Genomic DNA, 54322 nt, shown 5'->3' with positions numbered 1-54322 from the left:
GACCCCTCATATCTCCGGTTCTGTTTTAACCACAGCGCGCATACGCACCATTTTGGAAACGTCCTAGACTGGACTACAACATACTAAAATTTGATTAACTTGCACAATGCCGTTTTTGAGAAAAGTGACTTTGAATTTCGATGAATTTTGACGCTATCACAGCGCCACCTGTGGTGACTTTTTGAACTTCCATCTGAAAGTGCTCATCGAGACGAAACCAAAAAGGTAAAATTTAGGTCGCTATGTTAATTAGAACCGGAGATAGAGGCCGGTCAATGTTCGAACTTTGACCCCTTATAGCTCGGGTCAGGGGTTTTAGATTGACATAAGTGATTGTGGAATTGGAAGTGATTTATTGATTCAAAATTTCGGGTTTATATACAAATAATTTTGCTAACTAATCCATTTTCATTGTGGGAAAATTATTTTAAAAAAGTGCTTGATGAGCAAAGAGAAGAGAAAAACAAATGGCTCAAGTAGCCGCGCGCGTCATAGAGGAAAGCCCGTGCGGTGTCAATTGTCATTGCACCGCAAGGGGCTAATAAATTCGTCGTTGCACCGCAAGGGGCTAATAAATTCTCTTCTCTTTGCTCACTAGCATATTGTTCATGTATGAACATCCTGGCCGGGGGCAGTATGAGCTGGTTGAGAAATCCGCAGCTTTCCAAACTTCTCGGCCAGTGTTTCCTTTGGTTTGTGGCACTTGCTCCAGAGCCTTTTCCACTGCTTCCGGGATATCCAACAAAGTAGACCAATGATGAGCAAGACGGATCCACTGCTCACTGCTGGATGGGTTATAATTTCTCCGTATGTTGGTGGTTCGGGCACTTCCACATTTTTGGCTTGGTGGAATAAGTTCTGCCCATTGATGATTGGCTTCGGGTCAATTATAGCGATCTTTCTGAGTCCGGAAGACTCTACGACTGCAAACTCTAAAGGCTTAATGTATGTAGCAGAAGCCTTCATATGGTGTTCTATCGTTGAATGAAGGGTTTGCCTCTTGGTTTTGATAACGCAGCCTTCTTTAATCCGGAGAATTCCAGCATTCTTCAGCAGCTTCTCTTCTCGATGCCCCATACAGATGACTGCAACGGACGTTGGTTGTGAAGCAATGAACAACCACGTGTTTTCCATTGCTAACCTCTTCCACAACGTCCCCTCTAAGCGAACGGCTATCATCTCACATTTGGTTTTTGGGTGTCGATGATATATTTCGTCGATTACGCAGTTAGGGTTCTGATCCATGTTGTGCAAGAGACTTAGTGTACAGTAGTATTCCCCGGAACCGATAGGAGAACACTGATTGTGTCCATCCTCTAATGTGAAGTAAATCTGTTTGTTGAAATCGATTCCCATTGTGTCTGCTTCTATTTCTGACACGATGAATGTGCCGTTTTCCACTGCTATGGGAATTGGTGTTATGTGAATGAGATGAAACTCATCCTTTTCGAGAATGGGGTATTTCCCGAAGATGACAAGTTCACTGTCCCGAAAGATGTAGTCACTTGGCTCTCGTTGCCTTCGGGGTATATCAAAGTCTGGACCGATGTGCCTCAATGTCCTTTGAATAGTGTCTTGGAGGGTTCTTCCCGTGACGAGGCTATGTAAATCTAGCTTCCCATCTTTCGCGAGTTGAATGTTGGTCAGTTTCCTGTCGAGTTCCTCGTAACAGTCAGCAGCATTGATGTAGGTGGTTAAAATGTCAATGCGCACTCGGTTGTGGTCTATTCCAACATACCAGTTGGCCATTTCACCTATGGCCTCGTTGATCTGCATGATTTTTTCATCAAATTTCCGAAGTTTGTTTTCTATTATGGTGTTGGACAGATCCACCTTTGTACTCAGCATCAATGATTGTTGCTTGATCAGCTTCTGTGTGTCTTCCTGTCTCTCCTTGAGTTGATCAATGCTTGCATATACTTGATCATTAACCCCAAAGAGATATGTCACTGCTTGGCCAAGTAATCCACGTTTTTTGCGTACACCTTGTTTTTCTGATATACGGTTGATTTCCTCAAGTAAATAATCCCTCTTATGTTGGAGGTGATTGATGTTATGTGTGCAAGTAGTATCAGCGTCCGACACGGCTTCGCTTGCTGTTTTGCAGGCCAATGACATCTTGTCCCAGATTGCGTTGATTAGTTCCTGATCTCTTTGAGATTCAGCTGTTGTATATGTGATTTCCACTTGAAGATTCCCACGTTGTAGACGTGCAATCCCCATCTTCTCAATGTAAAGTCCCGGTTCTGGAATAAAAACTTCGATGTTGGGTTTGTCAGGGTTGTTAGACGTAGCTAAAATAGTGCTGAACAGCATGAAGATCATGAGTACAGCATGAAGTATTGATGTTGTCCATCTGCAAGGAGCAACTTTTGTAATTTTCTTTAGGTTAGAAACCATTGAAGATGTCTTCTTTCTCCTGAGCCTCTTTGACATTTTGATATTGGCTGGAGCATCTGTCGAGTTGGCCTTTTCAGTTTCAGATCCTGAAGGTAAATCCTTGTTACGAGTGGAAAGATCGGAATCTTGATCATGGACGTTCGTAGAAAATTGGCAGAGCTTATGGACTGGTCGATCCTTCTTATATCCTCTGAACTTCCCGGTCGCCACTTGGATTATTCCATCTGGATCCGAGTGTGATTTTACATCAATTTTAGAGAATCCCCCAAAGTGGGGTCTTGCGGGGGGGCGGAACTCTAAGGCATTTCTATCAGTAGTGGCCCGTTGTTCTGCAGTCACAGCAGTTGCCTTCTTGGGTGTGTCGTCATTTATATCCCAAGGTTGGTCTAGTGGTTGATCCCATTTGATAACAGAGATCATGCTTATTACTCGTGGAGAGTCTGGTGTGGTCGATGTTTTCCCAATCAAGGTCCACCCAAGTTTGGTATTTTGCATAGTGAGCTGTCCGTCTTTGACTTTCCTCAAGTCATTCTCCACGATATATGTGTACACGTCAGCCCCTAAAAGTAGATCAATTGGGCCGGGCGTCATGTAAGTCGGATCAGCAAGAATTTTGTTGTCGTGATTATCTTCGCTTTGTAGTTGTATTGCCTTTTCTGGCAAAGAATTGGTGATTTTCGGTAGCACGAAGGCGGAAATCTCCATCGCAAAAGATGACGGAAATCTTGGACCCATGATAAGCTGGACTTTGTAACGGGATGAGCCAGCTGTTGTTTTTCCTATTCCAGAGATTGTAGTGTTGATTCGGTTCTTCCTAAGTTGAAGACTCTGAGCGGCATCTTCGGTGATGAAACTTGCTTGTGATCCAGGATCCACAAGAGCTCTCAGTAACTCCGTCCGCCCAGATGTTGATTTCACTTTCACGAGCGCTGTCGCTAACATGACAGTGTGTTCCTTGCGGATTGCAAGGGATTTGACCTCTTCGTCATTTGATGTGTCTGTGTCGGAAGCAGTTTCGTTTGTATTATTGGACTGCTCATTCTCCTCTGCCTCCTTCTTAAAGTGGAGAAGAGTGTGGTGTGGTTTTTGGCATTCGTAGCATGTTTTCTTGCTGAAGCATTTCTCGGTACGTTTATGCATGAGGCAATTTAAGCAGAGACTTAGCTTATCCGCCGTTTTCTTCCGGTTGAATGTGCTGAGGGCCTTGAATTTGTCACATTTAGTTATTGAATGTTGTTCTTTGCACATACCACACGACTGAACTGTGGAGTGGAAGGTTTTCTTGTTGGTTGAACTTGTAGCTGCCTCTGGCTTAGCTGATTTCTTGCCCTTGTTGAAATTCAACAGATTATGGTGGCGTTTCATCAAGAACTCCAATAATACCTTTAATGTTGGCATTATTTTTGCGGAATCCAAACTTTCATCAAAGAGACGCTGTGTTTCGTTGTCCAGCTTCTTCATGGCGATGTGCACTATTATAGCGTCCCATTCATTGGTTTTGTAGCCCATGTTAGCTAGTCCAGTCAGACATTCCCGAATGGCACCATGAAGAGATGAAAGGTCCTCTGCTACGCGATGCTCCAACTTTTTATGGTCGACGACGATGTCCAAGTAAGAAGTAATAATGCGTCGGGGATTCTTGTAGCGTTCCTCCAGTATTTCTAGAGCGGCGATGTAGTTCGTGTCGCTAAGCCGAAGTGTTGAAACCAAGGTTGCAGCCTCCCCCTCCAAGTAAGAGAGAAGATATTGAAATTTGGTCACGTTCCCCAGATTATAGTTGTCGTGTATGACGCTTTTGAAGACATCATAAAACTTATACCAATCCTTATAAATTCCGTTAAACTTTGGAATTTGAACTGGTGGGAGTTTTGGCAAATGGGTTTTTTGCCAAGCCGGGAGATGGCCTTGTTGTCCACCATATTGCCCGTAAGGTGGCAGATATTGCCCTGGATTGTAGATTGATGTGACTGGCTGTACACCATATGAAGCCCAAGATGGCCAGGTATTGAAGTTTCCCAAAAATGGAGGGTTGTTCGGAAAATTGTTCACCCCTGTTGTTGTAGAAGATGGATTCCAAGTTGGCGTAGTTGTATTGAGCGGATGCTCAGTCGTGGTGATGGGTTGATTCCATCTGGAAATAGTAGTAGTAACTGCGTTGTTGCTGGTTGTCGCAACCTTGTCGTATTGACGTGGAATTGTCCCAGTGTACACGGCCTGTGTAACTACTGGTGTTGTTGTTGTTGGGATGAAGATGACGTCAGATGAAGATTCAGACGTCACTGTCACACTTTCCGTAGTACTGGAAAGTTTCGATGGTCGAAGTAACCCCGCATCTGTTGGTGGAGTATCGTCCGACTCTGAGTTAGAGTCTTTCTCAAACTCAGGGCAGTTTTTGATTTTTTGCATAAAATCCTCGTAAACCGTTTTGGTTTCTTGGTATAAATTATGCAGGATATAAGGATGACTTCCCGGGAGCTGAGATGTGAGAGTCGCATTGTTGGTCACGAACTGCCTCCAATATGAGTTGAGCTCCTTAACCTTGTTTTCAAGGTAAGGCGCTTTCCATTTGCTAGGGCCATCCTTCTTGAAGTTCGTCCGCAGCCTTTCGATGGTCTTGGCGATGCTCTCCTGCTCCTTTAGAATGGTGCTGGTTTCCATTGCTGTTTGGATTTAAAGTATTTCTTCAAACCAAAAGCTTGATGTCTCGATGGGACCACGATGATTGTGGAATTGGAAGTGATTTATTGATTCAAAATTTCGGGTTTATATACAAATAATTTTGCTAACTAATCCATTTTCATTGTGGGAAAATTATTTTAAAAAAGTGCTTGATGAGCAAAGAGAAGAGAAAAACAAATGGCTCAAGTAGCCGCGCGCGTCATAGAGGAAAGCCCGTGCGGTGTCAATTGTCATTGCACCGCAAGGGGCTAATAAATTCGTCGTTGCACCGCAAGGGGCTAATAAATTCTCTTCTCTTTGCTCACTAGCATATTGTTCATGTATGAACAATAAGGTTTTTTTTGTTTGATAGGTATAATCAACGGCTACAACATACTAAATTTTCAGCCCGATGCACAATGGAATTTTTGAGTTATTTAACTTTTAAGATTTAAAAATTTTCTTTTTAAAAAAAGCGCCCCTAGCGGTGGTTTTATGAACTTGCGATGTTAGAAGGAGAAGTGGCATTTCATGAGAGCTTTCCAAAAAGCCCTCACTTTTTAAATTCTGACAATTAGAACCGGAGTTATGGCCATTTTAAGAAATTTTTTTTGGACCCTTATAGCTCGGGTCAGGGGGGTCGGGGGACCTTAAGTTTGGTATTGATGGAAAGCTCTAAGGCCCAGCTATAACATACTAAAATTTGAGTCCGCTGAATGCCATAGGGGCGGAGCTATTGAGAAAACAAAAAAAAGGGGGGTCTTCAAAATGGCGGAAGGAGGGGTGGGGGGTGGGGGGTCTATGCACCAAGTTGCAATTTTCACCCGATATATAACCTTTGCCGAAAACCGCAAGTCGATATCTTTTTTAGTTTAGGAGCTATTAAGCTCCAAAGAGCGGCCGGCCGGCCGGCCGGCCGGGAACGTAACTTAGCCACATATATATTCGTGATCAGGAAGTGGCGAAACACATTTTGGCCAAATTTGAGGTCGATCGGACGACATGAAATTTTGTTAGGATTATAGTAGGTGAGATTGTTAAGAATCTCACCTAATACCACATAATTTTCAAGTTGAAGCACAACTACTTACCTTTCCAACGGATGCCCATTTATTAAATTCCGTACACTAGAACCGGCGGAATAATTGATAATATGAGACAAAACAGCAAAAACAAAAAAAAATAATTAAAGAAAATAGTGACGTATAGAAGAAAAACCAAGAACAGATTCTTGATCAGGGCTCAAGCCAACCGGCTTGAGCCATCGGCTCAAGCCGATCGTAGATCGCCCAAGAACGCCTTCCCCGCAATGTATATACTTCTTCCATTCCTTCTTGCATTCTTTTGGACGTGGATCAGTTGCTTTATGATGAATTGCTGAACTGAAAATCGTCGGTTGCCTCAGCAACTGTGCTAACTGCATTTGCTTTGTGTCAGCATTCGTTGTAAGCAACGCATCGCTACGCGGCCTTTGCAATCAATGCAGGCACAAAGCAGATGCAGTTAGCACAGTTGCTGAGGCAACCGACGAAATTTTGTCTCCTGAAAAGCTGTCTAAAGGAAGTTACGACAAATGCTGATTTAACTGACGAAATGAATATTTCGGTGCGAAATCTCCAGTCCGGATAAACCCCATCGGCAACACCTGCAGGACCTGCAGCAATGTTCTCCTCAACATAGCCCCAGTCCACAAGTGGACCAAAATGAATAACTTCTAGTTGGAATTTTTTCGTTATTCGCATTCATCAGAAAATTTTCTTTCAATTTGCGATAAAATCCGTTAGAAAAGGAAAGTGATGATTTGAAAATTCCCTCTCTTTTCAAGAGCTTCCAATAATAGCCACTGGCGCTGCAGTTGAGATCCCGCCATCAGCGCCTCTGTCAGAATTCCGGGGTAATATTCTCAGAAGAGTGCATCAGAAAAATGAATATTTTGGTGCGAAATATCAAGAAATTACGGATAAACACTATCGGCAACACCTGCAGCAATGTCCTCCTGCAACACAGCCCCAGTCCACAAGTGGACATCGCCAGGACGACAAGTTTCTTCGTGAAATGTAAGTTCAATTGCTTCCTAACCTCACATTGTTGTCTCTTGTTTATTTTTCCTGGACAATCTCTGAATTTTCTGGTTTTTGGGGATGTTTTTCAGTGCCAGCAGAGCAGCTATGGAAGGGTGTGACCTCCGTGAGTAATGCAGGAATGAAGCGTGGTCGTGGCCGAGGGGCAGCAAAGAAGAAGGGAAGGGATCTCAATCGTGGTCAGGTGATTGGCGTTGGTAAGATTAACATGGTCTGGCCGGGACTCAATGCTCCTGTTGCGAGGGGAAGGGAACTTGTGAAGCGTGAGGAGCTGCCTGAGGACAAAGAACGCGAGGCTAACTTGATAAAATTGAGGGATTCTATGGGTTTCCGGAGAATGGGAAGGCTGAGTCCCATCGATCGGGGTTGGTCTGGGAACAAAATGCCAGGACGGAGTATCGGAGCTCCGGATCCAATTGGTGATCAGACATTTGAGGGCTTTGACACGAGAGTCCTGGAGCTAAAGACAGTTTTTATCATGAAGGGAAATGTGGGCAGGAAGAGGCGATTGTCAGTGATGGCAGTTACGGGGAATGGGAATGGTATTGCTGGATTCTCCGTGGCCAAGGCCATTGATACCAAAACTGCCATGCGGAAGGTGAAAAATCGTGCTGGACAGAAGCTAATCCATGTGGACATCTGCAATGGACACACAGTCTTCCACGATATCTTCTGCCAATTCGGAGCCACGAAGATCTTCATCAAGCGGAAGCCTGAGGGGTATGGGCTGGTTTGTCAGCGAGCCATCAAGACCATCTGCCAGGTGATTGGAATCAAGGATTTGTACGCAAAGATTGAGGGTTCCAGAAATCTTCAGCACATCGTTAAGGCTTTTTTCATTGGGCTCCTCAAGCAGAAGACACATCAACAGCTCGCTGAGGAAAAGGGGCTGCATGTAGTGGAGTTCCGGAAGGATCAAGGAAACTTCCCCACGGTTGTAGCTTCTCCGACAAAATGTCGAACAGAAGATGAGATTCCTAGCAATGAAATTCTCGATTTCACTCAATACGGTCTCGATGGGAAAATTGTGCTGAAGAAGAAGAAGTATCCACCCTTCTACGTGGGCACCTATGGACACAATAAATACCTGAGGAAGCAAGAAAACGTCCGGGGACATTTTGAAACCATCATTGACATGAAAGTGCATCATGGAGAGATTAGGAGCTTCCTCACGGACAAGCATCCGGAATGTAAGCCCTATGTGAGGCCAAAAAAGCAGGCTGAGGAGTAAAGCAGTTGATCTAGTGACCATTTATAGCTCAAAACAGTTGAAATTTTCAATAAAAAGCTTTAAAAAATGGAGATTTATTTCCGGAAGCTTCGCATTTAAATGCCCGCCGATCAGCTGTTCGCATGGCAGCTGATTGGTCCAAAATTCCTACCAGATGGCGCTGCTTGCCCCAAAAGGCATCGGTTTTCAGCCGATTTCCACCCGAAGCTCCGTCGAACATGGACGTTTGTTTTGACAAAACAAAGGAAGAAAAGTGCAGAAAAGTGTGTGAAGAAAGAGCAAAATGTTGGGCAGAAAATTCCCCTAAAAAAGACCATTTTGCTGCCTAAATTGATGTGTAGGTGTTTGGTGGTGTTACGCAATAGCATTTTGTGCAGTGATAGACAGTGGATAGTTAGTGCGTATGCATGAAAAGTTAATGTGAATTTTTGGTGTTCACGGAGAGACTGCGGAAGACAAGAGCTTGGCACGGGAGAGCGAGAGAGAAGCTGAACGGAGCAGGGAAGGGGCTCAAAACCACAAGAGACTCAAGAGGGGCGACACAGCTGGTGACACGATGCCCTGGTACGCGCTCTTCTCCGACGTGATCAAGAAGAAGGTGTGCAGGTATCTGCTTCAGCGATATCTGGGGCAGTTCCTGCAGGAAAAACTCTCCCTTGAGCAGCTCAATGTGGATCTATACAATGGCAAGGGCACAGTCTACGATGTCGCCCTCTATTCTGAGGTAAGTGTGCAAATCTCCTATGGAAAATCCCAGAGAAAATTCATTCCCCAAAAGTTTATGCCAGTTTAAATTGCGACTCTCGCGGAATGGGATGCCCACAAGAGTGTGAGAGAGAGATGGGGCATGAGGTGAAAATCTCCCAATTGCGTAGTGGGAAAATGTCCCAGACTGCCTCTCCCAAAAGTCCCGTGCACTTTTCCGCAGTGTCCGGGAAAGTGCGCGTGTTCTTTCGGCTGGGGCGCGACAGCATTGGATTTATGCTAATGTCTGAGCACATCGCTTAAGTCTTCCGGATAGAAACACTGAGAGAAAAATTAACAAATATAGTGCGAGAATGTGGAGATTACGCACTCCAATGTATAATTACGCAGGTTTTTCTCTACAGTTTTTCTACGCGATATAATAATTTGGAAAAATTACTCAGAATTCGAGTTTTTTTTACACCTTTCGTCAGTTAAATCAACATTTATCGTAAATTCATTTTTGCGATTTTGAGATATATACATATTTGGAATCAGCGTAATTTTGTTTATTAAACTCACTTGAGGAAAAGGATCTTTTGTAAGCCCAATAAAAATTATTTTAAACAAAAATTATCGTAAGTGTCCTTAATGAAGAAAAATTTATCAGAATTTGTCGTAACTTCCATTGTTGGTGAAGTTACGACAAATTTCCATACAAAATTTTCAGTAATCAGCATTTGCCGTAACTTATTTTGCTTCTTTGCGTGGCTTCTAATTTTCAGCAAAAATGTAATATATTTCTCAATAAAACGTTCACAAACTCTTCCAAATATCCAAAGACTGTGCGAATAATGCAACATTAAATCATTTTAATTCAATATTTGTGAGGAAAAAGTGAGAAAAAATCCTTGCCCATCTGTCATTAATTCAAAACAAAACAAGCGACGTGGCGCACAAAATTTATTCAATAAAAGTTACAAAATTCCTCATTCCAAAAAAAGTTACTAAATTCCTCATTCTTCTACTTCAAAGATTTAGAGAACCAGACTATTTAGAGAACCAAAATCTTGATAAACAGAAACAACTATAATTCTAAAATAGAGGAAGCCTTTCAGGCTTCGCACACACTTCACGTTCAAACTCTTCATATTTTTCCCGTATTTCTTTAATGAATCTGACCTAACTTTTTATGAAAATGTGTGACTCAATAGTAGCTATTAATTTATATAGCCACAGGTCAAATTCATTAAAGAAATATAAGAAAAATATGAAGCGTTCAAAGCCAGAGTGTGTACGAAGTCTCAGAGCTTTCCCCTATTTGCAGAATGAATTGGATTATTAGGTGAGATTCTTAACAAAATCTAACCTACTATAATCCTAACAAAATTTCATGTCGTCCGATCGACCTCAAACTTGGCCAAAATGTGTTTCAGCACTTCCTGATCACGAATATATATGTGGCTATTTTACGTTCCCGGCCGGCCGGCCGGCCGCTCTTTGGAGCTTAATAGCTCCTAAACTAAAAAAGATATCGACTTGCGGTTTTCGGCAAAGGTTATATATCGGGTGAAAATTGCAACTTGGTGCATAGACCCCCCACCCCCCACCCCTCTTTCCGCCATTTTGAAGACCCCCCTTTTTTTGTTTTCTCAATAGCTCCGCCCCTATGGCATTCAGCGGACTCAAATTTTAGTATGTTATAGCTGGGCCTTAGAGCTTTCCATCAATACTAAACTTAAGGTCCCCCGACCCCCCTGACCCGAGCTATAAGGGTCCAAAAAAAATTTCTTAAAATGGCCATAACTCCGGTTCTAATTGTCAGAATTTAAAAAGTGAGGGCTTTTTGGAAAGCTCTCGTGAAATGCCACTTCCCCTTCTAACATCGCAAGTTCATAAAACCACCGCTAGGGGCGCTTTTTTTTAAAAAGAAAATTTTTAAATCTTAAAAGTTAAATAACTCAAAAATTCCATTGTGCATCGGGCTGAAAATTTAGTATGTTGTAGCCGTTGATTATACCTATCAAACAAAAAAAACCTTAAGTCGATCCATAACCCCTGACCCGAGCTATAAGGGGTCAAAGTTCGAACATTGACCGGCCTCTATCTCCGGTTCTAATTAACATAGCGACCTAAATTTTACCTTTTTGGTTTCGTCTCGATGAGCACTTTCAGATGGAAGTTCAAAAAGTCACCACAGGTGGCGCTGTGATAGCGTCAAAATTCATCGAAATTCAAAGTCACTTTTCTCAAAAACGGCATTGTGCAAGTTAATGAAATTTTAGTATGTTGTAGTCCAGTCTAGGACGTTTCCAAAATGGTGCGTATGCGCGCTGTGGTTAAAACAGAACCGGAGATATGAGGGGTCAAAGTTCACAAAATTCAAAAAATCATATCTCCGGTTCTATGTGACCGATTTTGATGAGTGAGGGCTTAAACGAAAGATCTCACCAAATGCTACAACTTTCTAGAATATTTGAACTTCGTGGGACCAACATCAGGGGCGCCACAGTCGAAAAACCAATTTCAATATCACATAACCTCAATTATCTCGACTGTCGCTAAACCGATTTTGATGATTACTTCGACACAATTGTAGAACACATTTGTCTCTACATTTCGTCCACACATCATTTTCCGCTCAGACTACGCTATCACTCCGATTTTGCCGTTTAAGTGTGAAAAAAATGATTTTTCCCATAAAAACGCTTTGAAATCACTCAGATGCCAATTTGACTGCCTCTACTCCACCAAGACACTTAAAATAGGGTTTTAAATGGAAAGTCCCACAAAAGACAACAATTCTTTGAAATAGTTGAAGCTCAACAAATGACTACTTGGGGCACTCTGGATGAAAAAACGAGTTAAGAAACAAAAAACCTCGCTTATCTTGGCTTCTGAGTAATCGATGAGATCATGTTCTATGGCAAAATTATAGAGAACATTCTGGTCTACATTTCATCCATATATCACTTTTCTATCAGTTCATCCAAATCCTTGATATTTTGGTTTAAATACAAAATTTGTATAATTTCACGAATTTGATTCAAGATAACTGAATGGCGTCTCCCAACTTCAGCTCTAAATCGAATTTGCATGCACTCCGAGTTAGCTCACGTTAAGAATCTCACCTACATAAGCCGGTTAGGATTATCTGTCCCTTTTTCTATTGCTAAATGATTTTTTACTGCTTGCACTATTCGAACTCTAAAAGAGATTGTTTTTGGAATTAATAAATTGTCTTACTTTCGAAACACTTCTACAACAGTGCTAGGGCTCATACATTCATTTTCTAATAAGGTTTTTCATATTTTCGTGTACACTTTGTGATTATTTGGAATCTATATTCACGTAGAAAAACCCAATAAATGTTAATTTTTTTTCCCTCCTGCGACCCCAAAGGCCATTCAAATGCCCATTACTGATTTCCATTGCAAAAGGTGACATTTTATTCCAATTTGGTAATTTACGTCAATTTTTTGGTTTTTGACTTGTGTCCAACCCTTGAATCTACAGTAGACTCTCGCTCAATCGGGCGAAAACAATTTTTTTTGCCAATTTTCACGTTTGATTTTGATGAAAATTTACTCAAATTCGCTGTAATTTCCCTTATTTTATCGTCATTCTTTATAATTAAGTGCTTTTTGTGCAATTTACAATGACTTTGACGCCCAAATCTCTCGATAATTTGGATGACATTTTGCCCCAAATGCCCGATTGAGAAAGAGTCTACTGTATTGTGTCTGAATCTTTTTTAATCTAGGGCAATTGTATCAAATTTCGGCATAGTTGCGCCATTTTCGACGCATGAAAGTGCTAAAGTCTTAAATTTAAAATGAATATTTTTGATACAAATTGATTTTTTGTTACTTCTTTTTAAGGAGTGTTGCTTTTGGAAGCTTGTAGACAGTTTATCGTCTTTGTTTTCTCTAAAATCATTCTTAATACATTTCAAAATGAATAAAAATATAAACATAGCTTTGGGTAATATTTCGGTCATTTTGATTCTCGTAGTTCCTTACCCTTCCGAAATTCTTCTAAAAGTTTTACACATCATCTCGTTGAAACGAGATTTTTTTGCATTGTATAATCTCTAGGAGAGTCTGCAAAGACTAATAATTCTTGGAAATTTCAGGAACAAAAGAACAGATCGAAATTGCAAGTTGGTCGAAATTTAATATACTTACCCTATGCATTATTATATTTTGGCGAAGAAGGAAAAATGAATAATATTAGAAATATGTCCGACAAATACTTTTTTTTATAGCGTTTACATGTCTTGATTGCCCTATATTATGTAAAAAATCTTAAGAATTTCGTACATTTTACATATGGAATTTTTTAGAGGTTAGAATCTTAAAAAGTTTTTGCTAATTTTTCTCTGAAAATTTGGGATTCTATAAATATTTCGGTATATTTTTCAACAAATTTGCAGTGTCGGGGCTAATGTTATCACTTCTTTTTTATAGTTTTTGTTTTGGAAATTAATTTGATATAATAAACGTAATAAACAGACAAAAATCAGCCAAAATTTCATCTGCATTGCCCTTCAAATTATTATTTTGTCCATAACAAGAATCATGATTTTTTTTGTCAAAATTCATGACATTTACAAATTTTCGTGATTTTCGGGATGAAGATTTTCTAAATTGAATGAGAGGTTAAAGAATCCTCTAATTTCGCAAAATGCATTTTTAATTGAGTGGAAATTTGCTTAAAAAGTTAGTAATTTTTACAATACTTTAACATTAATTCTCTACGCGTAATTTATTGTCATCAATCACGCACAAAATAACGTCACATTCTTCACGTGTTGAGCTCAAAATGTATTTTTGAGAGAGAGAGAAAGAAGCAACTAATTTTGCCTCTCACTCACACTCATGTCCATTTTGCGTTCCCGCGAATAATCGCGAAATTGAGAGTGTTTTTTCCTCATTTATTTTTTTTTCTCAACATGCTCTCGAGACGTAGAAAAAAGCTTAGAGTTCAATGTCTCAAAGTTACTGAATTTCCTTTTTTGTGCTCCACGACGACGTGTCCTCCATTTAGAGCTTTTTAATATCATTATATTATTATTTTATTATGGTATTTTTGTCTAGGAAAAATTGTTGGGAGAAAAAGTTATTTGCGAAGGAGACAAATTAGGTCACATTGTTGATGATAAAACCATATATAATGAATATTTTCTTATCAGGAAAAGGAGAGAGAGAAAAAAAGAGCTGTCGATGTGGAAAAAGAGTTAGGAGATTGTTTTGGGATTTTGTCACTGAATCACGATGAAAGATTTGCTTTTGCGTCTTTTTGCAAAAGTGCTAAATAACACATTCATACAGACACATTGTCAATGTTAATTTCTTTTTTTTCCCCAAATGATAAATATTGTGAAATTATTAATTTATTTTGTAGATTTTGCAATAGATCAAGGAATTGTGTGATGATAATAAGTTAGAAAATTTATGTGGAGGAGTATAAAGTAAAGTTGATATTAGAAAAGAGGCCAACAGACAGCTATAGAATCGATATTTCTTTGTCTCATTTCAAGAACTATATTTTATTTCTATTTATCTTTTATGAAGTAGCAAAAATAAAAAAAAGGTATCACAAGAAGCAATAAAAAGAGAGTCTCACCAGAGTCTTCCTCTCCAGCGTCTTTATGCTTGGAGGGACTTTTGCTTGTGTTCGTGTCTCACCAGCTGACCATTTAAAATCATATGTTTTTTGTTTTGTCGTGTCTCCTTCTCTTTGTGACTTTTATTTACCAAGATTATCGTACCTTCCATTCGCAAATGTTTCATCACGTTTCCCAATGAGAATTTTAATTAATACGAGTATTTTTTTTTATCTTTTAAAACACCTTTTAGTCAGTACGATGCAGAATATTAATAATTTTTCTCGATTCACTCCAAATTTATGTCACACTTTAAAGTGCTTCTTATGCCCCAGACTTTATGCTCGTGTCGATGGTGAATTCCATCCGTTTACCATTAAAAGAAAAAAAACACAACTGATCACTATCAGCGGAAAAGTATTTTCAGGGAATTTTTATATTGTTACCAATATTCATAATTTATTTCTCGTTGTTTTTTGCATGGTGGCTTCACAAAGAAATAACAACAGTTTTAAGAAGTAATTTTAGGTAATTTTTTTTTAAAATGAATTTTTAGAGCCTTTCATTGGAAAATTGAGAAATTCAAATTTATTTGAGATAAATTGACACTTAAGACACCTTGGATGAATTTGAGATATTTATTTGTTTAACAATGTTTTTATTTTATTTGCAAATTACGCATTGCTATTCATAAAGTGTTGTTGTTTCAGAGATATTATTATACGGTGTAAAAGTAATGACTGTCTCATTCAAATTTAACAAAAAAAAAGAAGTGGCAAAGCATCTTAGCTTCGCAGAATTCTCGGTCAGCAATAGAGTAATCTGAAATCGGACCTAAATTGAAATTTGAAAATTGAAAACGTGGGGCAAAATGTAACAAAATATCCATAGAAAATTTTCTACTCTACAATTTTGTTATAGTAAATTTTACTTTTGGGTAAAATTGTGGATTGGGAATCACTTGTTCTGATTGTCGCTCTCTGTGCACAGAGAAATGTGCTATAAAGAGTCATTTTCTAAAAGTTTATTTTATTGAACTTCCCAGAAGTGATAGAACAAGTATTGCCAGACTGGGGTAATTTGTGACATTTTAATTATTCATTTTATCAGGCTCCTTCGTATATATATAAATAAAAAAAAATTGCAATTGATACATTTTGATTGAAAATTTATTCCAATTACTTATTAACTTTGTCGAAGATCATAATTTCTCTTTTATATTATATGTATTAATGAGAAAGGTGATTTGAAATTTATTCCTCAAAAGCTTTTTTTCACAGGAAAAGTATACATTGATTAAAAAGAAAAACAATTAAACCTCAAACACTTAAATTTGTACAGAGAAATCATCAATCAGAGCAAATGGCACTGAAATCATCCAGTCTTTTCTCAGTGGAGATAGGAAAAAATCCTGCCTCCACCCAGAATCGAACTGGAGACCTCTCGTTAACTAGACGAGTGCTCTACCAACTGATTGACGATTTCTCTGTACATAAATAAATAAAATAAAATAGATATCAAATAAATAAATTGAAATTGAAATTGAAATTGAATTGAAATAAATACAATTAACATTGAATTAAAGTTCGTAAAAATTCTCACAATAAACCAAATTCAAATTTAAATTTGACAAAGTTAAATTGAATTTGCTGTGATATTTAAAGAGGTTTCTACACACTGGGAGTAATTTTTGTAAAAAAAAATTTTTCTTAAAAAAAAATCCCTTATCACTGTAGGCTGCTGAAACGTCATGTTTTTTTAAGGCAATTTTTTGACGAAAATTCCTTCCAATGTATACAGCCCGTAAAAGAAGAAGAAGCAAATAGGTTTGAGAAAGAAAGAGTTGCGAATTTCGACTTCACGAAATTTTCCTTATGTATCGTTAGCCATATGGGGCTTAACTTCTTTATTTTTTTATGAGGCAATAATTTTTAGGTTAATTTTAATTTACTTATATGATCCATTAGACCCCCAGTCTGAAACCCTCATTAGTGTAAATTTTTGCCACCTTTTACTCATATTAAAAAGGTACAAAGTTACTGGCATATGTTTCTTTAAAAAAAAAAAAAACCAAAAACAATCAACAGATTCGTTTTCAGTTCCTCCAATTTTTTTTTTCGAATCAATGAATATAAGTTATCAATTAAGGTAGTTGGACCTTATTTGATCCTGTGAAATGTTCTCTATAGTGTCTCTTGGAATGTTGTGTGCACAATTTTTCACAATGAAACGTGCTTTCTCGTACACTTATTACTTAAACAACATATTTGTCTTATCTGAGCGAAGAACAAAAATTACTTTCTAACCATCAAGAAATTTATACACTCTCAAATGATCCTCGGTAATCCTTTTAGTTCTACTAGTGAAGGAAAATAAAATAATAAAAAAAGGTTCTTGTTAAATCCTTGGTTATTTTGAGAAGATTTATGAGGGTTATAAAGTACAATTTTGAACTCTCGGGTCTCTCTTATCTTGAAAGACATTAATGTTGGAATTTTTCGGCGTTATATTTTTCTTCAGGGTCTCTTGAAGTTTTTAAGCTGGATAACTCATTAGAAAACTATCAGTTACGCTTACGATTTTGAGTGTTTTGCGAAATTTTCTTCATTTCTTCACATTTGTCCTTACTGGTTCACAATCAATTTAGGCCGATGCATAGGTCACATCAAACATTTCCCACAATTGTGCAGGACAAGCAGGATGTTATACAAATAATTTTCAAAAATTAGTTTAGATCAATTTCCAAGTCTATTTTTTTTAAATATAAAATCATTCAATGTGCGAGTTGAATAGATAACATAGGTAGCCAGTAATAAATTTAGTCTGTCTCTACACTTGTGAATTTGATTTTTGATGCGGAACACATTGTTTTGAAAGAAAAATTTCGCCAATATGAAGCTTGGGATCGTTCGGACCGTGTAAAGCATGGGCACTTTCTCATATCTCTTATCGTTTCTTTTCTTACTTCGGCTAGATAGACAGTGTGACATAATTTATCGGATATCGTTATTTTCATAAAATTACTATAGATGCAAGTGACTTTGAACCTCTGCTTTTCATAAACTTTTAATTCTTATACTTAGGGATGCGGTCTTAATCTATCCGATCAGTAAATACTAGCCTTAAGTGCTAAAATAAAAAGGGGTGGCAAAGTATGGTGAGAATTTGAAAAAAAATGGATTGTGGAAACAGCTCACTTGTGGAGTTCGAGTAGTTAAAAAAGCTTACGAAAAGCAGAATCCAAAGTCACCTGTGTCTACGGTATATTAAAATTTGACTTACAACGGTAGTGGTATTGAAGGATTATATTACTCCCTTTTTCAAGTAAGAACTATAAAATTGTTCTTAAAAATAACCTTTTTTATTTTGAAATAATGTTAAAAAATATATCGGGAATAAAAGTAATTTGTTAAATCATACGATTTTTCGAAATGCCGATACCAAGTGGAGTACTAAATTTCCATATTGTAGCTTTTCTCGTTAAGTCTTCTAACCGGTAATAAATATTTATATAAAAATATTATAAGGATGAGGGGATCCGTGGTATAATCGGTAAGAGCGTTCGGCTCTTGGGCGGTGTGACCCCTGACCCTGACTCGATTGTCACAGTTGTGAGTTCGACTTTCGCCCGGTGCAAATGATTGAAGTGTCTGAATGGACATTTTTCACGAAACATTGTAAACCGAATATAATGCATTTGTAAACTGAACAATGTACAAAATGGCTATAATGGACCGGTAAATCGAAATGAATAAATAATAATAATATTATAAAAATGAACTTACTACTAATAGAATAATTTGGAATCAACCTTGATTTTTTACTGCTCGAATTCTTCAGAGAGATGATATGAATGATGTGGCACTGTTTGTCAGTCTATCGTAAACTCTATAGAGCCCAAACGATAAGAAATAGCGACTTGGAACCTTCAGGGGACCCCCATAAGTCGACCCAAGGACCATTAACATACCACTCATTTTTTCAACACCCCTCCCCTGTCCCTCAAAAACCATGTTTTTTGGGATTGTTCGAAAACGGGTCGTGCGATTTTTTCACTTTTGGATAGGTATGTGTTAAAGATTACTCAGGCAGACATTTTGTCCTCATACGAATATACCGTTGAACAAGGGCGTACCCAGGATTTCAGTTAGGGGGGGGGGCTAAGTCTCAAATTTTGTTGGCGGGGGGGGGGTACATAATTTTTATTTTGAAAAAAAAAACATAAAAAATAAAATGAGATAAAAAGTATCTATATATATATATATATATATATACAAACTGGTTTTACTTTTCACGAGAGATTAGCCTATGCCCAATTTGTAGGTATTGGTTAAGAAACGATCATCAGTGTTCCTCGGACTAGTGCATTGTCTCCCATGTTATTGGCCAAACAGAAAATTAATTTTTAGAAATAATTCGCAACTTTTTACCAAATAACTACAGCAAGGATGCATTCCATTAGTTCAACTACCCGAGAAACATCTGATAAAGCACCTTCCGATCCGTATAACACAGTGCATTTTTACTATTACACCTATCTTTATTCATTTCTCGACGACTCATTAGCTAACAGCAAATATTTGGTTTTTGGATTTCAGATGAACTTATTTCAAGAAATCTTGTCCATCGAAAAGTAATTTTTTTCAAAATGGTCTACGAATTCCGAAAATCAGATCCCTACAGCAGAATTTTTAAAGGAAAATTTCAGAAAATATACTTTAAATGTTGTGCTTTTATATGCCTAAGGGCTTGAATTAAATAAACTTTCTATTATGTTGTAAAAATATTAGAGAAAAATATGCTTTTTTTAGTCAGTTTGACCTACGTAACCCCTTAATGGGTTACATGGATCATGCAGCCTAATAACAGCATGTTTTCTTTCATTTTTGTCAACGTATAATAAAAGTATTTTAATTAAAGCCCTTAAGTATGTATAAATACAACAATTGAACTGCATTTTTTTTAAATTTTTATTTAACCGATTTAACCTTTACTTCTTGGAACTTGGCACCTAATTTTTGGAAACGTCTTTTTGAGAAAAACTTTTCGGAAGTCACGATAACTCAGAGTGGATTAATCTAACGTCAAAAAAAAACATTTCTTATTAGACTATGAGTTAAACTAACTTGAACCATGGATTTTTTGTTGCTTTGATAACAATTTATTTGGCAAGACGAAACAAAAATACGCCGAAAATAATATTTATGTATTAAATTTTCCTAAAAACCCAATTTAATCTTTCTTTCAAAAGTCCTCAAGTTCAAGAACGGGTTTAACTCATCTGCTAACAGGAAAAAAACGGTTTTTAAGGTCAAATGACTCTACTCTATGTAATCGTTACTAACGAAAAGTATGTTTTTTCAATAAACGTTTCCGACAATCAGATCCTAACGGTCGAATTTTTATTTATTTTTTTTTTGTAAAAAATAGTTTACATGTTATGATTTTATATGCCTATAGAGGAGCTTGAATTAAATAAATTTTTTATTATGTTGAGAAAAAAGTTAGAAAATGTGCTATTTTCAGTCTTTTTGACCTGCATATAGAGACCCTCAACACATCAAAGTTCAAAGTCAATATACGACCTCAGCTTTAATTACATATTCTTAAATTTCACGTCTGACTGCTCCTTTATGGCTTTAAATAAACTTTCGGAGTCCTTGGTGATTTTTTTAAACATATCCCCCGAGGAAATTAGAGGTCCATCACTTCGAGTTTTTAAGATGTCTTAAGGCCTCTACACATTGGGAGTAATTTTCAAAAAAAAAAAATGCTTTTTAGAAGGAAATTTTCTGCACTTCTCTAGGTGGAAACGTCAAAATTCTGTCAAAAATACAATTTTTAACGAAAACAGTTCCCAATGTGTATAGGCCATTAAGAAGAAGATTATTAAAAATAATCGGTAGAATCATTTTAAGAAACTTGCTTTCTTCTTATATGGTGAACCGTTACTGCCAAAATATACGACTTTTCTAAAACTTATTCTAACCTAACACTATATTTTTACTTTCTCTGTGGATTTTTAGGCGTTCGTTATAAATTCTTAAATATCCTTTAAATATGTGAAAAAGATTACGTGACAACTTCCTTCTTTTCGAAAAATATATTACTGAATAAATTTGTTACCGAAATTACGTCAGAAAAAAATGCATAAATAGTTACGAAATATTTGCCTATTTTTACACTTTTTTAATTCTTTGAATGTATAGTACAGTACGGATAAGAGCCTTGTCCTGCCCCCCCCCCACCCCCAATTTGGCTTTTAATAGTTTTTGAGTTTTATAAGCTCATTTTTGTATTAACCCTCTAAAAATGAGCAGTAAAACATCAAATTTGAGAAGTAACTAAATTTACAACTTTAAAAGCAATAGAATTTTCATGAAAGTTTCGATCTTTATGAATTGAAAAATTAGGCCCATTTTTGGAAGGATTTGGATTTTTTACTGGTCAAACAAAATTTTTTGCTGTATAAATATATGTTTTTACTTTTCATTTGTTTTTGAATTTTTTTGACGCTTCTAGGGGGGGGCAGCTGCCCCCCCTGCCCCTAGCTGGGTACGCCCATGCCGTTGAATCATTCCTTCTAACAGTTTTTCAGGGTAAAAGATTAAAAGGGCTCTAGAGAGCGTATTTCTCCACCGAATAGAGTCTTATTTGGAGTCAATGGGAAGATCTTGGAATTTATGAAAAATCTGAATTGGTTCCAATCGGTTTTGAAGCGGTAATAAACCTATGCAAAAAGTATAAATAATTTTTATCAGAAAATCAATTGTATTATTCCTAAGCTATTATAGGCGATTTTTTGAGTAATTCAATCTCTTCAATAAATCTGTCATGAGTTCAAACATTTCGCAAAACTGGGATGCTTTGCCACTACTTTTTATTCATTTTTTTCATAAATTTAACTTACGAATAAATCTTTTTATTTGTGTATTTCATTTTACAAAGTCGCTCTTATGTACAGTCTGGTAAAGTTCTTCGACAATTAAAAAAGGTTTTTTCTATGTTTTTTTGACATACAATTTTAAAGATTATTGCTCTTTCTTAGCATATGATCAAATTTTGCATAAATTTACACCACAACTATTTCTTGTTCTCTAAAAGTCTATACAGTAACTTCTTCCTGATCTGAAAATGGAACATCACAAAAAGCTTCCAAAAATATCTCGAAATCAGTCTTGAAGCAAGTGATCTTTTTACGCCTCTAAAGTCTAAAAATATACCATCTTGCACATTTTTCTCTATCAAAGTTCTAATTTTAGGGAATGAAATTGGTATAGAAAATTTTTAATCTACAAAGTAAAATCGAAAGCAATTGGACTTATTTCACTTTTAAATGACATGTACGGCAATATGGTAGAAAAATTGCACGACAAAGATCGAGAGCTCTGATAAATCCCAATAAATCTACTTCAAAATGCAATTAATTTTATTTAATAATTCGTTGTTTTTTTGTCTGGTTTTCTTTGGTGCTTTTTTAGGCTCTCAATGAGCTGTGCCAAAGTCAAGGATGGGGACTGGAAGTTATTGAGGGCTATTTGGGCTCTGTCACGGTGAATATTCCATGGAATGCTCTCATGACGGAGGACAGTTTTATCGAAGTGTCGGGTTTGTATTTGGCCCTGAAGCCCAAACCAACCACAAAGGAGGGTCAATCGGTGCTGGAATCAATGTGGTCCTCCATGAGTAGTTCTATGCAATTGGCACAGGATTGCATGGATCGAGATAGTGAAAATATCGCCCAGAATGTCCAGATGAGCGCCATGGAAGGCATAGAGAGATTCGCCCAGATTATTGATAATGGTGAGTAAAATTACTCAGTTCAAGCTCCCAAAGGAACAATATTAGCAATAAAAAAAAGAAAAAAGAATAATAATTAAGAACGCAATTTGACTTGAAGGAGACTTTTATAAATTGATTAGCTTAAGAATCATTTACATAGTTAATCAAATCAAAATTGTTTGTTTAGGTCGAGGTTCTTTAGCCTCTTTTCCTATGCAAAAATTCAAAGAGAAAAATTATTTTTTTTTATTTTGCACACACTCATTTCCAATTCCTTTTTCTTCCGATTCACTAACGATTAATCATTCAGTGAAACTTTTTATTTGGGGTTTTAGTTGTCTTGTCTCTCACAGACAATGTCTGGATTGATTGCCAATAATGGGGCTTTTACTTGGGATTTATTTTGCAAAAAATGTTTTTCCTAAAAAAAAAGATGAGTCTAAGCCTCTCCTTTTGTGTTTATTTAAAAACAAAAAGAATGGGCCGATTTTGCATTGTTCCGGAAAAGAGAAAGAATGTGATATGATAAAACGATAAAAATGAATATATAGAATTAAATTTAGATGTCATATTGCGTGGTGGGTTTATTGTGACTCCAAAAAGCTGTTATGATGATTGATTATTTTGCGGGTTGATTGACTGCTGGGGTATTCTATAATCGATAACCTGTTTTGTTTTGATTAATAATCCGCTTAGCTGTTTTTATGCAAATTAAATTGAAAAAAAAAAATAACTTCCTTTTAAACAAAAGTTTGTTTGCTTTTACTGAATTTTATTTAGCATTTTATTTAAATATTTTTTGTTTTTGAATTTAATAATTTTCGATATTTCCTCTTTGTTTAGTATTTTGTCTTGTTTTTATTGGTTTTGATAGAATAAAAGAATGGAATTAAATCTCTCTTTTTGTAAAGGAGTTATTCATGAATTTGAGGTTCTGTTTACAATTTTCTCAATAAATGCAAAAATCTGAAAGCATTTTTTACATGATTTAAAAAATATAAGAAATTGAAAAAATATATATAATATTTAAAAACATGTTTTATTAGTGTTATGCCCTACGCACAATAACTTTTGTTTAGTAAACAAGTTTTTGACATTTCAATGAGAGTGAGTGAGATCTAGATCTAGTCATCTCGCTCATTCTCATGGGAAATTTTGAAAACATGTTTACAAACAAAAGTTATTGTGCGCCAGGCATTACTTACAATAGCGATTAAATTATTAGGTAAAAATTTCTCTAGAAAACAGATTTAGATATTTAACTACACAAAATAATGGACTTACCTTTTAACGTTACATTTAACATAACCTAATATTTTCCAAAATACAGTAGACTCTCTCTCAATTGGGTATTTGGGGCAAAATATCATCTGCATTATCGAGAAATTCGGGCATAATACTTTTTGAAAACGACTTTTTGTTCACCTACAAACCCAGAATAAATTTACTTACTCATGCCTAGCGCACAATTTTGTAAATCTGTTTTTGAAACCTCTTATAAGAATGAGTGAGATAACCAGATCTAGATCTCACTCACTCTTCTTGAACTGTCAAAAACATATTTACCAAAGAAAAGTTATAATAATAATAATAATAATAAACATTTATTCATGCCTCAAGCAAAGCATTTTACAATTAAGGGACTATACAAAAAAAGAAAGTAAAAGAAAAAGAAACTTATTGTGCGTTGGGCATAATGCCCAACGCACAATAACTTTTGTTTGTAAACATGTTTTCGGAGATTCCTGTGGGAGGGAGTGAAATCTATATCTAGTCATCTCGCTCACTCTCATAGGCAGTTTCGTAAACATGTTCAAAAAACAAAAGTTATTGTGCGATGGGCATAAAAGCACAATAACTTTTGTTTTGTAAACATGTTTTTGAAATTTCAATGAGAGTAATTGAGATCTAGATCTAGTCATCTCGCTCACTCTTATAGAAAATTTTTGAAACATAATTACAAGCAAAAGTTATTGTGCGCTGGGCATAATGCTTGAATAATTGAAAATTCCACAAAAAATTCAATGATAAACAAAATCGATAAAACTAAATATTACAGCAAATTTAAAGATAATTGCTTTAATAGACAAACTTAACCTAACCTGAAAATTGTCAATAAACTTTTTTGAAAGCCACTCAAATGAGAAAGTAGCCCGATTAATACAGCCAATTGAGCGAGAATCTACTGCAACCTATTTGACCAAAAGAGATAATTAGGCCCAATGTTTTATTTATAGAAAAATATGCCTTCAGCCAAATTATTAGGACAACTACTAGAATAAAAGACTCTATACTTTTATTTGATAAAGAATTTGAGGTCATGTATAACCTCATTTAATAAGAAGTAGGTTTAAAAAAAAAGAAATTTTCAAATCATTTCCACAGCAACGTTCTTGCTGTGGATTACTGATTAAAAATTTCTCCATGAGACAGATAAAGAAATTATATTGAAGAAAATATGTTCCTAATATTTTTAGAGTTTAATGTTGAAAAAGTTTCAACTTGCCTTACATAACCTAATATTTCGGAATAACTTATTGGAGAAAAAGAAAACCATGCAATTGTCTAAACAGAAGTGAAAACTTTAATAATTTTGTTCTTTGTGCTTCCGTAATTTTTTTATTACTAATTTTTATTTTTCATTAATTTTCCTCTGCAGTGTTTTTCATTTTTTTTAATGAAAAAAACTTTACATAGAGAGAAAATAAAAGTATTTAAATTATAGCTAAGACATAAGGTTTTATTTATGGCGTAAATCTCAGCTTTCTGTGAAAGCTTATTAATTTTTTTAACAAACGGAATATATTGTAGTTTTATTATTATTATTATTAAACTTTTAAGGCTTTGTTAATATCGCCTTTGGTTTTGAGTGCTTAATGAATTTTGTGCATTTTTTAAGATTTAGTGTGTATGTAGAATCTTGATTGTTTATTATTATATTATTATTGTATTTTATGTTATATTGTAGTTTTAGATCCAAAAACAGTGGCACAGCACAGACAGATTTTTTTAAATTAAGTTTTTTTTTCAAATTTGTCATTGACGAGTCTTGAAGTTGGTGTTGCCTTTTTTATGCTTTTTTATTTAATTTTTGAGGGCTTTTGCTTTAAATATTTAGAGTGGTTTGTTATCACAGAAAAAAATATTTCGTAAAATTGTTCGTAAATTCCTATTGAGGACTTAACACTAACAAGTTCGTAAAAGTTTGTGCTTTTTTCGTAAACATTGTAAGAGCATATTTTGTACTTTTTCAAACATTTGTTTGTAAATGTTCGTAAACACACAAAAAATGTTCGTAAAATTTTGTAATTTTTTCGTAAATTTTTGTTTGGCAAACGCGGCAAACGACAAAATTTTACGATTTTTTGTGTACGAACGAACATTTACGAGCAAATGTTTGTACTTTGAAAAAAAAAAAGTTTTGTCAAATTAACAAGACAAGTTTGTCAAAAGAATGTTCTTCCATACAGAAGACGGATAAGTTTTGTGAAATCGGTGGCCGACTCGATCTTGTCAAAAGGTTGTTTTCCCATATAAAATGCGAGGAAAGTTTTGTCAAATTGGTAAATAACATCCTTTTGAAAAAATTTGAACACAATTCATTTGTTCGTTTTACAATACTTTTTTCAGAGTAATAGAACAAAAAATGCTCGTCAAGTGATCATTTTACGAACAATGTTTGCAAAAAAAGTACAAAGTTTTACGAACTTGTTTGTGAGTTATACGATTTACAAGCATTTCGTAAGTCCCCAATTGGAATTTACGAACAATTTTACAACATATTTTTTCTTTGATGTTATATTATACTATAGTATGCATTTCGTCTCCTCAATATGAAACTTTTCCAAGTACATTTGCTTTGCATCAACATTTGTTACTAAGGAAGAACACATCATGGCGCGTCGTAGTCTACAATGATTGCTGTTTCTAAGAAAATGCAATTAGAACACTTTTATTTTTAAGAGATAATTTGTTAAATATCGAACACCAAAAAATCGAAAAAATAGTTACATAAACCTTGTAAAAGGGCGTGTCTTAAAATTGTTAAGAGGCGGTACTTACTCTTCAAGTTAAATATCACATTCTTGAGCAAGATTAAAAAAATAGGTAAAATTTGCAGGAAATATTGCTGAATTTTAATAATTTATTGTAACTCTGAAAAAAATCGTTAAGCAACCAAACAGATCTTGTAAAAATTTTGTCGAAAGGATGTTGTTTACTAATTTGACAAAACGTTTTTTCACGTTTTATATGGTGAAATATCCTTTTAACAAACTTCTTACAAGATCCAGTTGGCCGCCGATTTGACAAAATTTTCCATACTCCGCATGGAAGAACATCCTTTTGACAAACATTTTGTTAATTTGACAAAACTTTTTTTATCAGTTATTATCAGTTTTTTCTGTAATTCTGCTGTGTGGACTTAAATTCGCAGTCTGTAAATGCTTGTAGTTTTTAAACAGAGAGCATATACACGCGCCAACGTTGCACAATCTTGTTAGAAATCTTTAAAGAAAAAAAAAGCAATGTTTACATGGCGATTGTTGATATTGTAGCATTTTGCCAATCTAGAAGACGTTCACTCTTATGATTTATTCTGATAAAGAGAGCTGCAACTTTTGTTTATTTTTGCGATGAGAACTAATTGATAAACACCTCATTGCTCTATTTTCACATTAAGTTTTTACAGACGAAAGAGGCAAGCAAAAAGAAAAAAAAAATCAGTAATGTATTATGAAACATCGCCCACGAGGCTCATCACATTCGCTGTTCCAAGTGCGTGCTAATATTTTGTAAATTGTAAATTTGTTAATGTTTAGAGTGGAATGAAACAAAAATTATCATTGGAAAAATATTGTTAGATATTTTGTCAAACAATGCATATGGAGAGTAAAGTCAATGGATATACGTGTGCGTGTGGTTTTTCTATAGAATATTGGCATTTTGGTGATTTAATTGAGGGTACGGCTATTTGAGATAAAATGTGAATATGGTGAATAAACGAGAATTTTGTTTGTTATTTTAGACATTTCAAAAACTATTCACCAGAGGGAAATTGGAATATGTTTTTTTTTCTAATAATAGATTTATGTGTATTTGATGAACAAAGAGGACAGTTGGTAGAAATAAAAGAACACACGGAAGGTATTTTTATTGTCTACTGAAAAATACAATGATGAATATATTGTATTTATTTAAAATTAATTTAGTTATGGATATTTGTTAGAAAATGGGGATTTTATGTGGTTGGTTTTTTCTTTGTTTTATTTTTCTTGGCGTCTGCAGTTCTCAATCGGATAAAGGCAAAATTTGTTGATACTGTGGTACGATTGGAGTATGTATTGCCAAATAGACAGAGAGGAATTGCAATTGTGGTAAAAATTAAGAAGATTGAGTATCAAAATGAAGTGGGTGGAGATCAACAAGAAAGTTCAGATAGTGCAAGTTCTGCTCAAGAAAATGAAGGATCACCTTCGTTATCGAGAAAGAAATCCTACTTTATTTCTACACATGCTATTCATCACATTGTACTGGAAGATATTACATTCTATACAGAAGAATTTCTTCTGGTGGATGACAGTAGAGCCACAAAAAATCAAACAAGGGCACCAAGTGAATCCCTGAGTGAAATTAATGAACAATTTCACAGTACAATTTCCAGTATGTCATCCACAATGCAAGAAAGCAGAGAGACATTCCTGAGTGAGGATCGGGAGGAGGTTGGGCATGAGGATGATGATGAGGTAGGAGTTAAAATGGTGACAAGTGGTGAAATTCTCATGGGACGCCTGAAAAATCGCCAAGAAATGCGTATTCGCATGAAACAGTCGGAAAATGTTCCAGGACCAAAAGTGGAAATGGATTTGAATATTGGAGCCTTTGAAGTCTTTCTGTCTCCACGGCAACTTCATCTGTTACTGTGTCTAAGTGAAAGATTTACAGGAGATGCCACAAATGTACCACAAACAACAGAAGATGATAGTGCATCAAGTGCTGTGAAGCAGGACACACGACAGGTGCCTGTTGCAAATGTTGCACTTTCTGCAGCGACACAAACAACACCATTCAATCCAATGTCTGGTGGTGTTGGACTGCATCAAGGATGGTCGAGCAATATTTACGGTGAGTCCATTCTTGACATTGCCAATTTGTCCCCAGTACAATTCCATTCTTTTTACAAATTTCCTCTTGAATACAATAAAATGGGAAGAGTGCACCCAATGCGAAAAACACGTATACCTCGAGAGTTTTCAAGATAATAAGACATGCTCCCATATACACAATATTTGTTAAATGGTATGAGTATAATTTGCATTAGTGCAGGTCAAGATGATTCAAGTTTTCTCCCTCACAAAGAAATATTTATTTTGTATTATATTTCGTGAATATGCAAAATCTTATGTGTTTGGTGACACTTTGACTATTATTTACTCTTATTAATTGTGTGTAGATAATAATTGGGAGTGAATGTCTCTGCTTGGGAGAAGAAAAGTCCATTAGAGACAATTTTACACTGGTCGTCACTGATTTACGAACAGCTCAATGTAAAAATAGAAAGAACACTTGGATTGTATTTCACGTAAAGTGAAATTACTTTAATTTTTCAAGGGTTATTTATCATCAAGTTAAAACCGGCAACAGTGTTGTTTTCATTTTAGAATATAACTTAGTCACAAAGTTTTCTTGACTAGAATAATACGTTTCGTAATAATTGCGCGTTGTAGTGCGATAAGCAAAATATTCATATATCACGTTTGTAATTGAAGTGGCGCAAAAGGGTGGGAATTCTTTTTGTGTCATTTTTTTTATAGACAATACTTAATATATTATGTAAATATTATCCTCTGGAAGTAGCAAGAGGGAGCAAGAAATATTTGTACTTGTTTCTCACTCTTATACGCAAGTTTAAAAACATTTTTAAAATGCAAAAGTAATTGTACGTTTACCATTTTCCCCAACGCACAATAACTTTTGCAAATATGTTTTTGAAACTGTCTATGAGGGGGAATGAGGTAACTAGATCTACTCTCTTTGAAATGTAACACACAAATTTTCAGAACAAACGTTATTGTGCGTTGGGCACTAGAGTGATTGAAATGTACTTAAAGCTATCTCGCTCGCTCTTGTGAATACAGCACAATTACTTTTGTTTTGTAAATAAGTGTTTGACGTTTCAATGAGAGTGAAAGACGTCTTAATATAGTCGTCTCGCTCACTCTCGCAGGGAGTTAACAAAATGACTTTTGTTTCGTAAACATGTTTTCTAAATTACCTTTAAGAGTGAGCGATATTTAGTTTTTAAATCTGTATTTTATCGGTTACACGGTCGTAATGCCGAAATTCAAAATCCTGAAAAAGCCAAAATCTTGTAAAGTAAAATTCTGAAAGACAAAATCCCGAATAGGTCGAAATCCCGAAAAGCCAGAATCTCAAATGGACCAAAAACCTGTAAAGCCAAAATTCCGAAAAGCCAAAACTCCGTAAAACCCAAATCCTGAATGTCCAAAATTTCGAAAAGCCAAAAAGCCAAAACTCCGTAAAGTAAAAGTCCCGAAAAGCCAGAATCTCAAGATTTCAAAATCCCGAGAAGCCAAAATCCCGAAAAGTCAAAGCCCTGTAAAGTCAAAATCCTAAATGTGCCAAAATGCCGAAAAGCCAATAAGCCAAAAAGCCAAAAACTCCGTAAAACCAAAAATCTCGAAAGGTTAAAATCTTGAAAAACCAAAATCTCGAGAAGACGAAATCTCGAGAAGGCAGAATCCCGAAAAGCCAAATCCCAGTTAGGGTAGAATCACATTGACAGTAAAATGCTCACCGTCACCGTCAAAGCCCTTACCGTATTTCGTTAATTTACGCATTTTCATTGCAATTCTTACGCAAATTTTCAATTATCGTGTTACATTATCTCATACTCGGTGGCCCTAGGTGAAAATAGTATAAGAAAATTGAATAAATAAAGCGAAAATGCGATAAACGGTGAGCAAAAAAACTGTACGAAAAACGATAGCAAAAAAATCCTACAGTTTTTTTTTGCTTACCGTTTATCGCATTTTCGCTTTATTTATTCAATTTTCTTATACTATTTTCACCTAGTGCCACCGAGTATAAGACAAGGTAATATCGTAATGGAAAATTTGCGTAAGAATTGCAATGAAAATGCGTAAATCAACGAAATACGGTGAGGATTTTGACGGTGACGGTGAGCATTTTACTGTCACTGTGATTCTGCCCTTAAAGCTAAAATACCGAATGGGCCAAAATCATGAAAAAACAAGATCCTGGAAAGCCAAAAATCCCGTAAAGCCAAAATCCTAAAAACTCAAAATCCCGAAAAGTCTAACTCCCAAAAAGCCAAAATCCTGTAAAGCTAAAATCTAAAATGGACCACAATTCCGAGAAGCCAAAATCCTGAAAAGCCAGAATCCCAAAAGCCTAAATCCCGAATTCTTAAAAGTGTTGGAAAATTATTTCATAAATATTATTTCCCGTATGGTTGCGTCCTGTTCAGAATTTTGACCATTCGTGATTTTGGCTTTTCGAGATTTTTATATTCAAAATTTTGGTTTTCTTGATTTTGATCGGCATTGTTCTATTTTGTTCTCATTCATTTGCTCTTAATATAGGGTAAGATCGGAATCATGTTAATTTTTGGAATTTTTAGATATTCTCACTGTTTCAGATGATCAAAGAGAAAAAGGAAACAACGAAGAAGTATACCAGACTTTACATTTGAGAGTACTTCTTCGTGGTTTTTTCCCTTTGCTATCTAAAACTGTTAGGAAATCTCGAAATTTCAAATTAAACATGTTTCCAAATTACTCCATCTTACCCTAGGTTAGCAGTTTAGGCTACTCGATCTTCCAAGGAAAGTGTTCGTAGTCGTTTCCGAGGCATTCCCATGCAAGATCCTAAATTTTCTTCACTAGTTTTTGCCCAGATTTGCCATCTTTCTTCATTCAAGCTCTGAATATAACCGTACTATCAGAGCTGTGATCTTTCAATACGAAGAAGTATCTTCTCGCTCCTCAAATCCTTGAGAACGTCAATGTTCTTCAATTGATCTTTACGAGAAATTTTTTTAGGCACTTGATCTTAAGATCCACGATCTTATTCTTTCGGTCACCCTTAAATCTTATGACCATAAATTAGATTATTAACAAAAAAACCTAACTATTTGGTATATACGATCAGTGATTCAGTGGTTTCTGCCGTTTATATGATGAGATCGGTAGTGAAACCGTTCGGCAGCCGGAACTAAGCATAATTGTGGAGAAATTATATTGAATTGAATGGTTTTGAATTGAAAAACCGTTCTCAGCCGAACAAGAATTATGATGGATTAATAAACGAAAAAATATTTTTAACAATTTCTTTCATTTTTGGATAGTTTTTGGGCATCATTAAGCCTACCATTCTCTCCAGTATATGAGGAGCTCAGAGCAAAAAAACGCTATTTTAATAGGGAAATGCATACGACTTAGAGTTTTTTGTTCCGAGTGCCTCATATATGTATTACCAGGAGAAATCGTACGTAATATTGAAGTTTTATAATCCAGAGTAAAACCGCTCTAAGTAAGAAGGTTTTTTTTCCGAACCAATTTGATCAAAATGAGTATTTTCATTCACTAATTTACCAATTTAATGCGATATCACAGCATTGGTATAGGGTAATGTGTGGTATTTCGGGACACTTTCAAACAGCTGAACGACTTCTCAAATTATTTTTTTCTTTGTTGATACAAATATTTATGTTCCTTATTCTATCCAGAATAAGATTCTTGCTAAAATATGTTAAAAAATGCATAATTTTTTATACAAAATAGCAAAAAATGTAAAAAAGCAAGAATGGTATATTTCGGGACAGTTGTGTATTTCGGGACAGACGAAAGTCGCTATTATGCAAATAAATTTCACTGAGCCTAATTATTTACCTTTAAGTAGAATGTCTAAATTTCATTTTTTCATAAAAAAAATTGTTTAAATTTCACTTGTAAAGTGGCTTAAATCGAAAAAAATCCGCACTGTTGTGTTGACATCTGCAAAATTGACCACACTGGAGGTTTTGTAAAAAGTGGAATGTGTTACTCACAATTCACGCGTATTTCACACTTTAAATTAAACAAAATTTCAGAAGTTTTATGTTTATCTGATACGTAAAGACCTTAATATTTCATATATAACTTCAAAATAATAAGAAAACAAATATTTATAGGATTTTTGATGTGTCCCAAAATACCCATATTATGTCCTGAAAAGCACCTTGTCCAGAAATACCACACGTTACCCTAATCAAAAAAGTGGCGAAAGGAAATTAGTATAGTGCTCGAATACCATTTAAAAAAAACAAAAAAAATGTCTCGAACCTTAAATGATTTTTCGGAGGATCAAATGTGATAAGAGAATATATATAATTCGATTAGAAAAATTGAATGTTTTCTCTTCAAAAAACATTCTAGACAGACTAACCCCGGAGGAAACATTTTTAACATTTTTTAGGCTTGACTGAGTGTAAAAATATATTTAATTCTCTGTGATTTTCACTCGCGAAGTATACAATTAATTGTTAATCTCTCTGAAAAGATCGAATTGCGGAAATCATTGCATGGGAGCTTTTACTTGGATCATTGAAGAAATTCTTTTAGAAGGATTCCCGATGGATTCCGCAAAGTTAGAACATTTTGCAGTATCTTTTCCTTTAATCACTGAACCGTAAATTTAGTGCTTTCGAGGCCCTTAGTTATTCCAGATAACGCGAATTAGCTTTTTAAGTGGAAACGGGGGGAACACTACACCATGTAGCCTGTACTGATACATTTTTTAACTGCCTTGTCTTAGATGATCCGGCAAAATCGTGTCAACAAATTTTCTACTCAATCGCCGAACCACAGAATCCCGCAAGTGGGAATATCTTTGATTCTGTGATGTCCTCCAGTAGCTCTATGACGAGTTCCATGAGTTCGGCCACGAATTGTGGGAAGAAGGGCAGTGGCCTGGATGTTGATAATTCCCCAATATCGCGTTTTGCAATGCGCGTGGCATCGATTCTCGTGATGATCCTGCACGATGATGTGCTACTGGAGAGTGGTAAGGATCAGCCGTGTGTGCCTCTGACGGCTGAGAGTGTGGACAAGATGAAGATGCTGGCAGATGGGTTGTTCAGTCGTTTGCTGGACATGGATCTTGATGCTGAGAATGTGGATGAGAGGCTGAATGGGGTGCTAAGTGATCATCATTTGCGTCTGTGGTTGACACCGGTGATTGCTGAGGGGGATGAGCAGAGGAATATGAAAGAGAATGTGATGCAAGTGGTAGTGTCTGTGGCTCGTGGGCATTTCAAGGAGATCCTCACCGATGTGGCTGTGCCTTTGTTAGAATTCCATCGGGAGGAGACATCCATGGGGCTGACCAGGCGTCCGGATATTGTGGTGAATGTCCACAAATTGGAGAAGATTCGACATCGTGGTGGTGCTGTACGGTATTCACTGCCAATCACAACGATCAATTGCATCCTGGCTAGTTGTCAAAGTGAAATTGATATTTCGATCTATGATCGACTGAAAGCGGTGCTAGATGATACTCTATTCGATGACGAATGCCGAGGAGTATCATCCACAACAGATCAAACTTCAGCCACCACAACGACTCTCGTGGTGGCTTCTCAATGTGCTGATGTTAAATTGCGCTTCCCCATTCCTGACCTTAGGCCTCTGCATGATCCCCAAAGAGTGCCCTGGTGGAGGCGCAATGTACGTCCGGATTTTCTTACCCTGCGTCTGCATGGCTTCAAAGTGACCAATGTGGCCACAACTGGTTACAAATTTGAGGCCAGGGAAATTGAGATGTTCTACTGTGAAAATGATAGAGCTCCAAGCATAGGGATTGGAAGATGTTCTCAGAGACTCGATGCAGAGACACAAATGCTGGATATTCCAACGGTACTGGTCGAAGTGATACCCGAAGAGAATGATACGATGAATCTTCTCGATCGATTGGAGAGGGAATCACCTACGGATGCAGCCCAGAAGAAACCAAATCCAACGCCGTTTAGTTCAAAGAGGGTCTGCCGAGAGAGTGATACTCCGCACAAGAAGAGTCCCAACGGTAAGTTGAAGACTCATTTGAAAAAAAAAATTACTTTTATTTTTGCAAAGTAGGCTTTCCAAAATAATTCTTTCCGGACCGTATTATGTTTCAGCAAGCCAATTTCACAATTTGTTTGATCAAAAATATGTTCAGGCTCCTACGAAAAATATCCTAGATTTTAATATCCCGGAATATTTTCCTTTGAATAGTCAGAATCTCAAAAGATTTGAAATAGAAGCTTTTTTACATATTAAAAACAATTTTCATCAAGAATTGCATTTTGAAGGAAATGGTCTAAAAAAGATACATTCCATTCCATAGAAAAATCCTTACGAACGTTTATCACTTCCTAACCGAAAATTCCCCGCAAGGTACCTAGGGAAGGATAGGGGGAGGGCAACTAACAAAGCTGAATTGGCATGTAACCTCGGGGGAGAAGTTTTCTCACGCATTCCTTGAGGAATCCCCAGTAATATTGTGCTGGAAAACAGAGAATTTTCTCCGGAAAATATCCGCGAAATCCTAGAGAATGGTGAGGAAAATTGAGGGATTTTTCTCAAGGATATCCCCGGGAACTCTCCTGGAAAAGTCAAGGGTCGGAAGAACTAGAAGACTTTTTTCAAAGAAATCCATGGGAAATCTTCGAGAAAAATCAGAAAATCTTGAGGATAATTCTCAGGGAAATCTTTGAGAAAGATCTTAAAATTTCCTACAATTTTTTTTATTTTCATTACTGCTTTTTTATGTTTCTTAAGTTTTTCTCTCTGTCCTGAAATGTATGAGACAACGATCAAAAAGGGTTCAATGTACCATCCATTGAAGAAGACCCACAATAAGATAGCAAAGTCCATTAGGACTATGAAGTAGCGGTCCTCTTAGTAGGATCCCAAATGTATATAAACCTCAGTTGTTTTCAACTTGTTGAATTTTGCAAACAGAAAACTATCTCGCCCGAAGTATAAGCTTAACTTTTATAGAATTTCCCCTCTAAACTCGTCACACAATTTTCACATATCTCCGGGCGGAATTTTCACCTTGATTTCCCATGGAAATACACGAAAGGTCTGGAAAATTTGAAAATTTCTTCTCGGAAAATTTGAGGGAATCTCCTGGGAATGGGCAGGGAACTTTCCCAGTCACTGAGGGGAAATTTCTCCTTTATATCCCCTGAAATAGTGGTAATTGAATTCATTGGGAATTTCCCAGGAGCCAACCGAATTTTCCGAAGGGATTTTCAAGGGAAATTTTCAGGGAGATCTCTTCGGGAAATGTCGACACCTCGGTGTCGTAATTTCCCCAGCGATTCCATTCAATTTTCGATGATCGGAGTTGTCAGGGATTTCAGGGAGGAAATTCCTGATATAAATTGAATTGAAATACCGAATTTTCTCTGGGAAATCCTCTCTAGAGAACGAAAATGGAAATTACGGGTAAATATTTCTCTCGAAATTCTCTTGGAATTCTCTAGGAAATTGTCAGATTATCCAGGAGAAGAAAATTCCAATGCAAACCCTAGTGATAGATCCAGGGGGGTGACATTAGCTCTGAAAAATGCGACCAGTTTTAGTGTATTTTTTTCCTGTTTTCGTACACATTCATCGAGATATCTTCAAAACTGCGTAGATTGCCATTTTTGGGTTTTCGGTTGCCTCTTCGCTATTAAATTGGCTTTTATTTTGTATTAGTATTTTTTCTAATTCATTTTACAATGACAGAAAACAGCTAATAAACTCAAAAGTTTTTTTCGGCACGCTAGAAACATATAGGAAACATAGGAAATGTCATGCCCCTGGATAGATCTAGGAAATTTTTACTCTTTAGTGGGGAAATTTCTTGAACAATTCCCTACGCAGTCCTACAATGGGTATTCTTGGAGATTTGTGGGGGAAAATTTTCTGGGGACTTGATAAAAATTCTATAAGGAATCCCCTCATTAAATTTCCTTTGGGAGGATTTCATAATAGGGGCAGTAGGATGAGATTCTTTACAGATAATCCTCAGAGTGCTTGCAACTTAGAATTGCGTGAAAATTCGACTGTGAGTTGAATTTTAGCGGTAATGCCTCTTGCATACCTTTAAGATCAGGAAAATTTCATGACACCAAAATTTACATCCTTTTCCTTCTCATACGTTTGCATATCTCTATCTCATTCCTTCGCGCTCAAAATTATATTGAACTAAATTTAACTTGGTCTGACGTTTAAAAGAAGAAGAAGAGTTCGAAAGAGTGTGATAGACATATGAAAAATGTTTGAGAAAGAAAGAGGTGTGAATTTTCGATTACATGAAATGTTCTTGATCTAAAGGGTGAGCCGGAGCTATAAAGAAACCCATCGTGCAAACCGTTTTCGGTAGCGGAAACGGATGAAATTGGCTCGACAGGATCCTTTACTTCCAAAATTCAATTTGCAATTGAATTTTCACTCATTCGAAGTTGCATGCATTCCTAGGTAGCCTATAAAGAATCTCAGTTACCGGCTACCTACCTACCTATCCGTCCGACTTTGGCCAGCTTTAGAGGCCAAACGGTTAGAGATAGCCAGTTAGGACCTTCGGGAGCCTCTCCATAGTCCATAGTCCATAGTCTCCATAGTCGACTCAAGGAACATTAACATGCCCCTCATTTTCCCACCACCCTTCCTCTCCTCGTCAGAAACCGTTATATTTATAATTCCTCAAAAACGCGTCATACGATTTTTTTTCATTTTCGGATATGTTTTTAAGGCATCTACACATTGGGAGCAATTTTCGTTAAAAATCGCATTTTTGACAGAATTTTGACGTTTTCACCTGCTGCAGTGCGAGCAATTTCGTTCAAAAACGTAATTTTTGACGAAAAGTGCTTCCAATGTGTAGATGCCTTTAGAGATAATCCAAGCGGACACTTCGTCTTTATACGAAAATCCCGTTGAATCATTCTTAATAACGGGTTTTCAAGGTCAAAGATTAAAAAGGCTCTAGACAGCATACAGTGGCGGCCATAAAATTAGAATCACTTGTGTAAACTTGAGTTTTTTTAACTTTTGTTAACTTTTTTCTAGTATGATTTAAAATTTTTACTTTAGTAGCCAATCTAATAGAGCCTCTAACGAGAAAGTTCTACATTTTCTCCAATTTCTTTAGTTTTCTTTATCCAAACTCGAAAAATTAATTGTCAAGACACTAAATAATTACTGATATTACACTAAAATTTTATTATTTTTAAAATACTCGAAATGAATTTCAGTTTATGATTATAAATGAAAGTGATTCTATTTTTTTTGTCCCAGCAGAACATCATTATTGACGCATTCTGAGTAAAATACAGACCTTTTGCAGCCAGTATTGTATTTTTTCGACGTAAGGCAATTTTTTTAACATTTTTAAAGTAAAATTTTTTAATCATACAAGAAAAAAGTTAACAAAAGTTAAAAAAAACTCAAGTTTTCAGGAGTGATTCTATTTTTATAGCCGCCACTGTATTTCTAAACTGAATGATCTCATGTTTGAGCTCGGTGGAGCTTTCTGATAAAACTGAACCGATTCCAATCCATTCTGAACCAGTAATGAATCAGTTCATAACATATAACTTATTTTTATTCGAAATTTAATTGCGTTATTCCTGGCATATAATTTGGGAAATGTTTTGAGTGATTTAAAAATTGTTTCAAACCGGTTGTGAATCGGTAATGAACCGGTTATGAATTTATATGTAATTTTCGTCCTAATATTAATTTTATTACTATTAAAACTATTTTGGGGGATCTTTTGAGTGATTTATGAATCGGTTTGAGTCGATTTATAACCGGTAAACAGTAAATAATGTAAAAAAAACTTTTCAGGTATAGCATCTAACACTTTGCTACCCCTTTTTATCAAAATTAATAAAAGTTAATTTTGAAAAATGTTGGGGATGATCTAGTCCTGCTTTTTGTTCATATTGTATTGTTCATCTCTAAAGATATTAGTTCTAAACCGATTTAGACAGGTTTAGAGGATCGAATTGAACGATTACTGCTTTTATTTAATGTTAGTTATACTGAGATTTGTTTGAGAAATCAATTTGAATGTTGCTCCTTAATTCTGCAGATGATACGGAAACCCTAATAATTCCTGGAGATTCAGCTGAAATGGCTACATTTTGTGACTTTGCGTACAAAAATTCCCGCCTACGGATAAAAATTAGTCTACCATTGGTGAGCCTTCAGTTACGTTCAAAGCATCTCTATGAGATACTTTATAATCGAATCAATTCGGATTTGTTGCTGTGGGAACCGGCAGCTCGAAGTGCCACGGTTCCACAGCAAACAATTGATAATTTCCTAAATGTTGGCATGATGGATTCGATATATGCTCCAGCCACATCAGTTCGTGCCATGGCAGCTGAATATTCCGTCACGAATTCGTCGGAATCATCTGGATCGGGTGAAGATGAAGAAGATCCGAATGTCTTCTATTCGATTTACGATCGGAAGAAGAATCGGATGCCAGAGAGGCATTTTGAGGAGGGTACAAAGAGCTGTGACTTGTGTATTCAGGTGAGCGTGACTGAGGGTTTATTGACGATGCAGGCACCGGTGAGAGATTCGAAAAATCTGGTGATACCGGAACAATTTGGGGAGTATGTGATAAGGGTGGATTGTTTGTCATTGTTCACAGTCAAGGGATACTGTGGCAATGAGAATTTGGGATTTGTCTGTCTTGAAGTGGTTGATGCTGATCTCTATCACTGTGGAATTATGCCATCGCCGAGTTCTGATCCACCAATCAGGTGGTTTGAATCAATGTTCCCTGACTACCTTCTTAGAACAATCTATAGCACACCCAAAGATCTCACAATGCAAAAGTCCAAGCGCAACAAAGAACGAGAAATGATCTCACTTGCCATTCAGATCAAACACTGCCCGGAGCAGAGATTGAAGCGGATTCGAGTGGCGGCAGGCATTGAGATGGCTACTCTTAGGCACAATCCTTCCCAGCCGGAACATACGTGGCTGACGGAATTACTGGATATGTTCGATGTTATGGACTATCCGGTGCTGGGATATACAGTTTCCGGGGTCGTTACGGAGATGCATCTTCATCTCTGGGATTGCGCCATTGACTATCGTCCCCTCTATTTTCCCTATCGGGCTGTTATAACTCTGGGGAATTTCATGATCAGCAGCAACATCACCACAACTTCACCTGGATGCACTCTACGATTCGTAGCTGAGGATTGTACCCTCTCCCTGGCGCCACAGGCCATTGAAGTTCCTGCTAAAGATACCCTCGAATCAGACTATCCCAAAATTCCTGAGAATCTCCATGGAGACTCCAGGGATTTAGTTTGTGTGGTGGATTTGGGATTGTTTGAGATCTCACTGAGACTCAATGAGAAAGCCACGAGTTTTGCACCCAAATTCGATATGAGAGCAGCTCTCAATGATGTCCACATTCGGACGTGTGCAGATTCAGCTAGGGCTCTGGCACAGCTCATCTCGTACATTGCTGCCAAGGGAGACCTGGAGAAATTCGATTCGGCTCCGGAGGAGAGTTGTGATTCCACGGGGAATTTCAGTGAGCAAGACGCTGATTTGCTGTCTGTGAGATCCAGCCAGGCTTCCATTCCCGAAGTCAGTCAGTCACAGCAGCAACACGTCAACACTCTGATGGCTGAAGCGATGCAGGAGAGCGCAATTGAGGAATCCGGTGAGTACTGTAACTTATTAATAATTTTGATTGATTGCATTCTCAATCTAAATTGTTTATTGAAGAAATTTTCTTTGATTCAGTAGACTTTTTAAACAAAAAAAATTACCAAAATAAATAAATAAACAAAATTACGTTATACAGACGAGCAGTAAAAATTAAATTTAGACAGCAAAAAATTAAGCAGTAATTCAATTTAGAACTTAATGACTCCGGCCGGCAGGTCTTTTAGATCAGGAAAATTTCATGAAATCGAAATTCGAAATCCTTTCTTTGTCACATGTTTTGCATATGACTATCTCATTCTTTCGCACTTTTCTTCTTTTTTTGAACATCACACCAAATTCAATTTAGCTCAATCGAATTTAGAGAGCGAAAGAATGAGACAGACATACGCAAAACGTGTGAGAAAGAAAGGGATTCAAATTTCGCCTTCGTCAAATTTTCCTGATCTAAAAAGTGTGCCGAAGGCATAAAAATTAAATTTAGACAGCAAAAAATAAAGCACTAATTCAATTTAGAACTTAATGGCTCCGGCACACCTTTTAAATGAGGAAAATTTCATGAAATCGAAATTCGAAATCCTTTCTTTCTCACATGTTTTGCATATGACTATCTCATTCTTTCGCATACCAAATTCGATTGAGCTAAATTGAATTTGGAGTGATGTTTAAGAGAAGAAGAAGAAGAGTGCGAGAGAATGAAATATATCTATTCAAAACATGTGAGAAAAAAGGGATCCGAATTTCGACTTTGTGAAATTTTCCTTATATAAAATTTTAGATCAGAAAAAATTCGTGAAGTCGAAATTCGCATTCCCTTCTTAAAAGCATTGCATATGTCTATCCTGCTCTTTCGTATTTTTCTTCTTTTGAGCGTCACACCAAACTAAATTTAGTTCAGTCTAATTTTGAGTCTAAAGAAGTGGGATAGACTTATGCAAATCTTTCGAGAAAGAGGGACGCGAATTTACATTTTATGAAATTTTATGAACCTAAAAGGTGTACCGAAGGCATTATAAACTAAAGTTGTATTTGTAAATCTAGTGATAAGCCTAGATTAGCTAATTGTAGGAGAGATTCCTAACGTGAGCAAACTCGGATTGCATGCAAATTCGATTTGGAACTAAACATGAGAGATATTATACAGCAATTTGGAATCAAATTTCTGAAAGATGGCAAACTTTTTATTTAAATCAAAATAACTAGGATGTAAATGAAGTGATAGAAAGATGATAGTGAAATATAGACCAGAATCTCTGAACCTTTCTTGTTTTACACAATTTTATTCTCTACTTATTTATTTTTGGTAGAGAATAAAATTGTGAAAATCAAGAAAGGTTCGGTGTCTCCGTCTATTTCCTGCTACATTCTGTCGAACCGAAATTCTTCTGGGACCAGAATCTCCTCTATAATTTTGCCCCAAAATTTGATCTTATCGGTTGCTCGGTAGTCGAAATAATTCAATTTATTTGTTTTGGAACACGTTTTTTGACCACAGCAGGCATTTTATCCATGTGACGAACTACAGCAATATCAAAGAATGATTGAATTGATCATTCTTTTAAACCTTATCTTAAATAACGTAGTCGAGTGAAAGCGGTTATATCAGCACCTGCATACTTAATTTAATTTGATAGTTTTTTTTAATGATTCCAAAGTTATCAAGCTAAGCATGTTCCAAACAAAGTGTAATATTTAAGACGCTCAGAGCAGAAGTGGGCTGTTTTAATAGGGAAATGCATACAAAGGAAACCACTTCTGCTCTGAGCGTCTCATTTGATTTAGTATAAGTCACATAAGTCTCAAAACGAGAGACAAAATGCTTGAAAATAATGAAAGGATACTTTACCTTACTTTCACTGCGTTATTATTCGACAAACTTGTTTTTTTTTACACTAAAACGATAAAATCGGGCAAAATAATAATCTGAACAAAAAATGACGTTTAGACGAGTGTCCTCTACAATTTCCGAGGAAATTCCTCGGAATTTTCCAGTAATTTTCCTTGATAAATTCCATAATAGATTTCAGGGAAAATTTCATGGATTTATAGAGGATTTTTTCTGTGGAATACTTCCATGGAAATGTTCGTGGATTTTATGTGGATTTTTTCAATAAATTAAATGGAGGAAAAACGAAGTTGTCACATGCTTCCTTGAATCACAAGGAAAAATTCCTCGGAATTTTCTAGTATTTTTCCTTGGTAAATTCCACGAAAATTCTCCATAGTATATTTCCAAGGAAATTCCCATGGATTTATAGTGGATTTTTTGTGTGGAATATTTCCCAGGAAATTTCCGTGGATTGAATATGGACTTTTCCACCAAAGAAAATGGAGAACAAATGAAGCTGTCACATTCATCTCATATTTTCATTTCCCTATATTAAAAAATAGGAAATTTCACGAGGATTTTGATATATTTTATTAAATCAGCGATAACAAATTTACACTTTAGATAAAAAAAAGCTATCGTACAAAAAAAATATTTTCCTGAAAAAAATACATTTCGTGAAATAAAAAAAAACGTATATTTAAAGTCCGCAGTCTGTTTAATGTTATCACTTCACTATTATCTATACACAAAACGAAGCGTCGCAATTAATATATATTATAGGTAACACAGAAATCACTATGATCTTTCCATAAAATTTGTGAGCAAAATAATTCATCTATTTTGTAGCGCCACAAACGTGTGGAATTTTCTTAGAAAATTGTATGGAAAGGTAGTGGAATTTTCCGTGGAATTATTCCTTGGATTTTTCTCAGGAAATAAGCAGGAATTTTCCTACAAAAAAGGGGGCGTGTTGCAGTAAAATCCATGGAAAATCCATAGGAAAACTTTTGGAATATTCCATGAAAAATCTAACGTTTCACGTTAGATTTTCCATACAAACCTTCCATGGAAAGTGACGTTGGATTTCCAATATTATGTTGTTCAAATTTTCCATGGAATGACCATTTTCCATGGCCTCTCCTAGGAAAAATTCCATGGAAGACTTTGCGAAAATTTAGCGTCAAATTCCATGGAATGAGTGGAATTTGACACAAAATTACCAATGGAATTTCCGCGGAAGTTTTCTATGGGAATGATTCCAATGGAATTTGTGACTCCAAATTTCATGGAAAACTTCCTGAAATTTTAGCGTCAAATTCCGCGGATTATCGTAATTTGGACGCTAGTTTTCTACTGGAATTTCCGAAGAATTTTGCTATGGGGTTTCCAAAATGCTCTCATTTTTTTTAAATTCTTACAATTAGAACTGGAGTTATGGCCACTTTAACAAAATTTTGTTGGACCCTTCTGACTCGGGTCATGGGAGTCAGAGGACCTTAAGTCTGGTACTGATCAAAAGCTCTAAGGGCCAGCTATAACATACTAAAATTTGAGCCTGATCGATGCCATAGGGGCGGAGCCATTGAGAAAACAAAAAAAAAATGGGGTATTTAAAATGGCGGTAGGGGGGGGGGGAATGGGGGGTCAATGCAACATGTTGCGGTTTTCGGCAAGTTATATATCGTGTGAAAATTGCAAGTCGATATTTTTCTTAGTTTGGGAGCTATAATGCTCCAAAGAATGGCCGGACGGACGGACGGGAACGTTTTTTAGCCATTCGTGATCAACCGACTTTTCCAAACATTTTTTGGAAAAGTTTGGATAGGACATAAAATTTTGGTCGAATTGATTCGAATTTTCTTTATTATATGTGCTGCCATTTTCAACTTTGGAGAATTTAAAAAAAAATTAACCCAATTTCGCACTTTTTGAATATACCACGTTTAATTTGATGCCTTTCTGTGTGGTTGAGCAAAGTCCCAGATTTATATGAATTTGGTAACTCGAGTACATCCCTGTAAGAAAAATTTTCTAAAAAATCACTGTGTGCTTGGAAAATCACCTCAAATTTGCATCTATCGAAAATGTTTATATGTGCCCCAGTCTCCCCTACATCATTTTTCGATCAGATTATGCGATTTGTCCGATTTTGTCGTCTAAGTGTGAAAAAATGATTTTTCCCATAATAACGCTTTGAAACCACTCAGTTGCCAATTTAACTGCTTCTACAGGACCAAGACAATTAAAATAGAGGTTGAAATGAAAAGTCTCACAAAATACAACAATTCTTTGATATAGTTAAAGTTCATCAAATGAACACTTGGGACGCTCTGGTCGAAAAAACGAGTTCAGAAACAAACAACTTTTACGCAATTTTACGCAATGAAAGATTTTATTTACTGCATAGTTCTGCCCCGGTTTCCCCTATCGAATTAAGAGTTTGGTAACGTTTTGAGATTACAATGTTAGAAAAAAATATCTTTTCAGATTATTCCGATGAGGAAATTGAGGCACTTGGTCCGGGAGTCGATGTATTCTTCTTCCCGGATGAAGCTGCCAAAATGGGTGTGAGTCCCAAGAAGTCCTTCAAGGGTTCCACACCAGATTCCGTGAGTATCACAAGTGGGGAGATTCGTGAGTTGTATGATTTTGAGTCGTCTGTGATGGGAGGTGGTGCATCTGCTTGTGTTGATCCGGAAATTGATATTGAGGTGGAGGAAGCTCTGCCGCAAGTGGCTAAAGATCTTGGCAGTGTACGACGTCGTGATATGACAACTCCGTCCAAGAGTCATGCGCACAGAGCTATTGGGCACATGAGAAGTCTGAGTTCGGGGACAGATGATGATTTCTGTTTTATCTCAGAGGAAGAAAGGGTGATTTTCTGTGGGCAAAATGAGGTGGCAGTGACCGAAGATCCCATTAGGATTGTTGACAATCATTTTAGTGTGCCAAATAGAAAGCCAGATCTTCTGCAGGCTCCACATGATTTTCCCATGGCTGTTATACGGTACACTCTGTGCGAGATGTCAGTGACATGGCATATTTTTGGTGGATCTGACTTTGGGGTCAATCCTCCGCCGGCCCCGAAGAAGGACGAGACAGTTCTGCAGGAGGCAGATTACGATGCTTATAGGCTTTCTTACCTCCCAATGTCAGATGTGTACAAATTTGGGGTTTCCTATGCTGCTGGTGCTAAGGTCATGGCCGATGGGAATGTCAGGAGGCACCAGTCGACTGGGAAGTTGTCCTGGAAGACGCGTGGTGGTGCCCAGAGGAGGCATGACATCCTCATGGAGTTTCAGTTGCACAAAGTTCGCTTTTCCCATGAAGTTTATCCGAGTGACAGGGAACAGGCATCTCGCCAGGTGCTCCTGGTGTCAGATTTGGAGATCAAGGATAAACTGGCCGTGTCCAATATCAATAAATTCCTCTATCATCCAACCAGTGGCTCCATTAAACCCCATCAATCTCGCACAAATCTGATCGTGATTAAGGCCCTGCATTTGCGATCAGACCTGTCCCTTCCGGCCCAGGAATGTTGTTTGCGAGTGTCAATGCTTCCGCTGAGACTCAACATCGATCAGGATTCGCTCCTCTTCCTCTTTGACTTCTTCCAGGAGTTCAGTGGGGCTGACAGTGCTCCTGCGCCTGTTCAGGAGGGTCAACGTCAAGTTCCGCCTCCGATGTCACCACCTCCAATCATGATGGTGGATCTTCCGGAGGCGGCTCAGGAGCTGCAAGCGCGCAAAATGGTGTCAGAGAATTTGATGCTCCTGATGGAGGAAGAGGCTGAAAAGGCTGCAACTCCAACGGCTGCTGACACAGAGGACAATTCACCCATTTACTTCAGGAGTGTCTCGTTCAGTCCAGAAGTGAAGATTCGCATTGACTACCAAGGGAAGCGAGTGGAATTGTCCAGGGGACCTCTGGCGGGACTTCTAATGGGACTCGGGCAGTTGCACTGCTCAGAGATTCGTCTCAAACGCATTTGCCACAAGTAATTTTTTTTACACTAATTTATTAATAATTAAATAATTAATTTTTCTATTTTTCAGAAATGGAATTCTCGGTGTAGATAAACTACTTAATTTCCTCCTTCAAGAGTGGCTACAGGATATCAAGAGGAATCAGTTACCATCACTTTTAGGTGGTGTGGGACCAATGCATTCTTTCATTCAGCTGTGTAAGTTTTCCCTTTCAGCACGAATAATTGCAGATTTTTGGGTTAATTTGACATTTTCTTTTATTGCAACACAGTTCAAGGGATACGCGATTTGTTCTGGCTGCCAATTGAGCAGTATCAGAAAGATGGACAAATTGTGCGTGGTTTGCAACGTGGTGCACAGAGTTTTACAGCTCGAACAGCTTTGGCAGCTCTGGAAATTACAACACGTCTCATTCATCTGCTACAGGTAAGGTTTGATTATTTGAAGTATTTTCTTGAATTGCTAGGATTGCGATAAATGCCGATAAATCGGGATCTTGAAAACCTACACTGACGAGAAATCCGAAAAAGTAAAAATAACATTCCGGAAATGTTAATTTTACCCTGCAGTATTGATCCGAAATCGGTGTAAATATTATGCTTTTTAGGTGTATTAGGGGTTAAAGTTACCCCTTTTCATGTTAATTTTACCCTTATTTATTTATTTTATTCCACTCAGGTACTTTTACACAAAATCGCACCGTATAATTTCAATTTTACCCTTAAAAAGGAGTAAAATTAACATTAAAATATGTTGATATATTTTTACACCTAAACAGTGTTAAAGTTACGAGGAAAAAAAGTTAATCTCACCCCCGTTTTTTTCTCAGTGTAGAGATCCTGAAAATTTCGACACGGTGAAAATACAAGGGTCTAATAAATTCCGGAATTCCAATATTCTGGGATTTTCAAAATTCCGAAATCCTGAAAATCCCGGAAAATTGTAAATCCCGGACCCTGCAAATCCCGGAACTTTGATTATCCCTGTATACTGAATATTTCGAGAGCCCAAAACCTCAAGGACTCAATAAATCTCGGAACCTCAAATATTCCGAGATCTCAAAAAAATCGGAGATGCTATAAATCCCGAGCCTTGAAAATCGCGGAATTCTGAATATTCCGGAATCCTAAATATTCCAGTATACCGAAATTCCAGGATTTTGAAAATTCCAAGACCCAGATCCTGGAAAACTGAATATCCTGGAATCTTGAAAATTCGGAGACCCCGGAAATCTCGGAACCTTGTAAATCCCGGGCCTTAAAAATTGCGGAATTCTGAATATTCTCAGAACGGGTCAGACGGGTGCTGCATTTGAAAACAAGAAAAATATCAACAAACTTTTTTGCGAATTTAACTGCCGACCGAATAATAAAGTAGCCCGATTTTAAAAGAGCCGAATTAGCGAGAGTCTACTGTAGGGTAAATGTCCTAATTCAAACCCATTTCCAGACGCTTTAACTTTGACAGAAGATTCAACACATTAAATTCATATTTTTTCTGAAGAGAATTAGATAAATTTTCTCCTTGACTCTTCTAGAATGTTACTGTTTAGTGTAAATTCCTTAGATATAATTTGAAAACTTCTTAAATACAAGAAAAATACGCGAGTATAAAATGCTTCTATTGGAAACAAATTAATCCAAATGCAGACAAGGGAAAATTTCTAATTGGAAACAAACAGTGTAAGTGAAACCGCGACGAAAGGCTTCCAAAACCTTGTTGAGTTCCTCTTGAGTGCAGGATTTGTTCTTATTCCTGGTCTTTTCACCTTTCCCATCTAAAACAATAAGAAAATCTCTCCAAAAATCATATTTCCAGGGTTTCCTATTGAAGCATTTGCAGACACTTCAGAAAAACCCTTTTTGTTCACGAAATAGGTAGTTATATCATTTGAAAACTTCACGTACCGTTAACAATAAAGATTAGAACTTAATTTGACTAAAATTAGGCAGAAATATGACGTAAATGTTCAACAAAACGAATGAACAAAAGTCACGTTATTGTGTTTTTCATTGGAAAACATGATCGATCTATGAAAAATTCGATAGTGAAAAGGTACATTTTTAAATTTTCTGAGAAATTAACAAATTAAAATTTGTGAATATGAATTTATTTTCGCTTTATTTGGAGCAAAATTAACTAAATAATGAAACTGGTATAGAAAATATATAAATATAATAATTTAGTACTGTATTTATCGTGAAAACAACGACGTTTGCATTTGGAGTAGCGAAAAATTTCCATTTGGAGTAGGTTTTGAATTAGCTTAATTTACCCTATATAAAAAAAATGCGAATAACAGAATGATCGAATGTCCGAAGAAGCGAATATCTTAGGTGTCAAAAGTTTGTTGCCTCACGTATGATCGGGAAACCAGGTGCAAAAAATTATAGATAAAATTACTTTTTCGAATTTTTCTTTTTGCAAGTTAGTTGCCTGTAATCCGTAGATCTTATTTATATATTTAAAAAAAAATAATTAATTTTATTTCATATCAAAAATAATTGTTTTCCAAATGTTGGTCATTTTTGAAAAAATGAAAAGTTTGTTGCCTCTTGAAAAAGTAATTCAAAATGGTAATAACATGCAAGCAACTTTTTGTAAACCGGTTATATTTTAAGTTAATGTCATTTGAGAGGAAAATGGTGGGTTTGTTCGTTTCTAAAGTTGTCAGTGGAAAATATATGTATATAACAGTATCGATGAATAACAAGAAATAATCTGTTTCTTGATAATTTATAATTTAGGTTAAAAATTGCAAATTACAAAAAAGTTAAAAGAAGGGAAATTGTCCAGATATACTGCCGGAATGAATTTTCGTCGTTAATTGTTTAATTTTATGGAAAATCTCTACACGATATGCATAAAATCGTCAAAATATCTAGTGATAAGGCACGACCACATCTAAAAAACGCTACTGGCAGACCTAGGATTTCGACTCAGAGGGTCGATAACAGCATTATAGGTATCTCTGATAGTGACCCTATGATGTCTGCTCCAAAAATTCACAGTCAGTTGGTTACTGAAAGGACACAGGTCCCTGTTGTTATAAAAATCAACTGAAAATGGTCAGAATATTTGAGAAACAAGCAATATTCCCAATATTCCATTGGTTAGCTAGTCTAATCTGGATAAAAGGTTGTAGTTTTACTTGTTTAACATGTTTCAAGTAAATCTACAACCTTTTATTCAGATTGGTCTTGTTTACCAAAGTGGAATAATGCGAGCCACACAAACATTCTTACCATTTTCTTTCAATATGGGCTTGTTTTTGTAACAGTAAAGACCTGTGTCCCTTCAGTAACCAACTGTCTTTCAATTTATGAAGCAGACATCATTGGGTCACTATCAGAGATACTACAATGCTGTTAACAGGCCTCTGTATCGATACCCTAGGTCTTCCAGTAGCGTTTTTCAAATGTACTCGTATACCTCATTACTATAATATTTGAATATTTTATGTATAATATAATCTTTCGTGATTTTTCATAAAATTTAGCAATTAACGACGCAGATTCATTCCGGCAGTGTCTCTGGACAATTTCATACCCTTTAACTCCTTTTAACTTGCCATTTTAACCTAAAGTATGAATTATCAAAAAACAGATTATTTCTTGTTATTTATCATTACTCTTATACACATGTATTTATCATAGACAACTTTAAAAATGTCCAAACCCACCATTGGCCTCTCAAATGACATAAACTCAAAATATAGCAGGTTAATTTTAAGTTAGTTGCATGTTTTTGACCATTTTGAGTAACTTTTCAAATGAGGCAACAAACTTTTGACGCATGAAAAATGAATAACTTTTGGAAAACAATTATTTTTTATATGAAATAAAATTAAATATTTTTCTAAAATACATAAATAAGATCTACGGATTACAGGCAACTAATTTGCAAAAAGAATAAAATTAAACGTAAATATCTGAATATTTAATAAATATTCAAAAATCCGAGAATACAAATATTCGAAAATTTAAATATTCAAGTAACCGAAAATCTATATATCCATATATCCGAATATTTGAATATCCGAAAATCCAAATATTTTTGGAAGTGTTTTTGTTGAACCCGATTTAATGAATTTATGCAATTGGTTTTGTGTAATTGACTTTGTAGATAACAGCAGAAACGGCCTACGACATGGTGTCACCTGGGCCAACGGTGCGCCGTGTGAGGGGCTACAGGAAGGGCAAGAGGAAGCGAGTGCAGCCACCACAGGACATCCGAGAGGGAGTTGCAAATGCCTATCAGATTGTGAGGGATGGAATTGGTGAGACGGTGCATACGATTATGGAAGTGGCAGCTCTTGAGCACGATCAGAAGGGTTACACGGGGGCTGTTGGGGCTGTTGTGCGTGAGATTCCCTCGACAATGGTGAAGCCCATTGTGCTGGCCACACAGGCCACTACGAATGTCTTGGGTGGAGTGAGGAATCAACTTGTGCCGGATGCACGGATTGAGGCACGGGAAAAGTGGAAGGAAGATGAGGACTAACATTGGCCATTTATCTCCTCTCCACTCTCCACAAAATCCCCAATCAAATGCGCCTCAAATCCTTGGCACAATTTTCTCGCACTATCTGTCTACATTTTCCTCAATATGTTGCCTGTTTTCTTTTAATTTCTTCTAGAATTATGCGACGAAAATCAAAAAAAAAGTGAGTCAATTGCCAATTTTAATTTTGACAAAAGTTGGAGAGAGTAGAAAAAAAGCCCCTTATTTCTAACGCCTTTTTCTTAGTTAGGATTTTTATTAAATAAAAAAAAATACTATTATACAACAGAAACTCTATGAATTTACTAAAAGAATGTGTGAAAATATCCCCAAAAAAAAAGTGGTTAAAAAATATTATACATAAAAGTCATGCAAAAAGAGAAAAGATATTTTGTGAAATCTTTAAAATGAACATTTTCCTCTTCAAAAACTAATATTAGTTTATCTATGTTTTATTCTTTTTTTTTATGTAGATATTGTGAGGCAAAAAAATGCATCTTGAATTTGATGAGGTAGTGAGAATGAGAAATTATAGAAGTCTTTTTTATATTTTGTGAATTAATCCGAAAAGATGCGAAGAGAACAAGGAGATTCATTAAAAATTACGTGAAGCAACAATTTTCATGGAAATTTTGATTTTAATAAAATTATCGAAATGCACAAAATTGTATTACTTTTCCTTCGCAAGGTAATTTGAAGTTGAGCTCGAAATTTTTCTATGGGGGATCCACTACTTGGGTTACTCGTACACTGAGAGAAATCCGAAAAAGTTAAAATAACATTCCGGAAATGTTTATTTTACCCTGCAATATTGATCCGAAATCGGTGTAAGCAGGGGCATGACATTTCCTATGTTTCCTATATGTTTCCAGTGTGCCGAAAAAACTTTTGAGTTTATTAGCTATTTTCTGTCATTGTAAAATGAATTAGCAAATAATATAAATGCAAAATAAAAGCCAATTTAATATAGAATGGGCAACCGAAAACCCGAAATTGGCAACCTACGTAGTTTTGGAGATATCCTCTAAAATGTGTACGAAAACAGGAAAAAATGTACACTAAAACTGGTCGCATTTTTCAGAGCTAATGTCATCCCCCAGGGTGTAAGTATTATGCTTTTTAGGTGTATTGGGGGTTAAAGTTACCCTTTTTCAAGTTAATTTTACCCTTGAAAAGGTGTAAAATTAACATTAAAAAATGTTGATATATTTTTACACCTAATAAGTGCTAAAGTTACAAGGAAAAAAAGATAATCGCACCCTCTTTTTTTCTCAGTGTACATACCAAAAAATCTTTTAAGCGGACTGTTGAACTCTCATGTAAGTATACATAAAAAACAGCGTCCCAGGAGAAATTTCTCCATTGGTTCTTTGGGAATATTTCACCATGTATCCAGTGAATTTTCTTAAGAAATATCTTAAGAAATTACCCTTATAGAGTTGAGGAAATTTCCTAAGGAAATCACAAGGACTTCTTCGTGCATTTTCAGTCTTGGAAAATTCATTAGTCTCTTAGGGAATTCCTAGAGAAATTTCTGTGGATTTTTTCCTTTCGAATTCACTGGGATTTTCCCCAGAAATGTCAATGTTGCGTGGTGAATCTGCAATTCCCTTATTGGAAATTTGAAAGAGATAATTGAAGAAATTACCTTCCTGGGATGTGAAAATTTCACAAGATCACAGAAAATTCCATTCGAATTTTCGTAATTAGAATACTCACGAAATTCCCAAAGAAATCCTTGAAAATGTTCCATTGATGGCTGATATTCCTTAGGATTTTCAACATTAAATTTTATTATTTGTGCAAGGAATTTTGTCCTAGAAATCCCCGAAGATTGCACATATGGGAGTACAAATTAAATCGCTGGAGAAATTACTTCGCTTAGAGGTAAAGTTTCCTATGGAGATCGCAGGTATTTCCCAAGACCATTTTCAGCTTCGGAAAAATCGGTAACTTCCTAGAGAAATTTGAATAATTTCTTGTGGAAATTTCCTGAGGTAATTTTCTAAAGAATTCCCTGGACTTTCACACAGAACATTATATGTTCGCTTGAAGAATTTTTCCTTAGTATTCTCCATTCAATGACACTCAATGGGTCAAGTGGTAGAGCACTCGCTCTATGATGCAAGTGTCCCGGGTTCGAATCCCCTTTAGGTAACCAGAAATTTTTCTGACGTTAAAGGTCGTAGAATTGCATCCAGTGTGTGCTTCACTGCGCTTGATTCCACGGGGCATGGACTGACCGGACTGACAACCTCATCCCGTACAAAAAAAAAATAATAATAATGCGTGTCTAGAAATCCCCTTGCGTGAAGGCCTTGTTCATGGAACATTGTGCAAGCATTATTATATTATTATTATTTTCCAAATATTTTCTACCATAGGAATTTAAGTGGAATCAGTATTGAAATACTCTTGGTAAACTATGGAAATTTCTTAACAAGGTCCATTAGGAATTGCATGGGAAATATTCCCTTCGTTTTTCCGGATTTTCCAAAGCTTGCTTAAGATTTCTTGGGGAAATCTCTAGGAAATTTCCTACGGAGAAGGTATGAAAAATTCACTAGCCTGTTTATGGAAAATTTATTTCCATTTTGGTTTATGATAATTTTTTGACAGCGCAACATTTTTTTAAAATTTTAATTGAGTTAATTTTTTTAATTTAATATCAAAATGAATACCAAACAAGAATCCCCCAAATATTTTCAATTGGATTGAAGTCAGGAGTTCAAGAGGTTAGGTGGCCAAGCCAAGATTTTGATATTCAGAGCTCGAAATTCAATTCGAGAATATAGAATAATCTCGTGAAAGTAGTAAAATTTTGTAAATAAGTTCAATTGGTTTCAAAATTGAATTGGTTTTCTCTGACAAGGGGGGTCATCGAGTCATCAAATTCTGATTGGCTTCATATTAAGAACATAGACGGGGATGGGCATCATAAGGATTGTGTCATACTCAAAAAGTGCTAATTTTTTTCTTTAAAGAAAAGCGCTAAGAGTGATTTCATAAACTGTATATGATAAAGAAAGTCCTAGAATCAGCAGACGCAGCGGTGGCGCAGCGGGCTAGTGGATGGTATTTATAACGCAAAGGTCTCGAGTTCGATTCTTGCTTAGCGCCGTTTTATTATTTATTTTTTTTATTCCTATTATTTTTTTAATCAAATATACATTTTACAAAACAATATTGAATTTAATTTTCAAATATAGCAAAATGCCACATATCGTGATTTTGTGCAGATTATTGATTATAATAATTCTCTATCCTTTATACATAGATTTATTGATATATTTTTCAAGACACATTGCTTAGGCAAATGTTTTAAAAAATAAATAAAAATAACGCTATGTATATCTAGGACAAATAAGACCATATGAGGATGAATTCTTAATTTCTATTCCTTAAAAAAAAAGATCAGCAGACGCGTCGTAAAAGAGCTTTTAAAACGCTACTTTAGTTAAACATTCATATTAGGAGTATATTACAATGCAAAGCAAATATTAGTATATCAATGAAAAAAACGGTCAGTGATAAAAAAAACGATAAAAAATGTATATCTGATTAAAAAAAATAATAGGAATAAAAAAAATAAACAATAAAACGGCGCTAAGCAAGAATCGAACTCGAGACCTTTGCGTTATAGATACCATCCGCTAGCCCGCTGCGCCACTGCTGCGTCTGCTGGTTCTAGGATTTTCTTTATGATATACAGTTTACGAAATCACTCTTAACGCTTTTTTTTAAAGGAAAAAATTAACAGTTTTTGAGTATGACACAATCCTTATGATGCCCAACCCCG

At 36.1% G+C, this 54322-nt stretch overlaps 3 protein-coding genes across 3 annotated transcripts; 2 read left to right on the top strand and 1 right to left on the bottom strand.

The window, feature by feature from the left end:
* Nucleotides 1-606: 606 nt before the first annotated feature.
* On the bottom strand, nt 607-5132 carry LOC129799815 (uncharacterized). Its single transcript, XM_055844042.1, has one exon. The coding sequence runs from the start codon at nt 5056-5058 to the stop codon at nt 607-609; it is 4452 nt and encodes a 1483-aa protein (XP_055700017.1). The 5' UTR covers nt 5059-5132.
* Nucleotides 5133-6917: 1785 nt separating this feature from the next.
* Nucleotides 6918-8450, top strand: LOC129798342 (28S ribosomal protein S5, mitochondrial). The gene is made up of 2 exons (XM_055841450.1): nt 6918-7115; nt 7211-8450. Exons 1-2 carry the CDS (start codon nt 6983-6985, stop codon nt 8368-8370), a joined length of 1293 nt encoding a protein of 430 aa, XP_055697425.1. The 5' UTR covers nt 6918-6982; the 3' UTR covers nt 8371-8450.
* Nucleotides 8451-8562: 112 nt separating this feature from the next.
* Nucleotides 8563-51188, top strand: LOC129798331 (autophagy-related protein 2 homolog A). The gene is made up of 9 exons (XM_055841438.1): nt 8563-9094; nt 22144-22465; nt 27731-28567; nt 33281-34546; nt 38597-40198; nt 44522-46031; nt 46090-46217; nt 46292-46446; nt 50146-51188. Exons 1-9 carry the CDS (start codon nt 8927-8929, stop codon nt 50521-50523), a joined length of 6366 nt encoding a protein of 2121 aa, XP_055697413.1. The 5' UTR covers nt 8563-8926; the 3' UTR covers nt 50524-51188.
* The last annotated feature ends 3134 nt before the right edge of the window (nt 51189-54322 follow it).

This window comes from Phlebotomus papatasi, chromosome 1, assembly GCF_024763615.1.
Source record: "Phlebotomus papatasi isolate M1 chromosome 1, Ppap_2.1, whole genome shotgun sequence".
NCBI classification, from domain to species: Eukaryota; Metazoa; Arthropoda; class Insecta; order Diptera; family Psychodidae; genus Phlebotomus; species Phlebotomus papatasi.
This window is presented reverse-complemented; position numbering and strand designations above follow the sequence as displayed.

What these genes read in the sequence shown, in the direction of transcription:
- LOC129799815 (XM_055844042.1), bottom strand. Translation starts at nt 5,058, where the DNA reads ATGGAAACCAGCACCATTCTAAAGGAGCAGGAGAGCATCGCCAAGACC.
- LOC129798342 (XM_055841450.1), top strand. Translation starts at nt 6,983, where the DNA reads ATGAATATTTTGGTGCGAAATATCAAGAAATTACGGATAAACACTATC. An exon ending in GACAAGTTTCTTCGTGAAAT is followed by an intron (nt 7,116 to 7,210) that starts GTAAGTTCAATT and finishes GATGTTTTTCAG; the next exon opens with TGCCAGCAGAGCAGCTATGG.
- LOC129798331 (XM_055841438.1), top strand. Translation starts at nt 8,927, where the DNA reads ATGCCCTGGTACGCGCTCTTCTCCGACGTGATCAAGAAGAAGGTGTGC. An exon ending in ATGGTCGAGCAATATTTACG is followed by an intron (nt 28,568 to 33,280) that starts GTGAGTCCATTC and finishes GCCTTGTCTTAG; the next exon opens with ATGATCCGGCAAAATCGTGT. An exon ending in GAGCGCAATTGAGGAATCCG is followed by an intron (nt 40,199 to 44,521) that starts GTGAGTACTGTA and finishes ATATCTTTTCAG; the next exon opens with ATTATTCCGATGAGGAAATT.